We start from the raw sequence: 72,089 nt of genomic DNA on the forward strand, positions 1-72,089 counted from the left end.
GCAGGCTTCCAACTGTCCTAGGTGTTAGCTTTTTTTACTCCATGAGAGGGTGACCCTTTCAGATACATAGAGACTATTTCACAATCATCATAATGTACTTGATGCCAGGGGCCTACAATTCCCAGCTGGGCAATGCTATTTATTACCAACAGATGTAGGCATAAAATGCAGGCTCAAGCAATCTCTAGGGCACATTGCTATGCCCTGTAATGTGGTCCTTAATCTTTTACAAAAATTTTTTTTAAACACTGACACATTGTAATTGAAATACTTTATGTCAGAGAGAAAATTCAGTAATAACAGCTATGCTCAAAACTATCTCCTGGGAGAACTTTTCATAATATGCTTCATATTTTCATCAAATTACCAGGATCTGAAAAATACCAAGATGAATAAGATGTACCTGGTTCTGTCCTCAAGGAGCTTATGGCCAGTCTCTGCCATTTTCAGACAGGAACACCAAAGGTATCTCAAAGAAGTATGTTATAAGTGTTCAAGGAGGTGCCAGATAAAGCAACTAAGGGTCAAGAATGTGAATAAGGATAACTCTCAATAAGGTCAAGATGTAAATGGAGCAGGCTTTTTATAGGGGACTTAGAGGGTCAGCAGGGTGTCAGGAGGTACACATGCTAGAAGCAAGAATTCTAGGGAGAAGAAGAGGCTTCAACAGTTCTGCTTCTCTAGAAAACTGGGTTTTAAGTCATAGCACTATTGGCATTTTGAGTCAGATCACTTTTTGTTATAGGCAGAATCTAACGTGTTGTTGATTTGTAGCAAAATTGTGACCTCAAACCACTAGATGTCAGTGGCACATCTGCCCCCAATAATGACAACCAAGAATGTGTCCAGGAACTGCCAAGAGTTCCCTAGGGTTTGGGGGCAAAATTACCTTGGATGAGAACTATTGATACAGATATATGCTATTGGTGTAGGAGCAGGCTCCTGATAAAAGAGTAAATTCAGGATCCTTCCTGTCTGCTGTGCTCACTTGCCCTTAGTCATATTATGATGTAGCAGGAAGGCCCTCACCAGAAGCCAGCGTCATGCTCTCGGGCCTCCCACTCCCAGGACTGTGAGCCAAGTAGACTTGTATTGTTTACTAATTACCAAAATGTGTGTCACCATGATATAGTGACAGAAAATGGACTAAGATACTTTAGTTTGAGATTCATCCTTGTTATCGAGTGTGTCAATAATGGACTATTCTGCTTCATGGATATACCAGTTTGTTTACTCCTTTGTCTGCTGATTGACATTCATTCACCTATTGATAAATTCTGTTCAATTTTTTGCTATTATAAGTAAAACTTATGAACTATTGTCTACAAATCTTTGTGAAGTATATGTTTTCCTTTCTAGTAAATAGCTAAAAGTTAATGGCTGGTTCCTATTGCAGGTGTATTTTTAACATTTTATTATTTTTATTTTTATTTACTTATTTGGTACTGGGGATTGAACTCAGGGGCACTTGACCACTGAACTACATCCCCAGCCCTAATTTGTATTTTATTTAGAGACAGGGTCTCACTGAGTTGCTTAGTTTCTCGCTTTTTGCTGAAGCTGGCTTTGAACTTGCAATTCTCTTGATTCAACCTCCCAAGCCACTGGGATTATAGGTGTGCAGCACCATGCCTGGCTATTTTTTATCATTTTAGGAAATTGCTTTCCAAAGTAGTGTACTAGTTTACATTTCCACCATCTGTGTGATCAATCTTTTTCTTTTTAATCATTGGTTTTAATAAGTAATGGTATTGAACATTTTTAGTGTGTTTGTCATTTCCTTGTTGTAGAGCCTGTTCACATCTTTTCCCCCACTTCATGAATTTGGGGTATTTGTCTTTCTACATGAAATATGTTTTATATACTAGGAAAAGCATCCTTTGTCAAATTTATGTTTTACAAGTATTTTGCCCTGGCCTATGGCTTGCTTTCAAAAAGCAAAAAGTGTTTGTTTTGTTTTCATTTCTTTTAATGAAAACCAATGTATTGTGCTTTTATTTATAATTTGATCCTTTTGTTTTTTGTGCCATGTTAAAAATATCTTTGACAAATTCAATGTTATTCAGATTTTTTTTCTTGTATTTCATTTTGAAAACCATGCATTTTTTTTTAGCTCTAACATTTGGATCTGTGCTTTTTTTGGTAGTAAATTTTTGATATTAAAATTGCATAAAAGGAATAAACATTGAGATTCACATTTTTGAATATTTATGTCTGGTTGTCCCATGGCTACCTGTTGAAAAGATTGCACTTTCCCTAAGAACTTGGTTTGGCACATGTGTTTTAAAGTGATTCATTGTACATGTGTGGGGTCTATATCTAGACTCTCTATTCTGTTCCACATGTCTACACAATATAGACACATTTGTAGGTATCTGTATATCTCCTTAATTTCAATACCTCACCTTCTTGATTACTGGAGCTTTAATATGCCTTCAAATAAGATAGTTCCAATCTTTCAAGTTTAACTTATTTTCTAAGTTTGCTTATGTAGTATTATCCTAGGTCTTTTGCATTTTCATGCCAATTTTAGAATGAGCTTCTAGATTTCTATAAAGAAGGCTGCTGAGGTTTTGATTGGAATTACATTCATCAAGAGATTAACATAGGGAGAACTGAAAAATTAACAATATTGAATCTTCTGATAAATAAGCACATTCTCACCTTTTATTTTAGTGTATATCCATTCTCTGAGCTATGATTTTAGTTTTCAGTATGCAGGTTTTACATATATATCAACAATTTTATTTCTAATTATTTCATGTTAATTCTATAGAAAGTTATTTTTGAAAATTATTTTCAATTTCTGGTTACTCAGTGTCCATGTATAGATATATAATTGATGTTTTTGCATACTAAAATTTTGTTACTTTACTAAAATTTTGTTAAATATTAGTTTCAGTAGCTTTTTCATATTTCTTAGAATTTCTACATAGATGGTCATGTTGTCCATGAATAAATGAAACTTTAGCTTTTGCTGCACAATTGGATGCCTTTAATTTATTTTTCTTGCTTCATTGCATTGGTTAAAACTTCTAGCTCAGTACTGAATAGAAGTTATGAGGACAGAAATCCTTGCTTTGGTCTTGATTATAGAGTGAAACTATTCAGCTTTTCCCCATCAAGTATGGTAGCTGTGGGTTTTTTGTTTTCTTTTGCTTTGTTTTTTTTTTTTATTGTTGGTCGTTAAAAACATTACATAGTTCTTAATATATCATATTTCACAGTTTTATTCAAGTGGGTTATGAACTCCCATTTTTACCCCGTATACCGATTGCTGTATCACATCAGTTACACTTCCATTGATTTACATATTGCCATTCTAGTGACTGATGTATTCTGCTGTCTATCCTATTCTCTACTATCCCCCTTCCCCTCCCCTCCCCTCCCCTTTTCTCTCTCTACCCCCTCTACTGTAAATCATTTCTTCCACTTGTATTATTTTTCTCTTACCCCTCCTTTCCTCTTATATGTAATTATGTATAACCCTGAGGCTCACCTTCCAATTCCATGCAATTTCCCTTCTCTCTCCCTTTCCCTCCCACCTATCATCCCTGTTTAATGTTAATCTTCTTCTCAAGCTCTTCGTCCCTACCCTGTACTTGATTACTCCCCTTATATCAAAGAAGTCATTTGGCATTTGTTTTTTAAGGATTGGCTAGCTTCGCTTAGCATAATCTGCTCTAATGCCATCCATTTCCCTCCAAATTCTATGATTTTGTCATTTCTTAATGCAGAGTAATACTCCATTGTGTATAAATGCCACTTTTTTTTAATCCATTCATCTATTGAAGGGCATCTAGGTTGGTTCCACAATCTTGCTATCGTGAATTGTGCTGCTATGAACATCGATGTAGCAGTGTCCCTGTAGCATGCTCTTATTAGGTCTTTAGGGAATAGACCGAGAAGGGGAATAGCTAGGTCAAATGGTGGTTCCATTCCCAGATTTCCAAGAAATCTCCATACTGCTTTCCAAATTGGCCACACCAATTTGCAGTCCCACCAACAATGAACAAGTGTACCCTTTTCCCTGCATCCTCGCCAGCACTTGTTGTTGTTGGACTTCATAATGGCTGCCAATCTTACTGGAGTGAGATGGTATCTTAGGGTGGTTTTGATTTGCATTTCTCTGACTGCTAGCGATGGTGAGCATTTTTTCATGTACTTGTTAATTGATTGTATGTCCTCCTCTGAGAAGTGTCTGTTCAGGTCCTTGGCCCATTTGTTGATTGGGTTATTTGTTATCTTAATGTTTAATTTTTTGAGTTCTTTGTATACTCTGGATATTAGGGCTCTATCTGAAGTGTGTGGAGTAAAGATTTGTTCCCAGGATTTAGGCTCCCTGTTTATCTCTCTTATTGTTTCTTTTGCTGAGAAAAAACTTTTTAGTTTGAGTAAGTCCCATTTGTTGATTCTAGTTGTTAACTCTTGCGCTATGGGTGTCCTATTGAGGAATTTGGAGCCCGACCCCACAGTAAGTAGATCATAGCCAACTTTTTCTTCTATCAGACGCCGTGTCTCTGATTTAATATCGAGCTCCTTGATCCATTTTGAGTTAACTTTTGTGCATGGCGAGAGAAAGGGATTCAGTTTCATTTTGTTGCAAATGGATTTCCAGTTTTCCCAGCACCATTTGTTGAAGATGCTATCCTTCCTCCATTGCATGCTTTTAGCCCCTTTATCAAATATAAGATAGTTGTAGTTTTGTGGATTGGTTACTGTGTCCTCTATTCTGTACCATTGGTCCACCCTCCTGTTTTGGTACCAGTACCATGCTGTTTTTGTTACTATTGCTCTGTAGTATAGTTTGAAGTCTGGTATCACTATACCGCCTGATTCACACTTCCTGCTTAGCATTGTTTTTGCTATTCTGGGTCTTTTATTATTCCATATGAATTTCATGATTGTTTTATCTATTTCTACAAGAAATGCTGTTGGGATTTTGATTGGGATAGCATTGAACTTATAGAGAACTTTTGGTAATATCGCCATTTTGATGATGTTAGTTCTGCCTATCCATGAACAGGCTATATTTTTCCATCTTCTGAGGTCTTCTTCTATATCTCTCTTTAGGGTTCTGTAGTTTTCATTGTATAGGTCTTTCACCTCTTTTGTTAGGTTAATTCCCAAGTATTTTATTTTTTGGGGGGATATTGTGAATGGAGTAGTTGTCCTCATTTCTGTTTCAGAGGATTTGTCGCTGATATACAGGAATGCATTTGATTTATGCGTGTTGATTTTATATCCTGCCACTTTGCTGAATTCATTTATTAGTTCTAGTAGTTTTTTTATAGACCCTTTTGGGTCTGTTAGGTATAGAATCATATCATCTGCAAATAGTGATAACTTAAGTTCTTCTTTTCCTATTTTTATGCCTTTAATTTCTTTTGTCTGTCTAATTGCTCTGGCCAGTGTTTCGAGGACTATGTTGAACAGAAGTGGTGAGAGAGGGCATCCCTGTCTTGTACCAGATCTTAGAGGGACTGCCTTCAATTTTTCTCCATTCAGAATGATGCTGGCCTGTGGCTTATCATAGATTGCTTTTACAATGTTGAGGTGTGATCCTGTTATCCCTAATTTTTCTAGAGTTTTGAACATTAAGGGATGCTGTACTTTGTCGAATGCTTTTTCTGCATCTATCAAGATGATCATATGGTTCTTATTTTTAAGTCTATTGATGTGGTGAATAACATTTATTGATTTCCATATATTGAACCAGCCTTGCATCCCAGGGATGAATCCTACTTGATCATGATGTATAATTTTTTTGATATGATTTTGAATCCGATTCGCCAGAATTTTATTGAGGATTTTTGCATCTAGGTTCATTAGAGATATTGGTCTGTAGTTTTCTTTCTTTGAAGTGTCTCTGTCTGGTTTAGGCATCAGGGTGATGTTGGCCTTGTAGAATGTATTTGGAAGTTTTCCCTCTTTTTCTATTTCCTGAAATAGCTTGAAAAGTATTGGTGTTAGTTCCTCTTTAAAGGTTTTGTAAAACTCTGCTGTATACCCATCCGGTCCTGGGCTTTTCTTAGTTGGTAGTGTTTTGATGGTTTCTTCTATTTCCTCTAATGTTATTGGTCTGTTTAGGTTGTCTATATCTTCCTGAGTCAATCTGGGCAGATCATATGACTTAAGAAATTTATCGATGCCTTCACTATCTTCTATTTTATTGGAGTATAAGGATTCAAAATAATTTCTGATTATCTTCTGTATTTCTGAAGTGTCTGTTGTGATATTGCCTTTTTCATCCCGTATGCTAGTAATTTGGGTTCTCTCTCTTCTTCTCTTTGTTAGCATGGCTAAGGGTCTGTCGATTTTATTTATTTTTTCAAAGAACCAACTTTTGGTTTTGTCAATTTTTTCAATTGTTTCTTTTGTTTTGATTTCATTAATTTCAGCTCTGATTTTAATTATTTCTTGCCTTCTACTTCTTTTGCTGTTGTTTTGCTCTTCTTTTTCTAGGATTTTGAGATGAAATATGAGATCATTTATTTGTTGTTTTTTTCTTTTTTTAAGGAATGAGCTCCAAGCAATGAATTTTCCTCTTAGAACTGCTTTCAATGTGTCCCATAGATTCCGATATGTTGTGTCTGTGTTTTCGTTTAACTCTAAGAAGTTTTTAATTTCCTCCTTAATGTCTTCTATAACCCATTGATCATTCAGTAACCTATTGTTCATTCTCCAAGTGATGCATGATTTTTCCTTCCTTCTTTTATCGTTGATTTTCAGTTTCATTCCATTATGATCAGATAGGATGCATGGTATTATCTCTACTCCTTTATATTGTCTAAGAGTTGCCCTGTGACATAATATATGATCTATTTTTGAGAAGGATCCATGTGCTGCTGAGAAAAAAGTGTAACTGCTTGATGTTGGGTGGTATATTCTATATATGTCAATTAAGTCTAGGTTGCTAATTGTGTTATTGAGTTCTATAGTTTCCTTATTTAACTTTTGTTTGGAAGATCTGTCCAGTGGTGAGAGAGGTGTGTTGAAGTCTCCCATGATTATTGTATGGTGGTCTATTAGACTCTTGAACTTGAGAAGAGTTTTCTTGATGAACATAGCTGCACCATTGTTTGGGGCATATATATTTATGATTGTTATGTCTTGTTGGTGTATTGTTCCCCTGAGCAGTATGCAGTGTCCCTCTTTATCCCTTTTGATTAACTTTGGCTTGAAATCTATTTTATTAGATATGAGTATGGACACTCCTGCTTGTTTCCGCAGTCCATATGAGTGGTATGATTTTCCCCAACCTTTCACCTTCAGTCTATGTATATCTTTTCCTATCAAATGCGTCTCCTTTAGGCAGCATATTGTTGGGTCTTATTTTGTGATCCATTCAACTAGCCTGTGTCTCTTAATTGGTGAGTTTAAGCCATTAACAGTTAGGGTTATTATTGAGATATGGTTTGTTCTTCCAGCCATATTTGTTTATTAATGTTACTAAACCTGATTTGTTTTCCTCTTTGATTACTTTCCCCCCTTTACTGTCCTACCTCCCACTGTTGTTTTTCATTGTTATTTTCCATTTCCTCTTCCTGTAATGTTTTGCCAAGGATTTTTTGAAGAGATGGTTTTCTAGCTGCAAATTCTTTCAACTTTTGTTTATTGTGGAAGGTTTTAATTTCATCTTCCATCCTGAAGCTTAATTTCGCCGGATACACGATTCTTGGTTGGAACCCATTTTCTTTCAGTGTTTGAAATATGTTATTCCAGGATCTTCTAGCTTTCAGAGTCTGTGTTGAGAGATCAGCTGTTATCCTGATTGGTTTACCCCTAAATGTAATCTGCTTCCTTTCTCTTGTAGCTTTTAAAATTCTGTCCTTATTCTGTATGTTGGGCATCTTCATTATAATGTGTCCAGGTGTGGATCTCTTATGATTTTGCACATTCGGCGTCCTGTAGGCTTCTAGGATTTGGGATTCTGTCTCATTCTTCAAGTCTGGGAAGTTTTCTCGTATTATTTCATTGAATAGATTGTTTATTCCTTTGGTTTGGAGCTCTGTGCCTTCCTGTATCCCAATGACTCTTAAGTTTGGTCTTTTAATGTTATCCCATATTTCTTGGATGTTCTGCTCCTGGTTTCTTAGCAGTCTTGCTGAGCTGTCAATGTTCTTTTCAAGTTGAAATACTTTGTCTTCATTGTCTGATGTTCTATCTTCTAAGTGATCTACTCTGCTGGTAGTATTGTCAATTGAGGTTTTAAGTTGGTTTATTGCTTCCTGCATTTCTAGGATTTCTATTTGTTTGTTTTTTATTACCTCTATCTCCCTATGAAATTGGTCTTTTACTTCCTGGATTTGTTTATGTAGTTCCTTGTCAAAGTGATCTTTCATTCTCTGATTTTGCTGTCTCATGTCTTCCTTGAGACTCCAGATCATCTGAAGCATGTATATCCTGAACTCTTTATCTGACATTCCATCTGTTGCAGCTATTACCTCTTCTAGAGTTGAGTTGAACTGCATTGCTTGTGGTCCTTTCTTTCCTTGTCTTTTCATACTGCTTGCGTTTCTTTCTGCTTGGTGAAACTGTTGTGTTTTTGAAATTTTCCCCCTATTTATTTATATTGCTCTTGTATAGTTGGGAGATCTCTCTTGCAGGGCGGGTAGTGGGTGTGCTCCTCCTCTAATTAGGGTGATCTATCAACCACGCTGGTTGGTCGCAGGTCTGCCCACCCTGCGGGCGCGGGTGGCAGCTCTACTCTGCCCCCTCTCCAATTGTGGTGATGTAACTACCACGCCCTCGGGTCGTTGGTCCTGATCCGGATGTGGGTGGCAGCTCTGCTCCGCCCCTACTCCAATTGGTGTGACATGTCTACCACGCTGGTCGGCCTCTAAGCCTGTTCCGCTGGTGGGTCGCAGATCTGCCTACCTTGCGGGCTCGGGTGGCAGTTCTGCTCAGCCCCCACTCCCAGTGGGGGTACCTAACTGCCTCTCCAACGGGTCGCTGGGCCTTTTCCGGACACGGGCGGCGGCTCTGCTCAACCCCCACTCCAACCAGTGTGACGTGACTGCCTCGATGCTACTTGTCCACCACACTGGCAGGCTGCCGGGCCTGTCCTGCCAGTGGGTTGCAGGTCTGCCTACCTTGCAGGCTCAGACGGCGGCTCTTCACAGCCCCCACTCCAAATGGGGTGACTTGGCTACCAGGCCGTCGGGTCGCTGGTCCTGTTCCAGGCGTGGGCGGCTACTCTCCTCGGCCCCAGCTGCAGTTGGGGTGTCGTGATACCACGCTGGCGGGTCACTTGGCCTGCTCTGGGCGCAGGTGGCAGCTCCACTCTGCCCCCCAGGCCCCCACAGCACCCAGCAGGACCCGGACCGAGAAGCAGTCGCTGTAGGTTCCCCAGCCCTGGGCCAAAGCAGCTTCGGGAGCCAGAACCCGGCCTCTCCGATCCCAGCCACACTCTGCTAGGAGCAGGCTCCACAGAGCATCCACCGCGGGTTCCCCAGCCCCAGGCCAAAGCAGCCCCGTGAGCCAGAGCCCGGCCGCTCCAAACTCTCCCAGCTCGGTGCACGCTCCGCTAGGGGCAGGGTCAAAGATGCAGTCCCCGCGGGCTCCCCAGCCCCAGGCCAAAACTGTTCTGGGAGTCAGAGCCCCACGGCCCCTCAGCGCACGTTCCACTTGGAGCTGGCCTCAGCACGCAGTCCCTGCAGGTTTCCCCGCCCTGGGCCAAAGCAGCCCGGGGAACCAGAATCCGGCCGCTCAAAGTCCGGCGCACGCCTTGCCAGGAGCGAGCCCCGAAGAGTATTCTCCTCAGGTTCTCCAGTCCCGAGCCTGAGCGATCTGTCTGCGAGAAGCAGGCAAATACCAGCCTGGAATCACCTGTTCTGTAGTTGAATGAGCTGAGATCAGTAGAAAACAGGGATGATTACATCAGCTCTCCAAGATGGCGGCTGCTGTCCTCCTCCGTGGTCCGACCGGTGTCGAGAATTGAACTGGACTGCTTCTCTCCTCTGTCTCAAAGCCGGAACTCAGCACTAAGCACGGCCAGTGCACCGTTGGCAGGAGCCCCCAGAATCCGCATTGCTGTACTCCCGCTCCGGTACCACCCCGGTACTCAGCGCGTGCCCCAGACTCCATCCGCAGGGCAGTTCGCCGACCAGGTTCTGCTACCCTCCGTGCGGAGAAATCGCCTGTGACCCAGCCCCCGCAGCCGAATCCCGCGCGCTGGAAATCTGTCCTCTAGATTCTGGAGCACCTCAATTTCACTGGAAATTCCCAACAAGGTAGCCTTCAGCCGTTTCACCTCGTCTTTCTCCTGCACAGTGACGCGGCGCCTGGGGTGATGCACTCCCATCGCCGCCATCTTCCAATCCCCTGAAATTTTAATGTATATTATATTATTCAATGTCTCTCCAAAGTGATGTATCTGTTCCTTTCAGGGATATAAGCACAATGTTGGTTTCCATCTACCATGATCAACACTGCATGTTTGTAGCTTTTGAATCTTGATTACTTATGAGATTGAACTTAAGCCCTTTGAGCATGGACAATCTGAGTATCCATAATCCCCAAATCCACAATTGGCAAGTGCCAAAATGTAAAATATTTCAGCACATGTATATTTTGGAATATTCAACCTGTATATGTTTTCTGTATGTTGTTTATTTACATATTATGTGCACATTTTTCTCTTGACCTGTATTCCCTTTTCTTATTGATTTATAAGAGTTTTTTGTAAGTGTGAGATTTCACATCTTTTCTATGATTTTTTTCTCATTTTTGAAGCCTGTTTTAAACTACATTAATTGTTTTAAAAGGAAGTGATATAAAATGAACATAAACAAGCATAGGTTCAAATATTGATAACAACTATATATCACAGTATGATTTTTTATAATCTGTTTAACTTATTTAATTAGTTAAATACAGCTTCATACAGCCAGTGCTATCTCATTTACAGGGCAAACGAAGAGGCAGAGACACTAATTAACTTTTTTAAGGCCACCCAGCTAATAAATTAAAGAACTTGTGTTCCTAACACCTGTGTCTGTGCAATACTGAAGGAGAAATGTGAAATCTTGCCTTATAAATAAATACAAATCAAATATGGAGCCATAAACTGTTCAAAAGGAAGATGAGGAAATACTTTCATAGTGCATTGCCAATGTAATGGGTTGTAAGCACACTTATATTCCACAAATTTTCTATTTTAACATGGTAGAAGTATGTGTTCATCAATGTCATTATCATTTCATAGGATATCTTAGTAAAACACTTTGAACTTCTTTTTCCTTCCTTTTTTTGTGATGCTGAGGATACAACCAAGGGCTTTTCCCATGCTGGGCAAATGCTTTACCACTGAGCCGAATCATAGCCCTGCTCGTTTTTTGAGAATTGCTTACTACCCCAAACTGAGATGTTCAGCAGCACTGGCAATCTCTAGACACATGTAATTAATCAAAATAAAATAAAAGAGAATATTCAGTTCTGCAGCTGCACTGACCTGATCTCAGATGCTCTGTAGTCATCTGGGACACCATTTTTGATGGTGCTCATTTTCTGTTATCACAGGAAGTTGTGGTAGCAGGGTGGTGCAGAATGGCTCATTTTCCTATGTTCTACTTTTTGTGTCCAGTGTCCCTTGATCCAGAGTGCAGAGGAGTGGTAGCTCTTGCTGGGTTAACTTTCTCTCCACAGTTATTGCAGCTCAGCTTCCTCCCAGTTACTTCTTGAGGCTCAGCAACTCCCATAAATGTGAACGTCTAGTGTGTTCGGGTCCCTGGGTAAGGGTCGCGAAATCACCGGGACACAGGGGATGCAGGGCCAAGGCAGTAATTGCAACTGCATGCTGAGGTTTATTTGTAAGTTCCTTTTATATTCTTCTTCTAACAAAGCAAGCAATTCTTCAGCAACACTTTACCCGCATTGCCCAAAAATCATGCCTCAGCGGGTACACAGAGCTAAATTCAGATTGTTCCTGTTCATTTGATAAGTACCCTCCCAAAGTTCTTTGTAGACATTATCTAATCCCCGAATGTACTGTTCCCAGGTCCAGTATGCAGGAAGCTTCTTCCTCTAGGCCAAACCATGCAGAGCTTGTAAATTGCGATAAGGGGAAGAGAACTTTTCCTCCTCCTAGCTGAGGCTTGCCTCAGCTGACCTAAATCACAGCCACAGCTCTTTGCAAAGTGTCAGGCTGAGGGAGCTAAACTCTGCACACTTAAACCCCAACACATAAAGATCCAGCCATTCATGAAATTTATTTGATATTAGGGACATTAAAGATGGCCCAAAACTGAGAAGGTTGGTTTTATGTTCATTCTATGTATTTATTTGTAAATAATATCTTTAAATCAGCACATTTTTTATTTTCTGCTTTGGTACATCAAAGAAGTACACTTGTTAATTATTTTGGAACCATGCAATTATGTTGCTCTGCCTTAGTCTTTTAAAGATTCCTGCCAGAAATTCTACCAAGCAGAGATGGAAGAGCTTGACTTTCTGAATGCTACAGAGGAGTCCAGAAAACACATAAACACCTGGGTAGCTAAAAAGACAGAAGGTAAAAACATAGTTTTTATTTGTTGTTTCTGGTGATGGTGGGGTTGTAGTTGCATTGCTAGTTTCTTTGTTTGCAGTACTGGGGGTCCAACCCAGGGCCTTGGGCATGCTGAGCAGATGCTCTACCGCTGAGCTACAGTCCAAGCCTGTTGTTCTGTTTTTAGTAGTATTTACATCAGTCTTATTGTCAGTTCCTTCACAACATTGTCAAATATATACAGGAATGATGTTTTTGTTCTCAAATAATTGCAGGCTTTAAAAATCTGCTTCTGAAATACTGTCAGTGGATGACATTTTCTCTAGCTCTTCCCTGCTCTTCTCAGTGTATCCATGATGTTTCCCCCTAGTCAGCACCCCTCTTCCAGAACAATCCACACTGTAATGTCTTTGCTGTTGTTTGTTTTTTCTTTTCACCAATTGCATAAAGAAAAATTCACCTGACAGGTCCCAGCTGTGTCCTGTCCAGTGTGAGCTCATGCTCCCCAGTTTTCATGCATTGTTGCAAGTTGCTTGGTGGTATCCTCATGGACCTGTACCTGTGGTTTTTAATGTAAACAGTGTGCTTTTTTTTTTCAATTTTGGTACCAGGGATTCAAATCAGAGGGACTTAAATACCAAGCCACATCCTTAAATAATGTAATGGGATATTTGTCCTAAATAAATATTTTATTTAGAGACAAGGTCTTGTGAAGATGCTTAGGGCCTCAGTTGCTAAGACTGGTTTAGAATTTACAATCCTCCTGCCTTAGTCTCCCAAGCCTCTGTGATTACAGGCATGTACCACCATGTCTGGCTAAACCGTGCTTTACATTTATAAAGAGCATCTTTTTAAAATCTTAAATATTTTTAGCTGATAATAACAAAATCATGTATATTGTACAAAAATAATATTGTTCGATATGCTGGACTAGAAATAATAACAAAACTATATATGATGCTCCAATGCATATATATTGTGTGTAATGTTTAAATCAGGGTGAACATATCAGCACCTCAAACATTTAAGTTTAAATTTATAATCACTCCTTGTAACAGTATTTTAAGTTCTTTAGTTTGTAGGCACCAATCATTTCTTTCTATCTCTTGTGGTATGAATTCACTTACTAATATCTACTTTTTCCTTTTACATTTTATTCAAATGATGGTATTTTTCTTCCTAGAACATGTATTTCAATACCAGGGATATTGCTTTGTTTTGATGACAAATATCTATTTATATTATTTCGAGCATATGTGATCCTTTATCTCTGTGCTTGACCATTTGAGGAGGTGGGTCCTTCTCCATATCATCACTGAAACAACCATCAGCAAACTCTTAGCTAACTGGTTCTTTAATTTTTCCTTTCAGATAAAATTACACAGTTGCTGTCTCCAGGTTCATTGGATAAAATCACCAAACTGGTTCTCGTGAATGCCATCTACTTCAAAGGAAACTGGGATAAACAGTTTGACAAAGAGCTCACCCAGGAGAGACCATTTAAAGTCAGCAAGGTGAATGTTGCATAGTAACAAAGGAAATTCCCAGACATAGGGCCTGTGTTTGTTGGTTTCTAGATCATGAAGGCCACCACATGGAGCCTGTGTCTTTCATGGCGTAGGACAGCCCTGCAGCAAGGAATCCCCATGCCTTGGAGCCTTTGTCTCATGAGCTTCCTCCTTTTGTATGTCACCAAGGGTTCTGTTCGGAGGCCCCCCCCCCCCCCCCCCGCCTTACTATCACCTGCCCTACTTTCTCTGGTGTGTTAATCTACAAGGCAAATCTGATGGTGTAGCTCTCAGGTTAACTTTAGGTCTTTCTTGGCTTCTCATAACTTTTGAGATAAAGTTCAAACTCCAAATTTGGTGTCTGAGGGTCCCCGTGGACCTGGATCCTCCCCATTTCCTTTAGTACCTTCACACTCCTTTCTTAATTGCTGTGTCCCTTCTGGAAGCCACACCTAGTATCTGCCCCTTTATCTAAGCTGTCACTCCGCCCCCTGCTGGTCTGTACAAGACATAGCAGTGGTTGAAGGACTTTTCATTTTTGTTGAAAAACCATCCCAGGGCAGATGGCTGTCACATAAGTGTTTGACCTGTAGGCAGTTGGAAGTTATTGAGGAGTTATGATAGCTGGTGCTCAGGAAATACTGAACCAGTCACTGATCTTCAGTCTTCTTTTGTTTGTAAGGATAACACCAGTACATATTTTTGTTTAAAAACAAGCAAAGGGATACATACACAGAATTAGACGCTTGAGTTTAACCACCTTCAGCTTGGAAGGTATTGTTTGCTGATGGCCTGGTGTCTTTCTCTCACAGAATCCAATTTTTTAAAAGTCTTTTTTAATTATAGAGTTTTGTTTTTTTTTTTTTACATGCTGCAAAGCAGACAGGGTGGACTAATGTGTTCTTGATCACTGACCATAAGTTAGATCTTCCTTGTCCACTTGGATCTGAACCTTCAGTTTTTCAACACATACATTTTGTGTTGAGATTTATTCTGAAATGAACTGTCCTTTCCCTAAATATGATTTTTTTCTCCTTGAAATTCTCTTTATCAAGATGTATATTAGGGCTTCATTCAACTGTAAGCAACGGAAACCCCAGATCTCTGCAGTTCAGCTCACAGCTCATCTCACCCCCCAGGAGGCCCAGAGGAGAGGAGAACCCAGTGCTGATGTGGCACTGGGGTGAGGCTCTTGGGAACCAGCTCTCCCTGCTCTGCCCCCTCAGCCTGTGGCCTCTTCCTTGTGCTCACAGGAGGGCTCAGATATTGCCTCCACTGTCCAGGCAGGATGGAGCTCTAAGGACAGATGATGGAGAGCAAAAGGCCTTCTTTGGAGGTTCTGCCATTGTATTCAGAGGGAAACCAGAACTGCTCTCACGTGGCTTCTGCTCGATACAGAGCGGTGAGGAAGGTTACCTTGCTTTCTGCAGTAGAGGGAGAGGGTGGAGCTGCAGCAGGGGTTGACTATACCAGCCCACAGAGTGTGTGGCAGGGGTGTCTCCAGGGACATGGATTTTGAGTTGATAAGGATTTTTATTTGAATTCCTCATTTCTAAATGAGATTAAGCTTACTAACATAATTATATATTTAGTGAGTCATTAAATTACCAAGATTGGATTCTTTTCTATTATAAGATTGGAGACCTTGGGTCCTGGAGGGGAATGCAGAGAAATTGAATAAGGTGGGGTCAGCACCCTGAGGCCTGTGGGTCAAAGCTGGCCCATATCAAGTTTATCAGATAAAGTTTTGTTGGTGCACACACATACTTATTTGTTTATATGTGTCACAACAGTAGAATAGAGTAGTTATGATAGGAATTGTCTGTAGCACAAATGCCAAAATATTTACTGTCCTCCCATTTGTGGAAAAAGTGTGCCAAGTTCTTGCCAAGGACATGTCTGAGGATCCAAGGGCAGGAGACTGTTGTGGCTGAGGTCTAGTTCAGGCAAGTTCGACAAGGCAAACACAGAAAGTGACAGCAGATATGTCTTTGGTTTATTCCATTTGATCTGGAATGGTGTGCTGTGCCAGAGAACTAGGGAGCTCCCTCAGCTGTGCCTGTTGCATGGAATTAAAAAAAATTTCAGAGTATCTGCTGGTATCAAACTGTGGAGTACTCATGAGTTAAGCAGTATTGTAGGGTAGGATGTGGTCACTGTCCTCTGTCTTTTTCTCATGGTCTGAGGATGGCCCTTTGCTATTTCTGCTCATCAGTTTTTTATTCATTTATTCAGCTGATGTTAATTGACTGCCTACTATGTGCCAGGTATTGACTAGCTGAACATGTCTGCCTCATGAAACTTACATTTTCTTGAGTGAAAGACAAGAATGTTAAATAAGACATTAGTAGTTATTAAGCAGTGGTAAGTGCTGCAGAGACACAAAGGAAGCAGACAGGAAGCTCTGGTTGGGGGTACAGTTGCAGGTCAGGTATATCAAGGAAGCATTCACTGAGAGGGTGATACTTGAGTAAAGACCAGGAAGAGGCAAAGGCTACACTCTCTAGGTTTTAGGGATGAGTGGACAGAGGAGGGATAGAATGACCCTGTTTTCTATAGAGACCCCTGTGAGTGTAGGAACCAGCAGAGGGAGAGTAGCAGGAGGTGAGGAGAGACAAGGAATGGGAGATGAGCTGTTGCGATTATAGGATGTACTGAGCACTTCAGATCTTGCTCCTAGGAGAGGGGGGTCATGGAAGGGTGTCCAGTCAGAGGGGTGTGATCTGACTTATGTTTCACTGGATCCCTCTGAGGGATGGAGCATCTCTGTATTCCAGGGATAGGGTGATGGCAGTGGAAGAAAGAACAACAGATGAGGTTTTGGTTGTACTTCAAAGGTAGAGCCACCATAATCTGCTAAGGAGTGAGATGCAGAGTGTAAGAGAAAGACGTGAGCAAGGACGCACCGTGGCTTTTGACAACTGGATGCATGGTGTCACTGCCAACTGTGATGGGCAGAGGTGTAGGTGGAGCAGGAAGAGGATATAAGGAGCCCACAGTCATGTGTGACACTAGGACTTTCTTTTGGTCTAAGTGTGGGTGTCACGCAGCAAGTATAACATGTGAGCCTGGGGTCCAGGGGAGAGGTCCCGGCTAGAACTGTAAATTCGTGGATTAAGTTCAAAGTCATGAGACTAGGTGAAGTCACCAAGAAAGGTGCTGTGTGTGAGTCTGGGCTACTTGGTGTTGGGCAGTTTGTTAGTCTGCATTCTCTCAGTGTGCCAAATAATGAGATAATCCACTTAAAAAGGACAGATTCATCTGAGCTCAAAATTTAAGTTTCCCATCCATGATGAGGCAGACCCTTTGCTCTTAGGCATGGGGGTGGTGGATGGAAGAGTTGGGAGCAGTTGATCAAGCAAAACTGGTCACCTCAGTCAGGAAATGAAGGAGAGAGGAAGGGCTTGGGTCTCACAGTCCCCTCCAAGGACTTGCCCCAATGATCTAACTTCTACTAGGCCCTGCCTTTTAAAGGTTCCACCGCCTCCCAATAGCTCCACTCTGTAGATAAAACCTTTAACACACTGGCCTCTGGGAACACTTGGTGTCTAACCATAACAGGGGTTTAGGAGGAACCTCATGGCCTGTCCTAGAAGCTGGGTCAAGAGTGTTCCTGGGGCCCACAGGGGTACCTCTGTGGAATTAGTCCAATGTGCCAGCTGGGTCATGTTTCTACTTAACAGTTGTCCATTTCCTTCCAGAATGAGGAGAAGCCTGTGCAAATGATGTTTAAGAAGTCTACTTTTAAAATGACCTATATAGGGGAAATATTCACCAAGATTCTGGTCCTTCCCTACATCAGCGAGGAGCTGAATATGATCATCATGCTGCCCGATGAACACATTGACTTGCAAACGGTAAGGAGCACTAAGCCATAACGAGGCCGTGATGGCAGGGGAAGGGCATTTGGTTTCTGGTGTAGCTGCTTTCCCCAATCCAGTTCCCAGTTGGCCTTTTATTTTATTTTATTTTTTGTATCTGTGCTGGGATGGAACCCAGGGTCTTGCAGATGCTAGGTAAGGTCTCCTGCAGAGCTGTCCCTGAGCTCTGTCTAGTTACCTTGGTTACCACTAGCACCACCTCTGGCCAAGGTGAGGCTGGCAATCACAACATGGAGCATCTCCATTATTGCACGTGGCCCTGTGTGACAGCACGAGCTTGGTCTTGACATGTTCAACTCCCTTCTAGGTGGAGAAGGAACTTACTTATGAGAAATACATAGAGTGGACCAGCCCAGACCTGATGGACGAAGAGGAGGTGGAGGTTTTCCTCCCTCGGTTTAAGCTACAGGAAAATTATGATTTGGAGGAAGTCCTTCGCAGCCTGGGCATGACCGATGCCTTCGATGAGGCCAGGGCAGACTTTTCTGGAATGTCATCCAGGAAAGACCTGTATCTGTCCAAGGTCGTGCACAAGTCCTTTGTGGAGGTCAATGAGGAGGGTACTGAAGCTGCAGCTGCCACAGCCTGTAGATTCATGGTGCTGTGCAAAAGTTTAACTCTGGGCTTCTGCGCAGACCACCCCTTCCTCTTCTTCATCCAGCACAGCAGGACCAGAGGGATTCTGTTCTGCGGCCGAGTTTCTTCTCTGTGAGGAAACAGTCATCCCTGGGTGCAATCCTCTGCTTTCACCCTCTGACCCACTTTTCTTCCGACACTCCACCATGTGCCTGTGACCCAAGTGACCTTATCAGTGCAGTGTAACAATTCAGAAATAAAGGGCCCATTTTGGAGTCCCATGTTCACTACTGTTTGCATGTGAGATGTTTTTCCAGGATCTGAAATGGCCCTTCTCTGTGGGTCTGTGGTCACGTTGGCTGCTGGGTTCATTCAACCTTGTTGGGGATCAGCTGTCACCCACCCCATTGCAGCTGGGAAGGACCCCATGGCTTCACTGTGGGCAGATAACTGCCATCACCATTGGCCCTTCTCCAGGCATAAGAAGATAAGTGGTGCCTCTCTCTTCTCCACTATGGCATGAAAATCTCATCCCATATTTAGTGGGAGTCTAGAGTAGAATGCAGAGCTGTGAGGAGGGGTGAGGGGTGAGAGCTCATCTCAGGAACCCCCTGTGGGGAGCTCAAAATTCTAAAATTTCTGTGAGCTCTCTGGAAGACTCCATGGAGGTGGGAGAGTGGGTAACTTGGGCCAGTGAGAAGTCAGTCCCTTTTCCACGGGCATCTCTACTTTCCTGTGTTGTGATGGGGAATGGATATATTCACACACACTGCCCCCTGCCTGTAAAGTGAAATTGCTCCCAGGGGTCAGAGGTATACCTAACCATTCACAGTAAGGTGGTTTATAACAACTGTGTGGTTACATACCAGGTGGATTTCTTCATGGCAAGTATTATAAAAAAAAGGTGCTAAGTTTTCTGCAGCCAGTTGTGTTACTGGCTGGCAACGCAGTTGTAGCATTCAGCATTACAGGGAGAAACTGATGGGCCAGGTTCTGTTTTTCAAGGCGTGATGGGGAGGACCTCCACTGTCGCCCTCTGGCTTCACTGCTGCTAGTCTCATGCTCATTCTGCACCTGGTCCTCTTTCCCTGTGATGCCCAAGCTGTGGTGACAGAATGGAATTGGTGAGCATCAGGGAACATGGAACTTAGGACTGAGGTGAGGAAAGGAAGTTGGTTGGTAAGCAAGGGCTTGCTGGTTTGGTACTCATCGTTGTCTTAGTTTGTTTTCTGTTGCTATAATGAAATGCCTGGGGCTGAAAACTTGAATTTTTTAAAAAGGGTGATTTTTAACTCACATTTCTGGAGGCCCAGAGCAAGGTGCTGGCTTCTGCTTGGCTCTGGCGAGGGACTCATGGTGACTGAGATCATAGCGTTGGGAGCAATGCATAAGTGCCAAGTGGATGGTGGAGGTGCCAGATTCCCATATAACAGCCCATTCTCACAGGAACTAACCCAGTTGCCTGAGACCTGTGTTAATCTTTTTCAAGGGTGGTGCCCTCATGACCTGATTGTCTCCTGAGAGGCCCCACCTCTTAAAGCTTCCCTCCATGTCAACATCTCCACACTGAGGACCACGCCTCCATTACAGGAACCTTTGAGGGGATAAATCACATCAAACAATATCATCCTTCTCCCTCCTCTGTATGACACTCTGGGTATTTTCTGAAGAAATAAGGGCACTTGGAACAAGGATTTCAGGGGAGAGTGTGATCAGTTTATATGATGATTTGAGAATTTTGGGAGACAAAACATGAGACAATGACAAACTCCTGGGTACAATAAACTGTCACCCTTTGTAGCATAGCATATTTTTCTCTACTCTTGTGTGCTTTTCACCACAGATCCATCAGCAAGACTTTCATGAAAACAGAAGCTGAATATTTGCACAAGATGGAATTATTACTAGGGGAAATAACCGAAGCAAATCCTCTAGCTTTGCCTGTTCCTAGTCAACTTAAAAATCACTAATTTTGGAGGTCACACAGCTGGGTGGATACGTTATTGTTTTCCTAGTAGCTTTACTGTAGATGACACCTTTGATGTGGGTTATAATGATAAAGGTTGCCTAGGTTACATTTCAGGGACCTGTGGGCCACTTCTGTTGAAAACACTGACTTCATTGGACCTGCCGTAGGTGTCTGATAGGTGACTGGGATGGAATGAAAAGGCTGGTTATCTCTGTCTTCATTCTAATCTCTGCCCCCTTTGCTGCCTTAGCACTTGGGTCAATTCCACTCAGCTCTGCTTGTAGACATACTGATTGGTGGCGGGAGCTGCTATGTGTTTTCCTCTACTCTGCCACCCTGGTGCTTTTCCACCAGCTGTAGCAGCACAAGCATCCAAGGTCCTTCTATGCTATTTTTGGACCCAGATCAAGCCACAAGGCCAGGACATTTGCACAGATGATGGTAGCAGCTTCAAGAGTAGCTCAGCCAATCCTGGGACAACTCTACTGATACTACCTGGTGTCTGAGTCTCATACAAAAAATAGTTTTGGGAACCACGCTCTGAGCCAGTGGTAAACTACCAGACCCTAGCCCACCCCAGAATATCAATTAAGACCTTCCATCTCCCTTTGTTAGGGAAGCTGTCTGGTTCCTTCATCATGCTGTTTCCCTTCAGTGGAAGTCCTACTTATTCCACAATTAAAGCCCTGCCTGCAAGTGCTCCCAAACCTTGGCTCAGTTTTGTTCCTACCATTTCTGAATCAAAAGTTCCCATATCCTATTATATAGGGGGCAGGCTCTTCAGAAAAGAACATCAGAGGAGGTGTGAGGAAGGTAGGGTGCTGAGGTCTGAGCTGAAGTGTGAATCTGGTGGAGCAAGAGGTTAAGGCTAGCAGTCTGAATGCCAGAAGAGCATTTGTAACTGCTTGTGTGCTTAGTCTCATTCCCACCATCTACATGGCAGCCTCCATTGGCACAGACTTTTGGTATGAATGTTGAGGTCCAGTTCAAGAAAATTTAGTGATTTGAATAAAAGCATTTGGGAAGACTTTATTAGTGATGAGGCAGATGAAAGGACTTCTAATGATGCACATTTTTCAGGGTACCTTGTCCCTTACTCTGTTCCCATCAAAGCAGGAAAGCTCATCCACAAAATACTTAATGTGAACCCCAAGAAGTGGCCTAAGGTCAAGCAAATCTTACAGCACCCATGGCTGAGGCAGGGTGAACCATATGTACCCCATCACTGTAGCAAGGCACTCCCCAAACACAAACACCCAGACCCCACCACATTCATGACCATCCTGTTTCACATGGGCTTTGATATGTACAAAACCTGGGTGTCTCTGGCCAAGAGAAAATTCCAAGTGGCCATGGCAACCTACCTGATCCTCCAGCCCCAGAAATAGAAGGGGGAGGGTGCACGTTCCAGGGGAAGCCTGTGCCTCCCAGGGTCATGTCTCATCCATGCCCTGAGGATCTCTCTGATGGCCCTGCCCTCCCCAAGAGGAGCGCCAGCGAGCCTGCTCTGAGCACCTGCCCCTTGCCCCCTGACACTCAGCTGCCTGAGGAGGCCCAAGAGCCAGGCCATAAGGGCATCAGATGTGCCAGCCTGCCTGCCATTCCTCTCCACTTCCTGCCTGCAGGGCCCCACTCCCAGGGGAGCCTTGTAGTCTGACTCTGGGCCTAGACGTCCAATCCCTGGACGATGTTTGTTAGGTGGGCCAGGACAGGCAGCAGCCATTCCTCCCAAGATACTCCCACAGGCCCAGGCCATGGCCACAGAAATGCCTTGAAGCGGGTGAGGAGGAGGACGGCTACCTGTGCCCAAAGCCTCTGCTGCTGCAGACCATCTCAGCAATCAAGTGGCTTCAAAGACAGAAGAAATGTGCCATGTCCATAAACAGTGAGGCTCCAAGGAGTGCAGAGCTGAGCCAGGAGACGCCAGCACAGGGCCTGAGTCTCCTCTGCCTCCACCTGTGGAAGATGTCAGACTGTTCTGCCTGAGACACTTTGCCCTGCTCTGCCCTGGATCCTTTTCCCCATTCTTCTGAGATGTTTCTGAATAAATATGTTTCAGACTAATTGTATCATAAAATTCTTGTTCCAAAGGTCAAAATACTGGCTGATTTAAAGAAAGGTGAGGCCTCAGGATGAGGGCAGGGGTGCACCTCCATCCTCTCCAAGGCCTAGAGCACTGTGCCTCCCTCTGCAGTGTAGAGAGACCCACATACCTGAGCCAGTGCAGATGGAACTCACTTGCCTTGAGCCAGTATAGAGCATTCACTTGCTTTGACTTAGGGCAACAGGCTCACTCCCCCTGACCTGGGTGGATGAAGTCTCCCCTTGAGTCAGTGTAGACATGACTTTTAGCTGTGACCTTGACCAAAACCCCTTCCTGTGGGTTGTGTACTGATGGGTGGCAACTACTGGAGAAGTCATATGAGAAGGCGGGGGACGTCTCAGTGTCCTCTTACATCAACTTCATGGTACTGTGTGCAGGGAAGGAAGAGCTAGGCAGTGGGCAGGGGCAGCCTACCAGGAGCAGTGGTGGGTGCCTCACCCCCTGCCACACAGCCCCTCACCCCCAATCATCTCATTAATTGCGAAAGGTACTGGACAGGGATTGCACGGCATTTCAGGAGAGGAGATGTCAATCCACCATATGGATCCAGGTTACCGCTTTTTAGCTACCCACTTTTGTGGTACTTTGCTTCAGATCACCACCTAGGAAACTAGCACAGTGTCCCATGTTGCTTAGAGGAAACCCACCGTCCTTAACTTGGTGTCTGTGCAGCAATGATCTACCCCAGGGCCACATACTGCCCTGGGTTCCAGGCTGTATCTGTGGTGGTCAACTCTTTTGATATAACAGGCTGGACTCCTCCTGCAAGTTTCTCCTTGCCAGGGAAGCTGGGTGCTTCCTCCCCACACACAACAGTGCATGATTCTATCTTGTAGCCCTGACCACAGCTGACCACCATGGACTCCTTGCACAGTAGGGTGAAGAATAGAACCTTCTCAAGAGAAAAGTTCTGCTCTTCTGGGCACTGTTTCTTCAGCTGTATCCAGGGCAATGCTTGGCTTTTCATGATAAATACTTGTTTTTCTTAGTTTGTCAACTAGATATATTCCTTGTGTGACAAGAATCATCTGGGGCGAGATAAGCCTACTTGGCATCTGTGGGCTTAGGGTGGGAAGCTAAACCAACAGGACTGAGTCTCAGGAAAGGCTGCTGGGAGGCTAAATCAATATGTTCACTGAACCCCGGGCCTTGAAATGGAGCCAGAGGAGGGTGGGCAGAGGAGGGAGGGGTGGTGAAGAGCTCTGGATGGAGGACAGCATGGCCAATGGCACTGCTCACCAAGGGACTGTGCATGAGGCCCTCGTCTCTATCCATACCCAATGGGCACATCCTGAATTTGCTTCCAGGATGTCATGCTTTCCTCCTTGTTGCGTGCATGGATCTGGCATGCACTTGAAAACATGGGAACCACATGTGCACTCCGGGTTCACATGCGGGTGAGTTCTTGTGGATGTGGTGTCACATTCTCAAAGTCTCCACCCCTGTCACTGGTCACATTTCAGGTCCAGAGCTGGAGATTAGGAGAACCCAGCTCTGCCTCAAGTTGGAAAGAAAGGACCCTTCTCCTACGAGGGCTCATTCTGCCTGAAGTGCCGGGTAGGCAGATGTCAACAAAGCACAGTGGACAAGAGTAGGCTTGTGAATTCCTGAGTGAAAATTCTTACTTTGCAAAGCAACTGGTGGGAAAGCCCTGGTAGGTTTTCATTTGACCTAATGTTCAAAAACAGAATGATCAAGAAAAAGGCAGGGAGTAGGGAAGAGAGGTGAGGGTGCACTGTTTGTCAGTCTTCCCCAGTGAAAGAGATGACCCATAGCGACAAGCTGAAGGACATGTGGCCTGGAAACATTTATAAATTAGGACAAGAGATATGCTTTTAAGACACCAGGCTGAACTGGACATGTTGGTACACTTGTCCTATCTCAGCAGCTCGGGAGGCTGAAGCAGGAGGATGGCAAATTCAAAACCAACCTCAGCAATGTAGTGAAATAACATAGGAGACCCTGTCTCAAAATTAAAAATGAATAAATAAATAAATAAATCATGTGGACTTAGCTCAGTTGTTTAGTGTGCCTGTGTTCTATCCTGGTTACCAAACAGAACAGAATAATAATAAAAATAAATACATAAGTAAATAAATAAGCCAAAAAGACATGTCACCAGATGGAACCTGCAGGACAGGGTTCTCTGAGCCCCTCTGTTAACCTGTGGTTCAAACTCTGCCCACTCTGGGGCACCCATCACCAGCCACAGCCCTCAGGAGCTGACATGCTGGAGTCTGTCAGAAGGCGTCAGGCCTAGGGTGGACTGACCCTTGACTTTTCACCTTTTCAGACTCACAGTCCAGCAGATGCACCCCTTCCTGCATTCCCTGCCTCTTCTGGGGAGGAAAAGAGGTGCCACCTCCAGCCCCAGATTCAGGTTTTTTGTATCACAGGCCTGGGACAAAGTGCTCAGGGATCTCTGAGACAGTGTTCTGTGGTGGCTAGAGTTGGGGCCCAGTGACAAGGCAGCCACCTAGACTTGGGCCTGGAAATGGAGGTTGAAGAAAAGTCCTCTCTTGTTCTTGGTTTGGACATGAAACTAGAAGAGTCTTCTCTCACTCTTATTTTGTATCAGGTATTTCTCTAGCATCTCTCTCACTTCAGTAAAACACTTTGGGCGCTTTACCTTGCAGTGTAAATAATGCCAGTTGGAGCAGCTTTATGGAGGCTGTGGGGTGCAGACTGAGGAGTAGAAGGCTCCAGTCTCCTGGAGAGGCAGCAGGAAATGACCAAGCCCAACCCATTCAAAAGCTCAAGCCCCAGGAGCTTGCCTTGCTCAAACCTGTTCACAGCCACATCCCTAGAGAGGGCCCTTGGTTTTTATCACCCTGCCATAGAAAGAAACCAAGCCACCGCTCCAAGATAGGGCCCACTCTGCTTGGTTCATCTTCCCTGCTTAGGCCCACATGAAAACCCTTTTACAATGTAATACCTGAACTTCAACTTTTTAAAAATGCTGCTATGCTGACTTTTGTCAAGTAATAGCTCTCATGGGACCCAGGCTTCTGTCTTAGCCTTGGACATAAGAGACCTCAGAGCCAGCCTCAGCACATGGCAGTGACCTGCAGACTACCATAGCCATGGCCCCAATTGTTGACACAGGCCTTTCCTTTTTATGGTGTATTCTTGACTTCATTATTTCTAGGCACAAATTCATCATTAACAAAATTTTGTAATATATTGTGACACATTTTATTTTTGAAAATCTTGCCTTTTTTAATTGCTCTGAGCAAGTACTCAAGCTCAAGGTCTGTATTTGTTACTGAGCCCTGGGAATTGGGCCATGAGCATTTAAGATTGATACTCTAAGCCAAATCAAAGCTGGTAAGAATACCAGTGCAGCTAAGGGATTCACTAAAATGTATTATACCAAGACCTTGTTCTAGCAAATGGTTTTCTGGGTGTTCTATGGCCTAGTTTTTCATGGTGCTTTGCAGCAACCCATGGCTTTAAATCTCCTTTGCAAATTAGGAATAATCTCATTTCACATGGAAACCAAGAGAAAGATTAGATGGTTTAGGGGCTGAGGCTGGGGCACCATGGTAGAGCACTTGCCTAGCATGTGTGAGGCACTGGGTTCGATTCTCAGCACTGAATATAAAATAAAGGTTCATCGACAACAACGAAAATTAAAAACAAACAAACAAAAAAAGATTTAACAGTTTTCCTTGTAAGTCCATCACAAATTCGATACTCCCTAAGCTCTGTGGGCTGGCAGCTCTGGGTGGCCTGGGACCCAGCATCCATCCTTTACCACTGAAGCTGTGAGCGTCCTTCCTCCAGGCTCTCACCAGGGTGCTTGTCACAGCCACAAAGACATCTGTGGAAAAGGTTAAAAAAGGGTGAAACAAACAGAGAAAGTCCCTGTGTACCTGTGTCAGGGGGAGGAAGCCAGGACAGGGAGTGGCTGTGGGCACTCAGAGCCTCTAGCAGAGGAGTCACATTTCCTCATCTGCTTCCTGCTTAGCCTCCTCCACACAGTGTGAGTGGATTGGGGGTCTACTCAGGAAGCTGGCATGGTGTGGGGCCTACTCTGAGTGACAAGCTGGACTCACACATCTGTCTGGGTGAAACTGCTGCCCTGGTCTCTAGCAGCCTCAGCCTAGCAGGACAAAGGCCAACTTGCCTGGACCCCAGGAGGCTCCTGAGCTGAGGGGACCCAGATGCAATGACTAGAGAAGAGCTTCTCATTAGGGTGAGACTAGGCCCTTATAAAGTGTTCCTATGGGGCTCCATGGTCTCATAGTCACTTGGTGTCACCTGTACAGTCAGTCCTCACACCCCCTGTAAGCTGGCACCCACTTTCCATTGCAAGCCTAGGGAGGGGCTGCCTACCCAGCATGTAGATGGCTGTCCTACACATGTGACTGGGGCACCTTCCATGTGCGGCACACAGGCAGATTATCCTGTTGCCAACAGATGCCCAGCACACAGGTGCTAAGTGACTGCAGGGAAGCACAAGATGGTATAAGTCATGCCCACAACCCTCTGTGGCTAAAATCTGAAGCTGTGCTGTGATGCTTAGATCAACTGTCCCTATGTCAGTTGGCACACTCCTTGGGCCTGAGCCATTTCTCCAGGCAGCACAGGGGAGCAACACTAGTGTTTGTAGGAAAATCTCCGTTGGGGTAAGAACTAAGAGATGTTGGACAAACTTCTGCATGGAGTTCTCTGCATGCTCTGTGCCATGTGTCACCATCTAGGCACTATTCAACAGAACACTATCAGGGACTATCTTCTACTGAGCTGATCACTTCCTATTAGGTCTAAAGACAGAAAAAGATGTCTTGAAAATGAGGAAACTAAAAGTAGAGGCTAGGAGTTGAGAAGCTGCCCTGCCAGTCTCAGTAAGTCACCAGGCACCCTCAGTACCACACTGCCATCATTGGATGGAATCAAGGCACACACCCAGAAGATGGGCAAGGGCAGGAGGTTGCCCATATCTAGACTGCTGGCCAAGGCTGGAGTCACATGACAGCTCTGATGGCTTTGGGGTGTCCTGTTTATCTCTTTTGAACTCCAAGCCCATCCCTGCAGATTGCCCTAACAGTGGTCTTGCCATATGAAATGTACAACACCTAAACACTGCATGGGGCACACTCGTCCCTTAAAGATTCTTGTAATTTTTCAGAAATTCAGATTTGATGAGCAACTATCTTATTTGGCACCCTGCATGGTAGGAAGGGGAGATGGGAATGAGGTAGGAGGTGGCAAGCCTCAGAAGGCAGGTGAGTGGGACACAGGATGGCCAGTTCCAATTTGACCTAGCTCCGTGGTATCCCCAAGACTGTCTTATGCCCAGGGTGTGCTGGAGATGAGGATGGCAATTCTCACCCAGTACTTAAGAAGTCTATTAGTTGGAAGTTACTTGAGGACTGGTATCATAAATTGCATACTCAGTCATTGAAGGGCTGGAACTCCTTGGACCATTCCCACCATGGACTCTGGATGGGTGACCCTGGGATATTTTGTGTCCTTAAAGTGCAGACACAGCATGGGGGGCAGCAGCATGGTGATTGCATGAGCTGCTGCTGCCGCCTTCCTGCTGGTATTTGCCCAAGAGGAACCCCTGCTACTGTATACATCAGCATCAGAATCAGGAGGCACAGGCACTTGTCCCTAAAAGCCTGAAGGTTGAAAGTACAGTGAACCAAAAGGGCAGTGGTGTAAAGAAAACAAAAGGAGATAGAAGCAAGGTGCAGGAGCAAAGGAAAAGTGCTGCTCATCTGAGCTGTTAGCTTTATTTATATCCACAGGTTACCTTAGGTCATTGACATCATTAGTACATATTGCTCACTGTATAAAGTTACTGTTATGTGGGCAGGTTTAGGCATAGGGACACATTGGTGTTGTCTAAGAGAGTTCCTTTATTCCCAAAAGTTAAGTATCTGAGATTAAGGTTGAGGTTGATAAGACTCTAGCACAGAGCCTCCTCTCAAGGACATTACCACAGCAGCGAGGCATTGAACAAGTATTAGACATGTTACTAGTTCCACAGAGAAACTGTAGAATATTCCAAGTGTGGAAAACAGGGCGTCTGTTACCTCTGGTAGTTTGCTCACTAGAGGAACACTGCCTTGTACATTTCCACAGCCAGAATCCTTACATGGTGGTTTCATCTCATCCTCACTCTAGGATTTGCTCTCCTCTATGAGTCTCAGATACATGACTATTGGCAGGATTACCTGGGCACCACTTGCAGAAAGGAACAGAGGGTCAGGGAGCTTCAGTGTGGACAGGACTCATCCCACCTTCCTCCATCTCCAGATATTTCATCCAAACCCAGATGGAGGTGCTGTCAGACACACCACACTAAACCAAAGTCTATGATCAAAAATCCCTGGCCATAATGACCACAGGTGTCCATCCTGGTGAATGTAGGACCTCGGGACTTCCACAAGGAACCTGCCATGGGCCAGCATTCTCTTTGCTGGCATAAGCTACAGAATAGTTGGCAGAGACCCCAGATGCACTCAGAGGATATAACCATTGCCTTTGTCTTCCCTGAATCCTTGAATCTATTTACACCAATGGGAAGCCTTTTCTGTCATTTTTAGGATATCAATTTCCCTCAGGGTACCATGTGGTACATTTTTTGCTTTTTTCTTAACTTTTACCTCAATATCCATTGGTGGGAACTGGTTAAATATAGTGGATGCCATTGCAGTGGGTCATAGTGTACTGCTGAGGATAAAGATGTCACTCTATTTCCCAAGATGGAAGAGGCCCCCCAGATCTGTGATAAAGAGACAAAGAGGAAGGTGATCAGCTTGATGCTGACTTAGTACCCTGTGCACTCAGCAAGGTGAGTGCATTGAACGTGCTAGAGAGATAAGCAGACTGGGTGGCTGAGGGATAGTGCTGAGGGCACTTGCATAGGATTTGTATCTTGAACCATGTCAATAAGCTACTTATGCAAAAAAAATTGTTTTTAAATATGATTGATTCACTCTTTTGGGAGCTTCCTGTACTCCAAATTCCCAGGCCTCATGGGAGAATCCCTGCCTCCCTGCCTGACCTCCTTGCCCACCTGCCTGTTGGTTGAATGGGGCATGGAAGCTCCCTGGCATCCCCAGCTCTAACCCTATAATCTGGGTTGTGTTAATCAGTTGGAAATCATGGGTTCTTGTCCACTATTTGTTAGAGTCTGTAAACAAGTCAGGATGGCACCTGGCATTTTGCCAGGGAAATGTTAGAGTCTGTAAACAAGTCAGGATGGCGCCTGGCAAAATGCCAGAGGGAGTGGTTTGTGAAGTAACGCCAGGGAGCCATTAAGTGTGGAGATTCCTTATTGGTTGACTGCTGTATCTAGTTTATGCTAATTAAGATAAGCTGTGTGAAATGTATAAATACTTCTGTTGTCCTACAATAAACGGCTCCTACTCCTGCTGTATCAATGTACACAAGTTGTTCTTCCCTCCCCTCCCCCCCAGCTATTTTGCTGCAGCTGGACTGCGGCAACTATTGGGACAGGAGAGCTTGTTGCCACCTTCCAGATTGCACATCCATACACGTGTTCATGTGACTGTGGACACAACAGGACACAGTTGGTCAACTTTCCTTAGCCAAAGGGGAAGGAAGCTCTGCAGATTTTTAAGGAGTAAAAGTGACCATAAGTGTGACCTCCAGGTGGTTTTCTCCTTCACTCTGACACCCTCGCTCCTGTGAGATATTTACAAACATCTTCCAGGCCTAGGTGAATTTTTAAAAATCAACTCTGAAAATCACAACCAATGATGGGTTGTACAGTTATTTTGGAGCCAAGGAAAGTGACCAGGCACAACAACTATCTGAACCCGGATTGTGGGAGGCCAACATAGCATGTGACCAACATTTGCCTCCCCTTTTGATAGGTGTGGTACTGCCGGTCACCCTGTGATCTGGTTGCTTGGGTAACCAAAGAGAGTAGCCCCATCTTTAGGGTTGAGAAAATGGAGATGTGTCTTCGTGCATGGGTGTGCCTTCCTGGAGCCCCATGGGTGGAACTATGCTCACCTGTTCCTTTGTGATATTACCCCTTGCCCTGTTTGGGATAGAATGTTCCATGGAAATGCCCTTTGTGAGCCCCCTTCTCTTACTATGCCCTTGGGTGTGGCCTACCTAGATGTCAGTCAACCTGCTGACAGTGGACATCATGAAGCTAGACTCAGCCCCTGAATCCTGACCCCTTGCCTCATTTGAATGATCTCTCCTCAATAAAAGAGGTCAGTATGTGTGGGCTCTCTCTCTCTCTTTCTGCGGACCCTTAAGGTCAGAAGTGCCATCACAGAACCCCCAAAGAAAAAAGTATTTCTGTCATTTGTGTGGATATTTCATGCAGCCCAGTTATTTCAGTTCCCCTGGAGAGACCCCTGAGTGTTTAAGTCGTTGGGAACGTGACAACAGATTGCTTAGATTAGTGATATAATCCCCCTTGAAGTTACTTGACAGTTTGTAATCTTTTCATTATTTGAAATGTCCTTGTGTGTGCCCAAGGCTTTGTGCTCACACTCTGGGTGTCTGGGCTGAGAGGAGAAGGGAGCTCTCTAGCCTGGAGCCCTTGCTGAGTACATAGGCCCTGGAGAAATGTGGCTTGCATTCCCTGGATGAGAGCACATCCCCGGTACAGTTGTTCCTGCTCTGCCTCCTTTCCCCATGGCTCATTTCTCCTGATGGCTGAGCTCCCTGTGTCTCAGCTTCAGAAGGCATAAAGATGGCTGAAGCTCCTAGTGATGGACTGCAGAGAACCTGGGCTTTGTGGTCAGTGCACTGGCCCTGAGGAGCATTGGTGTACCCATGGCCCAGGGTCACCTATGTGTCTCTTTAATTCTAAAGAAAATGATGCACACTGGGGCTCTCATGTACAGATGTATGGACCTAAAGAATGGCCACCATGATGGTGTGAGTCCACCCACACTCTCTGGTCTGCTCCAGGACACTTACTTCACTGCCCTCCTGAAGGGTCAAGGGGTCCATGCATTGTGGTGCTTAGATCCAGAAGTTGGCCTATATCCAAACATCACTGCACCAGTAAGTGGAATTGTCCCCACTACATGGGCCTCCATCCTGTCCCAAAGTGAGTGCAAAGACTCACACTGAGGTAGTAAACAGGAAAGAGCCACTGCCATCCGCCACCTCAGGGAGAAAAGCATAAAAAATGATTCACCAGAACTGGAATATGTTGTTTGCTCCCACCTGGTAACAGAGCCCCAGCATCCCTGGAGGACCCCAGATGACACAGCTGGAAATGCTGGCACCTAGTTGGGAGTGGATGTTTGTCATTTGGCATGGACACTTGGGACTAGTGGGAATGCAGTATGTACCACACAGCTGATCCTGCACCAGGTCAAGAATGACTGCAGAGGGAATGCACAGGGGTCAGGAAAGGGGGGGGGCATTAAGATTGTTCTAGTTCCTATGGCTCAAGTGGTACTGATGAGAACAGCAAGGACTGGGAGTCTTGTGACACATCAGAATTAACACCCACAGTCAGAGAGATGCTTCTGGAAACAAGCCACATCCTGTCACCTCTGATCAGAGGCCTCTGGTGGGTTCTGCATGGGGTGGATGGTTTCTGTGCCAGATCCCCAAAATGTCACCTGCTTTGGGAATAGTGGCACTGCCCTGATAATTTGTTAAGTGGAGCTTATGCTGAAGTAGGGAGTCCTCTGGCCAGTGGGCTGGTGTCCTTCCAAGAAGGGACACACAGACACAGAGAGGAAGGTGATCTGTGAAGACAGTAGTACAGGGAAAGTGTCACATGAAGATGGGCAAGGGCCAGAGAGGTGCACGTACACACCCAGGAACACCAAGGGTTGCTGGTCACACCAGAAGCTGGGAGCAAGGGTGATGCTGCCCTGGAGACTGCAGATCCTGGAAAATGACTGAATTTGGAATAGAACCTCTATAGAGCTATCTCAATTAAAATGGATCCATTAGAATATACATTATCCAATCGGACAGATCTTGTCAAAAGCAGAATAGTTCAGACATACCTCCAGAGATAGAGCAAGAAGGTGGGCAGCTGCAAGTCATTGAGAGAGGCCTCAGGAGAAAGCAAACCTGCTGACACCTTGATCTTGGGCTTCAGGCATCCGAACTGTGAGAAAATAAATTTTTGTTGTTTCAGCCACCCAGCAGGTGACAGTTATGGAAGCCTAACAAACTAATGAGATGAGAGACAGACAGATAGATATATAGATAGACTGATAGATGACAGACATATGTGTTTGGTATCTTGGCTCTTTGGACAAACAACAAGCACATTCAGAGGATCTGGTGGATGTTTGAGTTTTTTCAATTTCTAACACGTTTTCGCATTAATGTTGATGCCACAGAAGCAGCAGCTCCTTCCTAAGATGTTTCTTCTATCTCTGTTAATAGATAAAACTCAGTTAATAGAAAATAGCAACCTGCCAGTTTCTCTTTCTGTTAACATGCTTGCTCAGCAGCTATGGAAGGAACCAGAGATGCCTAGAGAAGGGGGGAAACTCAAGGTTACTTGCATGAGAAAGTGCTGAAAACCAGAAGTCTGTACGGTATAAAAGATGCTGAGATCAAAGGGCAGTGGTCAGCCTTTGGAGAAGACTCTGCTGAGCTGCAGCAGTGCTGAAGAAACCTTGCTCTTCTATTTCTCCACGTGCTACTTGTCTCTTTTCATGACCATTATTTTTGGTATTTTTCCGTATTTTCCATAACATACATTGTGCGCTTTGTCTAGGAACTTGAAAAAGGGATAGGCATCACCCGGTCACATGCCAGATCCTGACTCTCACAGGAGCTGTGATGGCCCTGGCTCTCACTATTTCTTGAATGAACTCAGAAGAAGAACAGAAGCAGATTTCATGACTGGAAATTAAACTGGTTAGTTCCCCAAAATCATTTGTCCAAGTTAGGAGCTGCCTGCAGTGGAAAGGGAAACTAATCACGTCCCAGTGACTGAAGTGTCACTCAGTACAGGTTTGCCGACTGGGGAGGTCTGTCTGTCAGTTCTGTTATGGGACCTGAGTGACTTAGTCTTTGCTCCACCATCTTCAGATGTGGTTCCATGGTGACCTCATAAGTTTAAGGCAGCACCAAGCCAAGGGGATCAAAAGTCCCTCCATGGGAAGTTGATCCAAGTCAGGGGCTTATACTAACCTGACATTGATGCAAAGAGGCATCTAAATCTCTACAAAGAGAGTGACCAGGCAGACCAAGGTGTTGTGAGACACCACCTCACATAATTTTCACATAATGTGCACATGACAGCCACTCATGTCATGATGTTATGGAAATATAAACAATTAAATCAGGATGATGCTCTTTAGCCCTAAAAGGACCCAAAAATCAAAGGGGGAAATGCAGTAGAGATTTTCTAAGAATACCCCCCCCCCAAAAAAAAAGACATGTCCTTGCTTTCTTCTTCCCTCCCACAGCCATTCTACCTCATCTTCTTTTGCAGGAGCTCTCAGTCCCTAAATGTAATGATTCCTCAGCCATTCTCTCTCCATAAAATACAAGTTCTCTAGGTGTCAAAAATTGCCCAGTGTTTGCTGACTGACAAGTAAAAGACTTCCCTTTTGAGAAGAACATATTTTGACTAAATGTTGTCAGAGAAATATAACTAAAATAAAAAAATAACATGATGATATCAGTATCAGTGTGAGCCTTCCACAACTTGGTTTTAACATGGTTTGCCTAGAGAGAGAGAGAGAGACAGAGAGAAAGAAAGAAGAGAAAAGAAAAGAAAAACCCATAAACAGGAACTAAGGAACAGCTCTCTTAGATGAGACTCCCTCAAGGATGCAAGAACTCCCCTACACTCTTCAGCAGAGGCTTAGCCACGGACTTGACTGGGTTTCCAGGACAGACACTCCTATCTGTCATGTTACAACATGTTAATAACCTTCTGATGGCCAGCTCAACAGAGGCTCAATGCCTAGAAGGAAAAAAGGTCTTCCTTTCCCTACTAACAGGGGTAAGATATTGCATATCAAAATAAATGAAGACACAAACCTGTCAGAGACAAATTAAATAGTTAGGTTTTAACATGATACAAGGATGGTGAATGCTGGATCTAAAAAATAACAACAACAACAAAAACGATGTGCATTTTTTGCCATCCCTACCCCCACCATTGTCAAAAAGTCTGAGAGTTCCTAGGAATAACAGGATGCTGCAGAATGTAGAGACTGGATTTTCAGACTTAAAAAAAAAAAAGTCCCATTGAGTGAAGAACAAACCAGGACGTGGTCTTTCAGACAATCAAGGCCAAAATCTTGAGGCCCCAGCCCAGGGACCTCCTGATGTAATCAGAGTTCAACCTCTTTGTTAAGGACAAGAACAAAATGAATTTGGGAGTCCCTACCCAAGAACTGGGATCTTGGCAAAGGCCAGTGGCACAGTTATCTAAACAAACTAACTCAGTCACAGCTAGATGGGGCCCTGAGTCAGAGCCCCCAGCAGTCACTACTTTGCTGATGAGGGAAGCTGACAAGCTGAGACTGGGACAAAACCTCAATGTTAAAGTCCCATACTGAGTTGTAACCCTGAAGGCTAACAAAGGCCACCATGTGCTTCTATTGCACAAAGGTCACCATGTGCTCATACTTCTCAAATGACCTGATCTCATGAGTCACTACATGAGAATTCACTCATAAAACTGCAAGTTATACAAACGCTAAAGTCAGCTACCTTCCTAGTGGGTGAGGCAGGGCCCCTGAGCATAACTGTTTGGAAATACTAGATAAAATAATTTCCAGCAGACCAGACCTGACTGACAGCCCACTCCAAATCCCAGATTTGGTCCTTTATACTAATAAAAGCAATTTTATAGAAGATAAAAAGAGGATGGCTGGGTATGCTGTGGTGTATGACTCTAAAGGGATGGAAACAGAGTCACCTCTCCAAGGATGGTCAGCACAAAGAGCAGAAATATGGACATTAACCAGGACATTAGAACTCAGCCAAGACCAGTGAGCCAACACTGAGCCTACATCTACAGCAAGTCTGGGGATGACTTCCTACTCCTCATGTCCATGGAGCCTTCAACAAGGGAAGAGGACTCCTTACTACAGAAAAATAGGGATCAAGTACCCACATAAAAATTTTGAAACTTCCAGAAGTAGTATGGGAACCAAAGGAGGTGGCAATTGTCCACTACAAAGGTCCAGTGGCAAAAAAATGGAAAGGCCAAACTGATGCTGCCACCAAAGAGGCTGCCCAGAAGCAGCCACCAGAAAAGCCAAAACCTAGCGAGCACCAGAAATGCCACCAGAGGAAAGGGAAACCAAAGCCAAGACAGGATGGTGGCTCTCACAAGACCACTGAGTTTAGATTTTAGAACAACTAGCTTACAGGCTGGTCCAGCAGCACTCAGAGACTTGACCAGGCCAGCACTAGCTCACTGCTTGTCTCCCTGCACTCTGCTCTCTTTCTGCAGCATTGCAGTAGAAGGCACTGGTGAGAAGCTGTGAGGACATAGTGGAAAAGCACTTCCCTTTCAGGTTCTGGAAGGGAATAATCAGAGTAGGGGCCCAACAATCCATGATGACCATCTCTAGCCTCACCCTCAAGCTGTCCCTGTGCAATGGCCATTTCAGGAGTCACAATGCTGCAACCTCAATCAACTGTATGATTACTTGGCAAATTGTTTGTATAGACCAGCTCCATCTAGCCTGCCCATACCCTGCTGCTGTGGCAGACAGCTTCTATGTGCCAGCTGCCCTCAAGTCAGTGCCTTTGCCAGAGGTCAGCTTGTTCCCATGGCAGCCTTGTCCTCGTCAAAAGGCTGAAGTCTGTGTATGTGTGTGCATGTAGGTCTCTGGTGACCCCAGACTGTTCATCGTTCACTTGTCATTGGCCTGAGGTTACAGCTGCCCCTTTTTCACATGCTATTTCTCTCCTTTCCCTAAAGAACCATTTTATATTAAATCTCCTCTGGTTAAATAAGTGATGTGGTTTTATTTTTTAAGTGGGCCCTGCCTGAAGGTCAGCACTGGTACATCACATGCTCTTAGGAACAACTTTGGCAGAAACCTGAACCACCAGTGTAGTAGTACTCCTTATCCATGGTTTTTATTTCTGCGGTTTCAGTTGCCTGCAGTCAACCAGTTTTGACTGTGATGCCATTTTGTAGAAGCTAAGTTGCTATTTCAATGAAAAATGATATGGACTTTTTGATGCCAATTTGATTGAGTTCAGTACAGCTATACTAAGGTGTATATTCAATTGACCCAAATCTCTTCTCTCTTCATACCACTATGTCTATTTAAATGATTATAGAACCTTTTTACATACTGCTTGGTGAGTCCATAGAATTGATGCATCATTTATTTAAGATCTACTGCTGTCCTTTTTATTCTCTGCCACATTTAAATTAATATTCTTCAGCATCAACACAGTCTGAAAGTTGAGTCCTCAGCTATAAAGTGGTCATGTAGATAATCCAAAATATGCTAATATGAGAATGTTTACAATGTTCCCTAAATGAGAGCATGCTGTTAGAGAGAAATGAAGGGAACTCATCACTGACCTAGGAATATAGTGGGGACCTCAATTTGAAAGCATCGTATTAGTTAGTTAATTGGATTTTGGATCTGAAGGAAATTGTGAGAGAAACAAGTGTTTCTCACGTGACACCATCAGGCATCTGCCATTGCTATTCTGTCCATTAACTAAGGGAATATCTGGAGGTATCAAATGACAAGGTTTGGGAAGATAAAAAGGGGGATCTGTTTTTTTTCTAAATATGTCCATTACTTTGGGGGTTCCTTGATTGGGTGGTATACAGATAGAAAAGTTACATAGGAAATGTGATCCTCATATTCTCTTGGACTATAGCATATCAACAGGATGACCATATAACTTGGTTTGTCTGAGATCTCAGTTGTGTTTGTGACCATGGTGTCCTTCTCATTTCAGTACAGGACATGGTTTTTCCATTTTTAATGAAGTATCTTTTATTAATAGCTACAGAAGAAACTGTGGCAGATCTTTACAGGAGTCCCCTTATCCATCAGAGGGATCCCAGGATCCCCAGTGGATACCTGTAGCCACAGATAAGACTGAACCATGTAGATACCATGTGTTTTCTTTAGGTCAAGGATTTCCAACTCCTCACTTAAATGAAGGACTCTAGAGCTCCTCTTTGCTGTGTTCGACTTGTAAGCATCATTAGTCTTGTACTTTGAGGACATTATGAAGTAAACTAAGGGTTATTTGAACCTTATTTTTACAATCCAAGGATTGATTGCCATGCTGTCATGTTAAGTATGGCCACTAAGTGATTAATTGGCAGGAAGACCACACAGTGTGGATCCCCTGGACAAAGGGATGATTCACATTCCAGGCAGGATCTGTGATACCATTTTGTAGAAGCTAAGAACAAGCCATTCAGCCTGGTTGCTCTTGGAGAAAATGAAAATTCCATTCCTTAAAAGGTTCTCAACTAACAACCTCCTCTTCCTCTTTCCCCTACTCCTGTTCCTCCATCTCCTCCTCCAGGGTCGGGGGAGAGGAAACCCAGGGCCTCACATAGGCTAAGCTTGTGTCTACCACTGAGCTGTGCCCCTACTCTGGCCCCTGATTTTTATCAGTACATCTCATCATAATTATACTCTTCTTTCCTCACTGAATATGGGGAACACTTTGGTAGTTTTGTGTAATATTATTCCACAGGGCTTGAAAGAGAAAGTTCTGTTCTGTCAGGGAGGACACAGAGACCTTGGACTGGTTTCTTCCACAAAGTGTCCATGGGATCCTGATCAAACCCCAAAGACTCCTTCAGCATCCCTCTCCCCTGGAAGACACAAGAAGCACAGTCAACAATCCCCTTAGCATTTTGAAGCTTATGCAGTTTGTACTGTTCTCCTGGAATTAATTAACAGGTGAATGTGTTTTTACCTTGAAACCCTGATGGAAATCTGATGGAAGGGTACAGGCATGAACATAGGAAGTGGCCATTGCTGAAGAACATGGCCAGTCATTGAGTTTAACAGTTGAGACCTAGTGGGAAGCCACATGTGCTGCTGCATGACTAGTCCTACTTGTTCTTTTTCAGGCATGGGGTTTCTTTATCTCACCACAAGTAGTCAAGGGATTTCATCACATCCTGGGGACTCAGATGCTATCTGGCTCCACTCCTCCCCTGGGCCAGCAGAAGTCTGAGGTAGAGATGCTGGAAGCCCAGCCTGAGGGTTTCCTTAGATCTGCAAAATCTGGAGCTGAGGGAATTGAAAACTATGTCCAAGTTTGACTGGGGGATGAGCAGCAGTGAATCATACAGACTCTCTTCTGGACCAAGCAGGCAGGCTCTGCTGAACCTCCTTCTGAACTAGGTCTCAACTATGGCTTATAAAAACTGCACATATGATTTTATTTATTGCTCTCTTCACATTAAAAGACTCAAACAAATACTCATATGGTTTCCAATAGTTCAAGGCAATATCTGCAGATGAACCTAGCCCTTCCCCTTAAAGTACCTGCCTCAGAAAACTCAAGACTGCTCAAAGAATTCACCATTTGTTATAGCTAACATTTCATGAAAGGGCCTGACCTCACTTTCCCAAAGCATTTACTCTAAAGGATTTACCATGGTGAGTCTTCCCTCTGTCCCTTGGCCTATAAAAATGTGCATCTCCTACAACCCAGGAGTGCATTTCTCAAGGACCTGAAAACCATTCCTTTGGAATGCAATCATCAGGAAGAACAGGCCTCTGCCTTAGTCTCTGTGGGAGGACAGAACCTGAACTTGGACCATTAACTTTGTAATTTTAAATTTTTGTTCTTCAGCAATTTCCCCATCCTCCCTCTTACTAGTTCAATTCTCCATTTAAAATATCCAGTCCTTTCTGCACAAAGTTGAATTTGGTTCTTGTTGGAACCTCTTCACTACTGCCATTGTATAATATTGATTAAAACCTTGACTGGTTTCATTTATCTTTGACGTAGGTATGCCCAAGTCTTGGTTGAAGAGCTGTGAATGACATCGGAGAAGCTGGGACTTCACTGGGCACTGTGTTTTCACCACTGGCTGAGGTCTCTGCATCCTGCCTGCCTTCACCCCATTTCATCTTTCCTCTTTCTCACCATTGCCCATGAGAGCGGTCTTCCATGATGTACTCTTCATAATGCAGCTTGGGAACCTTTCTAAAACACTGCTGTGATCATTTTTCTCCCATTTTAGAATCATTTGGTGTTCACCCAGAGACCATAAGAGAGAGGACAAAAAGAAACCCACTTTCTGTGTTGATTACTTTTGTCTGTCAACTTGGTCATCATACCCTGAAAGTCAATCAAACACCAGTCTGGCTATTGCTGTAAAGGATTCTTTAGATGTAATGAGCATTTATGTGAGAGATTGCCTTCCATAGTGTGCATGGACCTCATCTTATCAGCTGAAGTCTATAAGAGGAAAAAACTGGGGTCGACAACCACACAATGGAATTGCTCAGCCCTAAAAAAAAAAATAACCTATCAAGCCACAATAAAGGCATCACGGAAATTTGCACACGTATTTCTAAGTGAAAAATGCCAATTTGAAAATGTACATAGTCTAATGTCTCTGGGAAAAGTAAAACCATGGACGTGGTAGAAAGATCAGTGTTTTCCAGGGGTTTGGTGCTTGCTGGGTCCTCTTTATTCTCAGAATTTTTATCTGCATGCCACATTAGTGCCAGTTTCTGATATGTCTTTTGGATCTCGTTGAGTGAGTCATGTCTCTGCACACCTGGAACTTCTGAGCAACACATTGTTTTAACAAATTGTTGGCACATGTTTGAGGTCTCTGATGCAGGCATCAGGAAGACTCGAGGGAGCAGTGGACCTCCTAGCTCTCCTCATGGCTCCTCCCATCTTCCTCTTATTAAATCTACAATGGACAGAGAGAAGAGGGATTTGACCTGGGATAGGAAGAGAGTCAGTAGAGACATGTTTCTGTAGCCTCTTGGTTGGTTAAGTTGATAAGCAGAATAAAATTTTATCTCAATGGCTGATCTTAAAATATTTCAAAAAATATGCTGCAGTTATTTTTTTCTTTGTTGTGTTAGCTCGAAACTATCAGTTAAAGACTTTTCTTTCCTTCATCCTGCTGGTAACTGAATTTAGAATGTCTCAGATTCCTTCTCTTTTCAATATTATGGTATGCATATTCATCTTTTAACAAGCATTATTTATCTGTTCATCTTCATGTTTATTCATTTACTTATTTTTGTATATGGAGATTAAAGCCAGGGACACCTAACCACTGAATCTCATCCCCAGATACTTTTATTTTTCATTGAGACAGGGTCTTGCTAATATGCTGAGGCTCGGTTTGAACTCTAGATCCTCCTACCTCTGCCTCCTTAGCCGATAGGATTACAAGCATGTGCCAAAGAATAAAGGTGTTATTAAAAAAATGGTATGGCACATAGGGCACAAAGTTTATGGAAGCCCTCATTCTTGGGATAATGTAAATGGAGGATTGGCACCTAAGAAAATGGCCTGTTAAATATTTTGCCTCACCATAATTCAGGCACTCAGGAGAGAAAACTAATTTTCATTAATTTGAAAACAGACAGGTATCTGCTGATGGACAAACTTCTAGGAAATTCTCCCTGCTTCAGAGGAAGAGACATTTGGTCTGTTCTCTTTCTTGGGACAACATGTCAACATGAAGTATTTCCAATTGCTTGAAGCTTGTACAAAGAGGGATGGGAAAGAGTGTGGACCTTGGATGACATGAACTACTAAACCAATGTGCTCCAGGTGGTCCCTGCCTCTGAACTTGCTGATGGACACACTTGACGTCCTGAGCCATTTTGATTCAGTCTCTATTTCTGTCACATTGCCAATGAGGAGTTGGACTGCTTATATACCAGTTCCTCAGCCTAAGCACCAGAAGTTGGAAAAGAGATCAGCTGCTCAGATTTAGGAGACCTATGTTCTCTATGAGGGTGCTGCACTGGTAATAATTAGTGGTGTAGAAACTGGAAAACAAAGTTTTTATTTTTATTGTTCTGGTGTTGGGGATTAAGCCAGGGTCTTGTGCATAGGATGCAAGCACATTACAGCTAAGTTATATACACAGCCCTTGGAAAAAAATTAAAAATTGTTTTAAATAATTATGAGCTCATAGTAATTATTCAAAACTTTGTTTAATAGTAGCAACTTCATACATGCATATAAAGTACTTTAACTGAATCCATCCTACCTGTAACACACTCTTGCCCCCCCCTTGTACTTTCTCTCACCCCTTGTCTTCCCTATTAGTCCATCTTCTACTTTCATATCATTTTATATTATTCTCTAGATTCCACATATGAAAGAAAACATGAGATACTTGTTTTTCTGAAACTTGTTTTGCTTAATATGATGTTTTACAGTTGCATCCATTACATTTCCTTCCTTTTTATGGCTAAATAAATCTCTACTGTACATATATACTTATCACATTTTTTTGGATGAATTTATCTGCTAATGGGCACCTAGGCTGAATCCATTACTTGGCTTTTGTGAACAGTGCTGGGACAAACATGGGTATGCAGCTGTGTCTGTACTATGCTGACTTTGATTCCTTCCCGGGTACACAGAGAAGAGTGGTATAACTGGATCATGTGGTAGGGGGCACTACCTTTAGTTCCTGAGGAAACTCCTTACCATTTTCCATAGTGATGGGGCTAATTTACGTTCCCACTAACAGCATATAAGGGAAAGGGACACATTCCATCTAGCTCAATTCCTCCTTTGTGTCAGGCAGAAGGCTCAGAATACAGACCTATACAACTTTCCTCCCCTAAAATCTCAGCCTGTCATTCTGTCTTTGCTTTCTGGAAGTAAGGAGGCCCAGAGTTGTAGATTTTGTGTCCTTCCCTAGTCCCCACTGTGTTTTTCCCAGGGGACTTTGTAGCCTGCCTTTGGCTGTCAGTTTAGAGTGCTTTCACTTTCAGAATCCTCTAGAAAACATGCTGTGCCCAACTCCACCCCAGTGTCTCCCTTGGTGTTCCAGTGCAAACCAGTGTGTGACAGAGGCCAGGCTAGGGGAGCAAGAGCAAGAGGATTAGTGACCTGACCCAGGTCACACTGGATTTCTTCCCTGGGGCAGTGAATGCTGATTGGAAGACAGGCCTGATAAAGGTCTCCTGGAGTGCAGAGGCCCCAGAGTGGACCTGAGAGAGGCACAGCTGTGGATCCTCCTCCTGTGATTCAGAAGTCAGCACCGGGCTAGCAGCACTGAGACCTGAGGGAGAGACTGTCTGGAAGGTGGAAGGTGAGGACTTCTCTGTGCAGGGGCTGAAGTGACAGTGGACCAAGGCAAGTTTTAGAAACCCCAGGCCACCACTGGGAAAAGGGATGCCAGAGGCTGAGATGAGAAAAGACAATCTAAAAAGTCCATGTAATTGCTGTGTTTAGAGAAACAGCTACTTGGGAGATCATGGGGCTCAATGGTGCAGGAGGACCTTGCTTAGGGAAAGTCCCAGAGAAGGGCAGCAGGGTTCCAAGAAGTCAAAGATGCTGCATAGCTTCCTGGCTTTTCTGCTTGCCTCTTGCCTGCCCCTCTCTGGTCCTGGCCCTCACCCTGGTGGGTGTTCATGCTCCAACACCACTCCCACCTACTTGCCTTATTTCCTCATGTCTCCTCTCTCCTCAGGGAGTCACAGAGTAACTTCTGCCTTACCTTTTACTGTGCTTTTAAAATCTCCAGGATCCAGTTCAAAACCAGTTCACTATTTATTTATCTGAGATTTCCCCCTAATTGATGGAGCTCTTGCTGTTTCCTGAGCATACTTGCAGGTGCTTAGAATCAGGATTCCAGGTACCTTTACTGCAGACAGAGGCCAGTCTTGTGGGTCCAACAATAAATGAGACAAGGAATTACAATTAACAGTGATGAGTCAGGGTGGGTAGGAGGGAACTCTAGACTAGGACATCAGAGGCCTCCTGGTGCTAAGCCTATAAGAGAGCAATGAGTGATTGGAGCCTGGTGACAGGGATGGAGTAGGGAGCCTTTTAAGTTGGATATCAGTGTTTGCCAAAGCTCAGAGGTGATTGGGGGTCTCAGGGTGGGTAGAAGTGGAGACTGTGACAGAGGAGGACTGCAGCAAGGGATGGGGCCAGGCAGGTGGGATGCCATTTACAAAACACATTTTGAGCTTATCCCTAGGGCCCCTAGAGATTTAAGGGAGACCTCATAGAATCCAGATAGCACTTCCCTTTCAATATTCTATGTGTCTATCTATCTGGGGTCCTAATGGGCAGAGCCCATTTTCTGAGGCTCCCCAGCCCACTTGATTTGCATTTTAGTGAGCAGGGGCTGATTGTACTGGGGATCTCAGGGTCAGGGAGGTCAGAGGCTCTGGAGAGGAGCCAGGTGGTTTGGACTAGGCACAGGATCACAGGGGCTGGAGAAGTGGAGTGGGGAAGAATGCTTTAGGAGGGGGCTGAAGGCTTGCTTGGACATAGGTTTGGGGGATCTTTGAGAAATGAGAAGTTGTCAGGGAATTTTCCCAAGGTCTAGGGCCATCCACTGGTGAGAGAGGGTCTCACTGCATAGAGCTGCCCATTGGTGTTTATACTCCACTGTCTCTGGCTTCAAGTAGCACCTCCTTGCTCTGGCTTTGACTACTCACTCTTCTTTCTTTGACCTGTCAACTTCTGTTCTCCTCTGCCTGTTTTTCTGCTCTTCCTTTCTTTGACAGTTTGATGTTCTACAGACACCCAATCCTTCTTCACTTGTCTAATCTACTCCCATGGCTTTCGCCGGTACTCAGAAATTTTCTGAATTCACAAGAAAAATTAAAGCCAAGCAGAGACCACACACAGTGTCTTCAGCCCCATTTCATTGTGTTTCTCTGTCTTCTTTGCCCCCAGACCCTGCATCATGGATTCTCTTCCAAAAGCAAATGGCACCTTTGCCATCCAGGTTTTGAAGACGCTGTGTCAAGACCAACCTTCACAAAATGTGTTTTTTTCTCCCCTGAGCATCTCCTCTGCCTTGGCCATGGTGCTCCTGGGGGCAAAGGGGAACACCAAAGATCAGATAGCTCAGGTAAGCTTTCCTGTCAATGAGAAGGAGGGACTGGTCTGCAAGGCTTGTCTCCTATCCCCTCCTTGAGTTTTTTCAGAACTTTTGAAGAAGGAGGAGTGAGCCTGGACCATTTCAGGGAGAGGGTACAGGAGGAAGGGAGGGAGGGAGCTGAGGAGTTTCCTCCAATGAGATGTTGTGGAGGCTTGCTTGCAGGGGTCACTGTGTAATCTCTTTTTCATTTATAACTTTTCTTAAGTTCATCAAGAAGTTCCTTAAAATTTGGCCTTGGAACAGTTGTTCACTTATGGGAATCAATTCTTTGCTCCTTCCCCAGCTGAGGGATGTTTGGGCAGTGATGGTAAACTGGTCCTACAGTACTGCAAGTCTCAGGCCTAGGCATGAGCCACAGAGGAAAAACAACTTGCTACTCAAAATTGTGTTTCACAGAGGAAATGACTCAAAGAACTTCTAATGCTTCTTGTGACAAGAGACTTAACAGATATGAGCTACTCAGCATGTGTCCACTGTGACTCATGTTTATGCATAAGAAAACTTCTGTAGAGTGAATAGACTAACAAAAATATGATTGTGTTAATACAGAAATATTCACAAAAGATTGTTGTTACATTATGCCTGTTGCTCTTGCCTGTTACTACTGTTGTTTAGGATCTGCCTCCAAGGTTGAAAAGACTGAAACTACATAAACCTTCATTACCAATTTCCAAAATGATTCAAATTGGCTACTTGTAGAATTTTCATTATGCCAATTTCTTCCATGGTAAAAATTAATTTACTAAAAGGTTTTTATTTTTGGTTTTAAATTATTCAGGAAACTTCAGTTTGTGTAGGATATAAGATGTTTATATATTTTCTGTTGAATTTAATTGTCAAACCAAGTCATATTGACCTCTTAGCTGAATACCTTATATAGTCCATCAGAGGGCAGTCCAGCTGATACAACAGGTTTGGCAATTTGGTTGAATCTCTTTGCTAGGTGACAGGACTTTTCTTCATATTTTCTGGCTAATATCTAACAAAGAAAGCATGTATGTTGACCAACTGGAAGACTGAAAAAATAAATGTCATTTAAATTTAATTATGTTGGGAAATGGAAGTAATTTTACAAATTCTAGAAAAAATAGTTTTATAGCTTTTTTCAATACTAACATTTAAGATTGTGTCCCAAAGTTGTGTTGCTCTGTCACTTATTTATACAATGTCAAAAGCTAGTGCTGAGTAAATCTAAAGAAAAAAATAGACAACATGTTAGTTATTTGATTGTTACATAGGAGAGTTATTTCTTAAGAAATTGTTTTTAATAATTAGTAGGTTAATTTCCATGTTGTTGGTAGTTTATTTGTAGTGTTGTTGATTTTTAGTTTCCTACATTGAGGTCATTAAATATAAACTGTGATTTCTGTATTTCAGAGTCAAATGGAACTCTTCTTGTGATGTAATATGACACCTTTATTGAAATATAAAGTATCATATATTATACATATATTATCTCTCTCTAGGATACTGTTTAAAAACTAATTTATTCTTATTAATGATATTACTCATTGTATACTTTTACTTCCTTTTAAATATTATCATGATGATTGCATTCCTGTCCAATTTTTTTTTTGATTTTTAGTTTTTTGAACTGCATCTTTTTTGTAAATAAATAGATGCAAGTTATTTCAGTATTTTGAACTACATCATTTTTTACATAAATAAAGGCAAGTTATTCTCTATTTCTGACAAATTTATGGTGTCTGTGGGATGCAGGACTTAAGAATAGTTCTTTTTCTGAACCTCTCATGCCCCTTTCATTTTGTTCTATTGCTCATCTATAAACTATGCAGAGAGCTCTGTGCAGGTGAAAAAACCTGTATCTTACTCATCAGTTTCCTGGCCCCTCTCTCCACCTATCCCACCAGTGCCACTTCTCAATTAGAATCAACTTCCTCTCAAATGATAAATTCATGCAGTATTTGAGAAGAATATTGCTTGAAAATTCTTGTGGAGATCAAGTTCAAAACTGAGAGTGTTTTCTTGCTTTCCTTCACAGGCAATGTCTTTAAACACAGAGGAAGACATCCATAAGGGCTTCCAGATGCTTCTCACCCAAGTGAACAAGCCTGGGTCAAAGTACTTGCTTACAACAGCCAACAGGCTCTTTGGAGAGAATACTTGTGATTTCCTCTCAGTAAGTTGAGTCAGCAGAACAATAAAAGTCGTATTTAAAATACCTGGTGATATACAACCCAGAAGAGAGACCCTAGAGTCCAGGCAGAATGGCAACTTGGGAGGCTGTAGCAAGAGGATGGAGAGTTAGTGGCCAGCTTGGGCAACCTAGTGACACCCTTGTCTTGAAAACAAAATGGAAAACTGCCTTGGGACATAGCTCAGTGGTACAGCATTTGCCTACTATGCTCAAGGTCCTCAGCTCAATCCCCAGTACTGCAAAAACTCGCAAAAAAAAAAAAAAAAAAAAAAGAACAATATTCTAGAGAACTTGAGAAACTCACAGTAAACTATTTTTTTATAAAGACCCCATATCTACAATCATAATTTGTATTATTTCAATTTTAGCAATATCTAAAATTTCATTTATTTTCTCTGGTTTTTCCAAGCTCAGAAAATATCTCCTTACAAACTAAAATGTTTCACTATCAAGTAGCTTAATATTTGATCATGTTTTTAATTTTAAGAGTAGCCTAAAGCTATCATTCAGAATGCTTTGAAGCTCACTGTCATTTTATTGAGCAACCTGGCCATTTGAACTATTTCTCTCCAAAGACATTTAAGGAGTCCTGTCTTCAGTTCTACCATGCGGAGCTGGAGCTGCTGTCCTTTGCTGAAGCTACAGAGAAGTCCAGGGAGCATATAAATACTTGGGTCTCAAAAGAGACGGAAGGTCAGAATTATAAGTTATTTCCCTCTCCTCCCACCCCACCTCTGTTCTCCTCTCCTCTCTCCTCTACCTCTCCTCCTCACTGCTAATGTCACTGGTGTTGCAGAACCATTAGAGCAAGGTTGCCTGGCTGAGCCTCTTGGTGCCTATGAACCTAGTGGCTCACAGAAGATCTGATCAGTGCTCAGGTTTTCAAAACCAGAGAATTAATGCTGTCTGTTTTCCCAGGGACAGAGTGGCTGATGCAAGTGTTAACAGAAACTTGTGAGTCAGATTTCCCATATAATACTTTACATGTCACTGGCCTGTATTGTACACACAGCAGGTGACTCTCATCTATGGGAACAGATCAATGGCCAGACATTCCCAAGTCATGCCCTTGGCCCTCCTCTTCCTGGGGTCAGTTTGGACTTCACTTCTCCCACTTTTACATGTTAAGATGACTTCTCCTACTTCTTCTTTCCTATCTCTCACTTAAGCACCCTTCATCAGATTTGAGAAGCCTAGACTTGATTAGTCAACTACAGAGCCTCTCTCGGTGCTGATCCATTCCACAGATTGAAAACACCCTGCTTGTGAGGTTAAAACATACTCATTTCTGTTTTAGAGTGTGACAAGTTCTAACCTTGATCCTCTAGATCAAAATGGTTTGATGTTTGAACCATCCAGGCACTTATACACCACTAGGAATGTCCCTATTTCTGCTAACAAATGAGATAGTAAAAACTAGAGGTAGTACTTTCCACTATTTCTTCTTGGAATTTTTTCTTCTTATGCCCTCTAGAGGCAGCAAATTAGCAGGGATGCTCTTAGTTCCTTGGAACCATACCGCTTGATATACAGGGAAAGAAGGACATATCTTCACCTACCCAAATTATTACCTGTTCCAGGGATTCCAGGTGTCAGGAGGAGGTGCAATCATAATATCTCTTCTGTGGTTTCTAGAAACTCCTCCCATGTCCCTGCTCTGGAGCTATTACAATTCTGTGTGCCTCAGTAATGTTGCAGGTAGCTGTACAATGTTAGAACTGGGCCTGACCACAGGGCCTTAGACCTGACACTGCTCTTACCCACACACAACAGGTAATGTCAGCTCCTACCCAGCCCCTCTCTGCTTTGCTGCTTGTCTTCTTCTCCAACCTGGTGTCAAGTTTCTGCTTTGTCCCAACCTTCTTTCCTCCAGTGACTTAGAAGTCTTTCACTATCTTCAACTTGGTGGCTCTTTCAGTGTCTGTCATCATGAATACCACTCATAGCTGGGATTTTTTACTTTTATACCTATCATCCAAACTCAGCACATTTGAAAGCAGAATGTTTGAATCTCCAAGACATCGTGTCATGCTTATTCACTAAAGATTCAAAAAAAGTAACTGACAGAGTTTGTGCTTTTCTTAAAAGGTAAAATTCCAGAGTTGCTACCAATGGGCTCGATTGATGAGCAGGTCAGGCTGCTTCTTGTCAATGCCATCTACTTCCAAGGAACGTGGGACAAGCCATTTAACAAATCAAGCACAAAAGAAATGCCTTTCAAAGTAAACCAGGTAGGGAGAGACGTCAAAAATTATGCTAGTCTGATGAAGAAATTGCATAGAAAATTTAACTTTGTAAAGGCATAAATGGTTAATGATAATTTCAAACTTATTATCACTCTTAATGAATTTTAATCTCAGTGTAAAAATTATTTGAATAAATAATACTTGGTATCTATTATTGGTTTCTAGCCTATTACGACTCTAACTGCCTCAGATGAAATATCCTACATGTATTGGTTTAACCTTATTCTGGACACAAATATCTTCCTATAGACAACAGTTACTTAGATAAAGAGCAAAAAAGAGGTGATATATGTATGCATGTAAAATATATATATCAGCCATGAGACAGAGTACAAAGAAGGAATATGAAAACACATGTCTTGAATCAGGATTTTTGTTTTGTTTTTACATTTTTGTGCAATGAGGGATCAACCTCAGAGCTTCTGCATGTTAAGCAAGTGGTGTACCATGAAGCTACGCCCCAGATTTTCCATCTATTATTTGTTAAATTAAAATAATCTCGTATTTAGTTACTGGAGTTGTGGCTTAGTGGTACAGTACTTGCCTATCATGTGCAAGGCTCTGGGTTTGATCCTCAGCACCACATAAAAATAAATAAAATAAAATAACTAGTTATTGTGTCCAACTACAACTAAATATATATTTCAAAAAATAATCTCACACTTGAATTGTTGTTATTCATAATTTATCATTATTGCTTCAGCATCTGCAGCTTCTTATTATTAAAAATGACTGCAAGGGCCCTGGTTAACTGTGAGCTATAATTTTAAGTAAAACAGATATTAGCATACTTTGCTTAATTCTGTAAACCCTAAAGATGCCATGTAATGCAATAAGGAAGCTTGTATGCATTAAGCTCCTCCCCTTATTTATAAGACATGTTTCAGACAACTATTCATTAATTTCTAGCAGTGCTGGACCACAGAAGAATTGAGAGTTTTCTTTCTCCTTTCATACTGTTTTAAATGCTGTGCTCATGTGGTCATTCCCCTCAGGAGGAGAAAAGGCCAGTGCAGATGATGAGGAAAAAAGCCTATTTTAACTACGTCTACATCCGTGAGGCCCAGACACAGATGGTGGAGCTGCCCTATGCTGGCAAGACGCTGAGCATGATCATCCTGCTCCCAGATGAGGACGTGGACCTCAGGGTGGTGAGTTGGGAGGGGCTGCACTCCTTTGAACTCACAATTTCTGTGGGAAGAAGTGGGTACACCCTGTGCCTTTCCTTCACAGTGTCTCCAACCCAAGAGCCCAAATGGCCCAGCCCTGTCCTCCTTGCTTCCTTGCGGTATGATCCCTATTGCAAGAGAGTCAACCATCCTCTCAAGGGTGGCAGTGCACCGTGATGACCTAAAGGGTCTCTGTGAGCAGAGCAGCTCCCATGGGCTTTCCCTCTCTTCAGGTCCCTAATGTGAGGATGAGTTTCCACAAACAGTGCCACATTCCACCTTAGACAGATGTCCCTCTCCTGGAGAGGCTCACACTGAGAGCCCTTCCTTTCCCCAGTCTCTTTGGCTTGCCAGCAGTGGTTTACCATGTGAAAGCTAAGCCTCCTTCAAAGCAACAAATACCACTAGAAAAGCACCACTGACTAGGCATAGATGCTTTTCACAAATAAACATGGCTTGCTAGTGGATGAATAAGGAGGGACAGCCACAGTCTTCCTGCAGGGAAATATATATGAGATAGCACGTGGGGTGGTGGACAAGCCAGATCACTCACAAGTTTCTGGGCAGCTGAAGGCACTGCTGGTCCTATGTGGACAGTCAACAAGGAATGTTCATGGAAATGTCTGTGTGTCTGTCGATACCCACCATAGTCTGAATATGAACCTGTGATTCTGGTCTTTCAGGTGGAAAATAACCTGACTTTTGAGAAATTCATAGCCTGGACAAAGGCAGCCTCTTTGCATAATACTGAAGTGGAAGTTCTCCTTCCGAGATTTAAACTGCAGGAGGATTATGACATGAAGTCTGTGCTTCAGTGTCTGGGAATGGTCGATGCCTTTCAACAGGGCCAGGCTGACTTGTCTGCCATGTCAACTGAGACAGACCTGTATCTCTCCAAGGTTGTGCACAAGAGTGTCGTGGAGGTGAATGAAGAAGGCACTGAGGCTGCGGCAGCCACAGCTGTAAACATAGTGCCATTCTGCTTATCACTTATACCAACATTCTGTGCTGACCACCCCTTCCTTTTCTTCATCAGGCATAACGAAACCAACAGTGTTCTGTTCTGTGGCAGGTTCTCATCTCCCTAAGGGTTGCACTTCCTCTCCATGGAGAATTTCCCTTTTTCCATGTCCCCAGATTTTCACTACAGTTCATAAGGATGTGCCTTTAGGTGAACACCAAGTGGAAAAATGAGGGCAGGGTCCTAAGCCTTCTGAACAACTTGCCAGTGTGATCTCATCGTGCACCACACTCAGCTGTCCCCATACTGCCCACTCATTTGTACCATAGAACCAGGGTCATGGCCAATAGACTGTCCTGATTCCCTGTTGTGTTATGCGTGCAGTACAGATTGCATAGGATAGCTTGCAAACTTTCCCCAGATGGCCTCAGACACATTTCTATCTCATTCCCCATGCAATTCCTTCTACTTATACTGTGATTTCCTTGTACTTCAAGGAAGGTGTGTCTCAGTGGTAGAGCACTTGCCTAGCAAGTTAGGGCTACACTCTCATCACCACATATAAATTAAAATAAAGAAAATAAAGATATTGTGTCCATCTACAACCAAAAAAAACAAAAAAACTTTAATGAACATTTTGTCTATCTTTGGCATTCACCAATCACCATTGCAGAGTTATGGTCCTTTGACACCTGCTCTTTAATATGTGTTCCCAATTTATACAGTGTCTATGACAACCAGATTGGACAGTTGAATAGCTTTGAACTACCACGTACCCCCATTGCAGCTAGGACACCTTGCCTGGTGTTATTGCATTTCTTTACCTCCAACCCAAACAATTACATGATATTAGTCCTTAAAGTTTCATTAATGTAATCTTCTTCAACACGTTTTCCCATTCTCCATAATCAGATGTACATCTTTGAACTTTCACAATAACTGCCCATGATAGTTGCATTGCTTACTTAGTTCTTAGTGTTTGGATTAGGCCTGAAAGTCTCCAAGATTTGTGATTATATTCTAAATGCTATAGTGTGGTAATAAATAATTTGATCCTATATGACCTCTGTAGTAATTTTTTAGTTGTTGAACATCACCAACTTTGTTGTTCCTTTTAGATATTTTTATCCCAATGACATTTACATTTTCACAGTCCAGAGCCATCTAATACATGGCTCAAAGGTGTTGTGTAACCACAAGTTTTACTGTGTGCCCAAAGGTTTTCATTACCTCCAAGAAAAACCTGTATCCACTAAGCCGTGAATCCTCATCCCTTCCTCCTTCCAGCCACTAGCAACCATGATTCTGCTTTTTGTGTCCATAGATTTCCCTGTTCTGCATATTTCATATAGCCTGAATCATAAAATATTTTACTTTTTGTGTCTTCTCTTAGTGTGATGTGTTCTAGGTTGAGTCTTGTTGTGGCATGTATCAGTATTTTATTCCTTTTTATGACTGAATAATATTTTAGTACCTAAATATGACACAATTGTTTTATTCACTCATCCATTGATGGGAATTTGGATTTTTACCCCCTTGTGGGCTTTTTTAGTAGTTCTGATATGAAATTGCATGTATGTGAATTTGCTTGAATACCTATTTACACTGTTCTGTGTATATATAGATTTAGGAATAAATTACATTATTGTATAGGCTGCATTGAATGGTATTGTATTATCAGTATCACAGAGAAGCACAGTTTGCATCATATGATGACAGTTTATCCTCCATGAAAACCTTCCAGAGTCCCTTTATTTTGGGAGATCCTATGAACAATTAGACCACCAGAGCATGATTTTACAACAGTAAAATGTTCTCTTGAATAAAATATAAAAGATCTTTTGAGTAAAAAATTTAAAAAGAAAAAGAAAATGTAGAAAATTACTTAGAGCTCTTACTTTCTAAGTACACAATCCCCTACCCAATTCAAGGCATCTTAATCTCCATCAAGAACAACAACAAAATAAGTTTTGTAGTGCTATTAAATCTATCGTTATGAATAAAACTGGTACAAATTGGTCAAATGAAGCCAACAAACACATGAGCTTTTGAGTACCATTCCATATCCAAATGACAACAGTCATTCAGTTTCCCGTGAATGTAATTTTTATTCAACTCTCATTTTATAAGTCAATAAGTACACATTATCATAATTTCTGCTCATAAGTAGAATTCAATGTGAATATACATCTCACAAATGAGTTAATTTAAATTTGTTGGTAAGATAAAATTCTGAATGTCTAAAATTAACCAGTAGCAGTGGCTCACACCTATAATCCCAGTGGCTCCAGAGAATGAGGCAGAAGGATTTTGAGTTCAAAGTCAGCCACAGCAAAGGCAAGACACTGAGCAACTCAGTGAGATACTGTCTCAAATAAAAAAGTAGGGCTGGGGATGTGGCTCAGTGGCCTAGTGCCATTGAATTCACTCCTCAGTACCCACCCATATACAAAATAAATAAATAAGTAATTAAAATGTCTAAAATTCTTAATTATTTTTCCCAGGTTGCTGGCCATTCAGGATTATATTTATCTCTGTTAGGTGTTTAAGATGCAATGTCCTTTGCTTTCTGTTTTAAATACAATTTCAACTTTTACATTTGACCAAGAAATAAGGTATTGACTATGCTGGTCTGATATCTTGGTTTTCCATGAGTAATAAAATTGGGCAATAGGTAAATATAAGAAGATAAATGCTTATAAATGAAGATAAAACATCTGAATCATTTATTACAAAAATGACAAATCAATTGCTAAATGTAAATTCAAGTAGTCTTAGCTTCCTGATAATAATATCTATTAAATGTATTTTTATAAATGATTGGTTTATAGGAAAACAACTTACTTTTGCTCTTCCTTGCATATTTACTTAAAAATAAGGCTTTACTGAGTACAGTGGCACCTACCTGTAACACAAGTTGTTAGGGAAGTTGAGGCAAGAGGATTGCAAGTTCAAAGCCAGCCTCACCAATTTAGCAAGGACTTCAGGAACTTCCTGAGACCCTGTCTCTAAATAAAATATAAAAATGGCTCGGATTTGTAGCTCAGTAGTTGAGTGTCCCTGGGTTCAATAAAAAAAGGCTTTTAAGAGTTAATGTTCAAATTAACATGTGCCAATCTATACAGAAAGAGAGATAAAGGGAGAAAGATCTTAATGTGCATTTTGATGAAGATACTGAAAAATGTAGTATTGTTTCTTATTAAAAAGAAGGAAATTGTCTAAATTTTAAAGATTTATATGGTTTAAACAAGTTGCAGAGAGTCTAAGCAGGGTTTTTCTTTGATCTCAGGTGCACTTAACCACTGAGCCATGGTGTGCCCAGTCCACATTAGCCTTCAGGCTATATAAAGAACTCAAAAAACTTAAAACCAGAAAACAAATAACCCAATCAATAAATGGTCTAAAGAACTGAAGAGACACTTCACAGAAGAAATACAATCAATCAACAATTATATGCAAAAATGTTCAAGATTTCTAGCAATTAGAGAAATGCAAATCAAAACTATTTTAAGATTTCATTTCATTCCAGTCAGAATGGCAATTATGAAAAACACAAGAAACAATAAATGTTGGCAAAGATGTGGGGGAAAATGTACACTCACTATTGCTGATGAGACTGCAAATTGTATCCATATGGAAAGTAAAATGGATATTCCTCAGAAAACAGAAAGCAACAACTATTTGAACCAGATACTTTACTCCTAAGTTTATACCTAAAAGGCTTAAAATCAGCATACTACAGTGATGTAGCCACATCAATATTTACAGCAGCTCAATTCATTGTAGCCAAATTATGGAACAAACCTAGGTGCCCTTCAACAGATGAATGGATAAAGAACGTGTGGTACATATACACAATGGAATATTAGCCTTAAAGAAGAATGAGAACATGGCATCTGTAGGGAAATGGATGGAACAGGAGAATATGCTAAATAAATAAGCCAATTCCCCAAAACTAAAGGCTGAATGTTTTCTCTAATATGTGGGTGCTAATTCACAATGGGGTAAGGGGGCTGGGGAAGAATAGAGGTACTTCAGATTAGGCAGATGGCAGTGAATGGAGGGGGAGGGTTATGGGGGAAGGAAGGATAGCAGAATGAATCAGACACTAAAAACCTATGTGCATATATGAGTACACAATCAGTGTGATCTTACATCATGTACAACCAGAAGAATGAGAAGTCATACTCAATTTATGTATGATGTGTCAAAATGTATTCTATTGTCATGTACAATCAATTAGAACAAATTTTAAAAAGAGAGAGCAATAAAATTCTACAATGAACTGTGACCAAAATGTGAGGTTGAATAGGATATTATCATATGTCCAACAGAGAAAATGGGATCTTTCATGAGGGATGAGGATGAGTGGAGGTTGAGACACCTGGGAATCTGCAGACATGGGAGTCAAAGGGTGACACAGGCTTCTAGCTTGGGGGTACAGTGTCATTTGTGCGACAGCAACTGAGAAGTGATAAGGCATGGTCAGGAGCTTTCTGACCATGGACGTGATCTTTCACTCTCTCCTCTTATTCTCTGCTAAGACTTTCATGAAAGAATTTGGAGTTTTTTGAAAGAAGAAAACTCACAAGCAATGTGATGAGAATAATTCTGGGAACTGCAAGAACTTATAGAGGCCACAATTACATAAATGCAGGCTGCCAACTGTCCTAGGTGTTAGCTTTTCTTTTTCTTTTTTATTTATTTAATTTAATTTAATTTTAATTTATTGGTTGTTCAAAACATTACAAAGCTCTTGACATATCATATTTCATACATTAGATTCAAGTGGGTTATGAACTCCCATTTTTACCCCAAATACAGATTGCAGAATCACATCGGTTACACATCCACAATTTTACATAATGCCCTATTAGTAACTGTTGTATTCTGCTACCTTTCCTATCCTCTACTATCCCCCCTCCCCTCCCTTCCCATCTTCTCTCTCTACTCCATCTACTGTAATTCATTTCTCTCCTTGTTTATTTTCCCATTCCCCTCACAACCTCTTATATGTAATTTTGTATAGCAATGAGGGTCTCCCTTCATTTCCATGCAATTTCCCTTTTCTCTCCCTTTCCCTCCCACCTCATGTCTTCTGTTTAATGTTAATCTTTTCTTCCTGCTCTTCCTCCCTGCTCTGTTCATAGTTGCTCTCATTATATCAAAGAAGACATTTGGTATTTGTTTTTTAGGGATTGGGTAGCTTCACTAAGCATAATCTGCTCTAGTGCCATCCATTTCCCTGCAAATTCCATGATTTTGTCATTTTTTAGTGCTGCATCATACTCCATGGTGTATAAATGCCACATTTTTTTTATCCATTCATCTATTGAAGGGCATCTGGGTTGGTTCCACAGTCTAGCTATTGTGAATTGTGCTGCTATGAACATCAATGTGGCAGTATCCCTGTAGTACGCTCTTTTAAGGTCTTCAGGGAATAGACCGAGAAGGGCAATAGCTGGGTCAAATGGTGGTTCCATTCCCAGCTTTCCCAGGAATCTCCATACTGCTTTCCAAATTGGCTGCACCAATTTGCAGTCCCATCAGCAATGTACAAGAGTACCCTTTTCCCCACATCCTCGCCAGCACTTGTTGTTTTTTGACTTCAGAATGGCTGCCAATCTTACTGGAGTGAGATGGTATCTTAGGGTGGTTTTGATTTGCATTTCTCTGACTGCTAGAGATAGTGAGCATTTTTTCATGTACTTGTTGATTGATTGTATGTCTTCCTCTGAGAAGTGTCTGTTCAGGTCCTTGGCCCATTTGTTGATTGGGTTATTTGTTATCTTATTGTCTAATTTTTTGAGTTCTTTGTATACTCTGGATATTAGGGCTCTATCTGAAGAGTGAGGAGTAAAAATTTGTTCCCATGATGTAGGCTCCCTATTTACCTCTCTTATTATTTCTCTTGCTGAGAAAAAACTTTTTAGTTTAAGTAGGTCCCATTTGTTGATTCTTGTTATTAACTCTTGTGCTATGGGTGTCCTATTAAGGAATTTGGAGCCCGACCCCACAATATGTAGATCGGAGCCAACTTTCTCTTCTATCAGACACAGAGTCTCTGATTTGATATCAAGCTCCTTGATCCATTTTGAGTTAACTTTTGTGCATGGCGAGAAGAGGAGATTCAGTTTCATTTTGTTGCATATGGATTTCCAGTTTTCCCAGCACCATTTGTTGAAGATGCTATCCTTCCTCCATTGCATGCTTTTAGCCCCTTTATCAAATATAAGACTTTGTGGATTAGTTTCTGTGTCCTCTATTCTGTACCATTGGTCCACCCGCACGTTTTGGTACACTATTAACAATCATCATAATGTACATGATTTCATGGGCCTTAACAATCCCCAGCTGGGCAATGCTATTTATTACCAAGAGATGTTGGCCTAAGATTCAGTCTGAAACAATCTCTAGGGCACATTGCTATGCTCTGTAATTTAGGTGTGATCCTTAATCTTTTATAATTTAGAGTCTTAGAAAAGCCATCATGACAATAAATACAGATGACTTAAAGATTTCTAAATATCTACACAGATTGAGAGGTTAAATAAAAACACTCTTGAATGTCCTAAAACCCTATAGTGTGTCCTAAAACCCTATAGTCCCAGCTATTTGGGGGAGCTGAGGCAGGAAGACCACTCGAGTATAGCAGTTGGAGACCAAGTGACACTCTATCTCAAAAAAAGTTTTTTAAACACTTAGACATTGTAATTGAAAGATTGATACTTTATGCCAGAGAGAAAATTCACTAATAACAGCCACGATAAATACTATCTCCTGGGAGAACTCTCCTGATCAGAATGAACCAACCAACAAGGGTTATTATAGCACTTTTCATGGTATGCTTCATATTTTAGTTAAATTACCAGGATCCAAAAAAGACACCAAGATGAATAAGAAGTAGGTCTGTCCTCAAGGAGCTTATGGTCAGTCTCTGCAACTTTCAGACAGGAACACCAAAGGTATCCCAAAGAAGTATGTTATAAGTGTTAAAGGAGGTGCCAGATAAAGCAACTAAGGGTCAAGAATGTGAATGAGGATAGCTGTCAATAAGGTCAAGATGCAAATGGAGCAGGCCTTTGATAGGGGACTTAGAGGGTCAGCAGGTGTCAGGAGGTACACATGGTAGAAACAATAATTCTAGGGAGAAGAAGAGGTGTCAACAGGTCTGCTTCACTAGAAAAGGGTTTCTAGGTCACAGCACCATTAACATTTTGGGTCAGATCACCTTTTGTTATAGGCACAGTCTAAAGTGTTGTAGATGTGTGGCAAAATCCTGACCTCCAACCAATAGATGTCAGTGGCACATCTGCCCCCAATTATGAAAACCAAGAATGTGTCCAGAAACAGCCAAGAGTCCCCTAGGGTGTGGGGGCAAAATCACCTTGGACAAGAACTACTGATATAGAATATATGCAAGCACATAGTCACATACATACAAGGATACACCTATATACAAATGCATGCATATATGTGTGTTTCAGGAAAACCCAGTCCCAGTGTATGACAACAGGCTACCAAAGGTGGAAGATGTCATGAGAACAAAGAGGCAGACAGATCTTGGGTTGCACTATGGGCAACTTACTAAGGACTCATGGACAGAAGCATGTTTTGTGCAGCAGCAGTGCAGGAGAATCCTTGCACCCTAAGGCAAGGCAGGTGGAAGGGGGAATGCTAAGCTAGACAAAGAGGAGCCATGACTACTGGGATGTACTTGACTTTTCTGAAAAACTATTAAAATACCCAACATCATTTAAGAAAAAATACAGGCATCAGAGGCCAGCACCATATGCTCAGCTATGTTAATGATCTGGTTTGTCCTATAGGGTCTGGGATACATGCCAGGGTCACCTGATAGCAAAATGGTAGTTATACTAATGTGAATATAGTCAAGTGAAGCTATATCCCTATAATACACACACACACACACACACACACACACACACACACACACACAAAATGCAAGAATGTATAGCACAGGTGAGTTATATTGAGGGGAGCCTCAACCTAGATGGTGTCAATGGAATGGCAAAGAAGGAGTGAGCCAGAGGGATTTTAAGAGCAGCTTTGTTGAATGCATTAGCATATAAGGTATTGCACATATTTAATGTATAAAATTGGCTGAGTTTTGACACATTTTTATACCCAAGAAATCAATGTTACTGTCAAGATAGTGAATAGATCCACAAGTCCCCCAAATTTCATTTCCCTTTATAATCTCTCATCCTTCTCTGGAGCCCAGTCCTCAAGCAGTCATTAATCTTTCTGTCACTGCAGATTGGTTTGCAATTATTAAAATTTTATAATTAAATCATACAATGTTATTATTTTTGGGGGGGCCTGGCTTCTTTAACTCAGCCATATGCTATCATTTACATGTCTCTTCCAAAATTCATATTAATTTATTTTCTTTTTTTGGTATTGGAATTGAACCCAGGGATATTTTATCACTGAGCCATATTGCAGCCCTTTTAGTTTTAATTTTGAAACAGGATCTCACTAAGTTGCTTAGAGCTTCACTAAGTTGCTTAGAGCCTCACTAAGATGCTTAAGTCCTTGCTAAATTGGTGAAGCTGTCTTCAATTTAGGATCCACTTGCCTCAGCCTTTGGAGCTGCTGGGATTACAAGCCTGTGGCAACAACCCTGCTGTCATATTGAAACTGAACTACATTTGTAACAGTGTTAAGAGTTGGGGACTTTAAGAGGCCATGGCTATGCTCTCATGAATGGATTGATGCTATCAGTGTGATAACAGCCTCCTGATAAAAGGGTAAATTCAGGATCCTTCCTGTCTGCTGTGCTCACTTGCCCTTAGTCATATTATGATGCAGCATGAAGACCCTCACCAGAAGCCAGCAGCATGCTCTTGGACCTCCCACTCCCAGAACCATGAGCCAAGTAGACTTGTATTTTTTACCAATTACTCAATGTGTGTTGCCATGGTATAGCATCAGAAAATGGACTAAGATACTTTAGTTTGAGGCTTTTCCTTGTTACTTAGTGTATCAATAATCAACTATTTACTTTTTGTTGAGTATTATTGTGCCTCATGGATATATCAGTTTGTTTATTCCTTTCTCTGCTGATTGACATTCACTCACCTATTGATCAATTTTGCTATTACAGGTAAAACTTTGAACTATTCTCTAGAAATCTTTGGGTAGGCATATGCTTTTCTTTTTAGTAAATAGCTAAAAGTTAAATCGCTGGGTTTTATGTCAGGTGTATTTTTTTATCATTTTAGGAAATTGTTTTCCAAAGTAGTTAGTGTACTAGTTCACGTTTCCACCAGCTGTATGGACAATCTTTTTCCTTTTGGTTTCAATGACTAATGATGTTGAACACTTTTTAGTGTGTTGTTTTTTCCCTCATTGTAGGGCCTGTTCACATATTTCTGCCCACTTCACAAATTTGGGGTATTTGTCTTCCTACTATGTAATATGTTTTATGCACTAGAAAAAATATCCTTTTTCAAATATATATCTTACAAGTAATTTGCCCTGGCCTATGGCTTGCCTTTGAAAAGCAAAGAGTGTGTGTTTTGTTTTGATTTGTTTTAATAAATCCCAATGTATTGTGCTTTTATTTTATAATTTGATCCGTTTGGTTTTGTATGCCATGGTAAAAATCTCTTTAACAAATTCAATGTTACTCAAATTCTTTTCTTGTATTTTATTTTGAAAACCATACATTTTTTTTAGCTTAACATTTAAATCTATGCTTTCTTTCTTTCTTTCTTTCTTTCTTTCTTTCTTTCTTTCTTTCTTTCTTTCTTTTTTAATTTGGTTCAAAGGGCCTTTTTTATGGAGGCGAGCATGCTATTAACTGAACAATATTCTCAGACCCCTGGATTTCTGCTCTTTTTGTAGTAAATTTTTGATATTAAAATTACATAAATGGAATAAACATTGAGATTCACATTTTTGCATATTTGTGTCCAATTGACCCATGGCTACCTGCTGAAGAGATTATAGATTGTACTTTCCCCAGAGATTTGCCTTAGCACATTTATTTTATTTTATTTATTTATTTTTTAAATTTTTTAATATTTATTTTTTAGTTTTCAGCGGACACAACATCTTTGTATGTGGTGCTGAGGATCGAACCCGGGCCGCACGCATGCCAGGCGAGTGCCTACCGCTTGAGCCACATCCCCAGCCCAGCACATTTATTTTAAAGAAACACATTGTACATGTGTGGGTCTATATCTGGACTCTCTATTCTCTTCCAGATACCTATATGATATAGACACATTTGTAGGTATTTATATATCTCCTTAATTTTAGTACCACATTCTTGATGACTGGAACTTTATTATGGCTTAAAATGAGGTAGTTTAAAGCTTTCAAATTTTTACTTATTTTCTAAGTTGCTTAAATAGAATTATCCTAGTTCCTTTGCATTTCCATGTAAACCTTAGAACAAGCTTCTAGGTTTCTATAAAAAGGCTGCTGAGATTTTGATTGAAATTACATTCACCAATGGATTAATTTAGAGACAATTTCACATTAACAATACTGAATCTTGTGATCCACATGCACGTTCTCACCTTCTCTCACCATTTCTCACCTTTCCTTTCTCTGAGCTATGGTTTGAGTTTTCAGCGTTTAGGTCTTACATATATTTCAACAAATTTATTTGAAAGTATTTCATACTAATTCTAGTGAAAGTGATTTTTTAAAAAAATATTTTCAGTTTCTGATTATTCATTGTGGGTACATAGACGTATAATTGATGTTTTTGCATACTATAGCCTTTACTGAAATTTTGTTAAATATTAGTTTCAGTAGCTTCTTGCATATTTCTTAGAATTTTCTACGTGGATGGTTATGTTGTCCATGAAAAAAAGGCAATTTTAGTCTTTGCTGCACAAAACTGGATCATCTGGTAGTACTACCTTAGTTCCCGAGGAACCTTCTTATCATTTTCCATAATGATGGAGCTAATTTACATTCCCACCAACAGCATATAAGGGAAACAGACACATTCCATTTAGCCAAATCCCTCCTTTGTGTAAGGCAGGGACTCAGAATACAGACTTATAGGACTTTCCTCCCCTAAAATCCCAGCCTGTCATTCTGCCTTTACTTTCTGGAAGTAGGAAAGCCCAGAGTTCTAGCTTCTATGCCCTACCCCAGCCCACATGGTGTTTTACCAGTCAATGCCTCAAGGGACCTTGCAGTCTGCCTTTGGTCGTCAGTTTCAGAGCACTTTTCAGTTTCCAAATCTTTGTACACAATATGTGGTCCCCAACAAGAGTGGCCGACTCTGAATCTGGCGTGGTGTTCCAGTGTACACTGATCATTGGAAGAGGTGAGGCAGTGAAGTGAGCAGATGACAGTGACCCAACCATGAGCAGAGAGGAGACCCTTTCCCTGCCTTGACCCAGGTCACACTGAATGTCTTCCCTGGGGCAGTGCTCTGCAGGCTGGAAATCCCACAGCCAAACAGGGCTCATAAAAGGTCTCTGGGAGTGCAGTGACCCCAGAGTGGACCTAGAGAGGCACAGCTGCAGAATCCTGTTCCTGTGACTCAGAGGGCAGCACCCAGGCTAACAGCATTGAGACCTGAGGTAGGGGCTGTGTGGAGGTGGCAGGTAAGGGCTTCTATGACCAGGCCCAGGAGTGGCAGGGCACCAAGAAAGGCAAGTTTTGCAAATCCCAGGCTGCCACAGGAACTAGAAACTGAAAAGACAAAAACAAGAGAACCCCAGAAGTTGGTGCCACAATGTGTTTACAGAAATAGCTTTTTGGGCAATCACAGCTGTCAGTGGTGTAGCTGGACCTTGCTCAGGTCTGGTCTCAGAGAAGGGCAGCGTGATTTCAATAAGACAAAGACACTTCACAGACTCCTGGCTTCTCTGCTTGCCACTTGCCTGCCCCTGCTGGTCATGGCCTTCACCCTGGTGAGTGTTCATGCTCCAACACCACCCCCACATACTGGCCCTATTTTCTCACCTCTCTTGCCTCCTCAGAGAGTCACAACATGACTTCAGGCTTACCTTTTCTCTGTGCTTTTAAAATCTCAAGTATCCAGTTCAAAATCCCAGCACTCACTATTCATCTGAGAATTTTCCCTAATGTGCCCTAAATTGATGGAGCTCTTGTTTTTCCTGAGCATGCTTCCAGTACTCAGAATCAGGACACCAGGCACCTCTCCTTCAGAGAACAGGCAGTCTTGTGGGTCCAACAAAGGATGAGAGAAGGAATTACAATAAGGAGTTGTAAATCAGGGTTGGGGGATGTGGGAGATCCATAATAGGACATCAGAAACCTCCTAGTGGAAAGCTTAGGAGGGAAGAGTGAGTGATTGGAGCCTAGTGACATGGATGGAGTAGGGAGCCTTTATAATTGGGTAAGAGTGTTTGCTCAGAGGTGATTGGGGGATCAGGGAGGGTAGAGGTGGAGGCTGTGAGAGGTGGGAGGCTAGAACAAGGGTGGGGTCAGGCATATGGGAAGACATTCAGAAAAGGCATTTTTGAACTTATCTGCAGAGCTACTGGAGATTTAAGGAAGGGGTCATGGGATTAAAATAGTACTTCCCTCTCAGGATGCTATGTGTCTGTCCATCTGGGGTCCTGATGGGGGAGCCCATGAGGCTCCCCAGCCCACTTGATTTGCATCTTAGTGAGCAAGGGCTGATTGCAATGGAGAGCACAGCAGCAGGGAGGTCAGAGACTCTGGGCAAGAGCCAGGAGGTTTGGACTAGGCACAGGGTCACAGGACCTGGAGAAGTGGAGAGGGGTTGAAAGATTTGGGAGGGGTCTGAAGGCAGGTCTAGACAATATATTTGGGGGGACGTGGGAGAAATAATAAGGAGTCAAGAAGGTTTCCCAGGATCCAAGACCAGCCACTGTTGAAGGAGGGTCTCACTGCACTGAGCTGCCCACTGGTGTTTTCAGTCCACCTCCTCTGGCTTCACCTACCACCTCCCTGCTGTTGCTTTGACCTGTCACCTGCTGTTTCCTGCATGCTTTTCTGCTCTTTCTTGCCTTGCCAGCGAGCTCTTCTATAGGGACCATTCCCTTCCTCACATGCAGAATCTACTCCTATGGTTTTTGCAGGCACTATTAAAGTTTCTCAGTTCACAAGATAAATGAAAACACAACAGAGACAACACTCAGTCTCATTTCATTCTGTTTCTCTTTCTTCTTTGCCCTCAGACCCTGCATCATGGATTCTGTTTCTGGCCAATGGCACCTTTGCCATTCAGGTTTTGAAGATGCTGTGTCAATATTAACATTCACAAAATGCATTTTTTTTTTCTTCTGACCAACTCATCTACCCTGGCTATAGTCCTCTTGGACCTTAGTGCCTGGCATCCTGATTCTAAGCACTGGAAGCATGCTCAGGAAAAACAATAGCTCCATCAATTTAGGGCACACCTCCTGGCTATGGTCTCTATGTCCACTTCCCTTGGTGGACAAAGGGAAACACCAAGGTCCAGATGGCTCAGGTAGGCTCGCCTATCACCAAGGAGGAGGGACTGGTTTGCGAGGGTTGTCTACTATCCCCTCTTTGGTTTCCAGATCTGTTGAGGAGGAGGGGTGAGCCTAGACCATTTTAGGGAGGGGGGTGCAGGAGTAAGGAAGGTGAGGGTTCTCCTCCACTGTGTGTGTGTGTAGGGGTTTATTTGGTTGTTACTTAGGGGAGTTATTTCCTTAGAAACTGTTTTCAATAGGTACTTAGTAGGTTAATTTCCATGTTGTTGGTATTTTATTTTTAGTGTTGTTGACTTTTAGTTTCCTACACTGAGGTCACTGAATGTAATCTGTGTGATTTGTGTATTTCACAGTCAATTCAAACACTTCTTGTGGCCCCATACATAACACATTTTTTGAAGTATATAGTACCATTTCATATACATATGTTATCTCTCTAGGATACTCTTTAAGAACTGATTATTCCTATTAATCATATTGCTCATTTTATACTTTCATTTCCTTTTAATGATTATCATTATAATTACATTCCTGTCTAATTTTTTTCTTGAATATTTAGTGCTTTAACTGCATATTTTTTGAAAAATACATTTAATGGAATATTTTTCTCTATTTCTGACATATTTATACTGTTTGTGGGATGGAGGACTAAAGAATAGTCCCTTTTCTGAACCTCCCTTGCCCCTTTTATTTTTTTCTATTGCTCATCTATAAATTATGTAGAGAGCTTACTGCAGGTGCAAGAGCCATAGCTTTTGCTCAGCAGTTTCCTGGTCCCTCTCTCCACCTATCCCACCAGTGTCATTCTCAATTAGAATCAACTTCCTCTCAAACGATAAATTCATGCAGTATTTGAGAAGAAAATTGCCTGCAAATTCTTGTTGAGACCAAGACCTGCCCATGGAGCTATTCAAGACAATGGATTCAAGGCACACAGGGAATTTAAGTACTAGTTTCCTGTGACATAATAGGGTGGTCACAGAATGCATCGTATATCTCAAAATGGCTGGAAGAGAGGATTCTGAAAATACTGAACATAAAGAAATGATAAAAGTTTAAGGTGATCATCAGGCTAATCACCCTGAGTTGATCATTACCCAGTGTGTACATGAGTCAAAACATTACATTGCGTACTTCATAAATATGTACAAATATTACGTGTCAATCTAAAAATAAAATTAAAACATTCTCAAAATGCTATTCCAATTTGAGACTGCTCTTTTACTTCACCCTTTGATTAAAGGTGAATTGCATGACTGCTTAACATTTATTCAAGCTGTAAGTATGTCCTGTACTGACTTCACTGATGTTCCCTCTAGAAATCCTGATAGGTTACTTCTTGATGGCTCACATCTTAAGAAAGTCAAAGGATACTATGTGATATATGTGCTCTAATTTCTAAATTTTTAATATGAAAATCACCTCTTTATTGGCTACATCGATAACACATACACAATCAAGTTATCTTGCTGTTTCAAGAGTAATATCTATACTTAATATAAATATATACCTGAGTTTGGTCAATATTTTGATATAGTGTAGATATAAAGGAGTTTCTGAATAAGTCATCACATTAGTATTTTTTAATAGAGAATTAAACTATAATTTTCAACATGCAAAGAAAATCTTGATTACTAAGATTGAAATCCATATTTAAACACAAAGAGAGTATCCTTGCTGACTGCCCTGCAGAACAAGTTATGCTTCTTGATTTTATAATTATTGATTGATATTACAAAGACAAATGCTTGATCTGATTCTCATAATCCAGAAGAAAACACTTAATAAAGAAAACCTATCCCTACAGAGAAAACATATTAACCACTTCAATGCTCTCTTATGTATGATGATGAATGATGAAAATTCAAAGGTAGTCCCACAGAGATTTAGAGGGCTATTTTCAAACTTTCATGCTCATGCTACATAAAATTATCCATAATTACAAGACTATGTTAGTTCAAACTTCACAAAAATTTTGGGGGGGGATATACAATCAATCAACAAGTACATGAAAAAATGCTCACCATCTCTAGCAGTCAGAGAAATGCAAATCAAAACCACCCTAAGATACCATCTCACTCCAGTAAGGTTGGCAGCCATTATGAAGTCAAACAACAACAAGTGCTGGCGAGGATGTGGGGAAAAGGGTACACTTGTACATTGCTGGTGGGACTGCAAATTGGTGCAGCCAATTTGGAAAGCAGTATGGAGATTTCTTGGAAAGCTGGGAATGGAACCACCATTTGACCCAGCTATTCCCCTTCTCGGTCTATTCCCTAAAGACCTAATAAGAGCATGCTACAGGGACACTGCTACATCGATGTTCATAGCAGCACAATTCACGATAGCAAGATTGTGGAACCAACCTAGATGCCCTTCAATAGATGAATGGATAAAAAAATGTGGCATTTATACACAACGGAGTATTACTCTGCTTTAAAAAATGACAAAATCATAGAATTTGGAGGGAAATGGATGGCATTAGAGCAGATTATGCTAAGTGAAGCTAGCCAATCCTTAAAAAACAAATGCCAAATGACTGCTTTGATATAAGGGGAGTAACCAAGGTCAGGGTAGGGACGAAGAGCTTGAGAAGAAGATTAACATTAAACAGGGATGAGAGGTGGGAGGGAAAGGGAGTGAAAAGGGAAATCGCATGGAAATGGAAGGTGATCCTCAGGGTTATACAAAATTACATATAAGAGGAAAGGAGGGGTAAGAGAAAAATAATACAAGTGGAAGAAATGATTTACAGTAGAGGGGGTAGAGAGAGAAAAGGGGAGGGGAGGGGAGGGGAGGGGAAGGGTGATAGTAGAGAATAGGATAGACAGCAGAATACATCAGTCACTAGAATGGCAATATGTAAATCAATGGAAGTGTAACTGATGTGATACAGCAATCTGTATACGGGGTAAAAATGCGAGTTCATAACCCACTTGAATCAAACTGTGAAATATGATATATTAAGAACTATGTAATGTTTTGAACGACCAACAATAATAAAAAAAAAAGAAATGAAGGGAGACCCTCATTGCTATACAAAATTACATATAAGAGGTTGTGAGGGGAATGGGAAAATAAACAAGGAGAGAAATGAATTACAGTAGATGGGGTAGAGAGAGAAGATGGGAGGGGAGGGGGGGGGATAGTAGGGGATAGGAAAGGTAGCAGAATACAACAATTACTAATAGGGCATTATGTAAAATTGTGGATGTGTAACCGATGTGATTCTGCAATCTGCATTTGGGGTAAAATTGGGAGTTCATAACCCACTTCAATCTAATGTATGAAATATGATATGTCAAGAGCTTTGTAATGTTGTGAACAACCAATAAAAAAAAGAAAAAAAAAAGAAAAAATGCCAATACCTCTCCCAGAAAAAAAAAAAGAGTGCACCATGATCAACTGGGGTTCATCCCAGGATGCAAGGTTGGTTCAGCCTATGGAAATCAATAAATGTAATTCATCACATCAATAGACATAAAGGTAAGAATCATATGATCATCTCAATAGATGCAGAAAAAGCATTTGACAAATTCTCTGAAATGGAAATGAGGAAAACTACCCCATTTACAATAGCCTCAAAAAAATTTATAAAATACTTGGGAATCAACTTAACGAAAGAGATGAAAGACCTCTACAACAAAAACTACAGAACACTAAAGAAAAAAATTAAAGAAGACATTAGAAGATGGAAAGATCTTCCTTGTTCTTGGATAAGCAGAATTAATATTGTCAAAATGATCTTACTACCAAAAGCAGTAATGCAGATTTAATGTGATTCCAATCAAAATCCCAATGACATTCCACATAGAAATAGAAAAAGCAGTCATGAAATTCATCTGGAAAAATAAGAGACCCAGAATATCCAAAGCAATCCTTAGCAGGAAGAGTAAAGAAAGTGCATCACTTTCTATACCAGATTTTAAACTATACTACAGAGCAATAGTATCAAAAGGAGCATGGATTGGCACCAAAATCCACTTATATACCAATGGTTCTGAATAGAGGACACAGAGACGAACCCACATAAATGCAGTTGTCTCATATTAGACATAGGCACCGAAAATAGACATTGGAAAAAAAAAAGATAGCCTCTTAAACAAATGGTGCTGGGAAAACTGGAAATTGATATGTAGCAAAATGAAAATAAGTTCCTATCTCTCACCATGCAAAAAACTCAAATCAGAGTGCATCAATGACCTAAGAATTAGACCAGAGACCCTGTGCCTAATAGAAGAAAAAGTAGACCCAAATCTTCATCATGTTGGATTAGGCCCTTATTTCCTTAACAAGATTCCTATAGCACAAGAAATAAAATCAAGAATCAATAAATGGAATGGATTCAAACTGAAAACTTTCTTTTCAGCAAAAGAAACAATCAGTGAGGAGAAAAGAGAGCCTTCAGTATGGAAGTATATTTTTATCACATGCACATAAGATAGAGCACTAATCTCTAGGATATACAAAGAACTCAAAATACACCAAAAAAACCCCAAATAACCCAATCAATAAATGGGCTAAAGAACTGAACACATACTTTTCAGAAGATGAAATACAATCAATCAACAAATGTATTTTTAAAAATGTCAACATCTCTAGCAAGTAGAGAAATGCAAATCAAAACTACTCTAAGATTTCATCTCACTCCAGTCAGAATGGCAGCTATTAAGAATACAAACAATGAGTGTTAGTGAGGATGTGGGGAAAAGGCACACTCATACATTACTGGTGAGACTGCAAATTGGTGCAACTACTCTTGAAAGCAATATGGAGAGTCCTCGGAAAACATGGTGTGGAATCACCATTTGACCCAGCTATCCCACTCCTGAGTTTATACCCAAAGGTCTTAAAAACTGCATACCACAGTGACACAGACTCATAAATGTTTATAGCAGCATAATTTATAATAGTCAAATTGTGGAACCAACCTTGATGCCCTTAAGTAGATGAATGGATGAAGAAACTGTGGTATATATACACAATGGAATATTACTCACCAATAAAAGAGAATAAAATTATGGCATTTGCTGATAAATGGATGGAGTTGGAGAATATGATGTTAAGTGTAGTTAGCAAATCTCCCAAACCCAAAGGCCAAATGTTTTCTCTGATATGTCAATGCTGATCCATAATGGGGGTGAGGGAGAGCATAGGTGAAATAGAGACACTTTAGATAGGGCAAGGGAAGGAAGGGAATGGGAGGGGGCATTGAGGTAGGAAAGATGGTGTAATGAGATAGACATCATTACCCTAAGTACATTATGAAGACACGTATGGTGTGACTCTACTTTGTTTACAATCAGAAACATGAAAAATTGTGCTCTATATGTATACTATGAATTTAAATGTATTATGCTGTCATGTATAACAAATTAGAATAAATAAATTTAAAATTTAAAAAAAAATCATTAACCCTATAATGAATTATTCAACTGATTAGGTTATAGCTTCATTTGTAAATTGCCTCACATTCAAGTTTTTGTGAGTACACTTCAAATCCAAACCATATAGCCTGACAGAAGAAGAAATATAGAATGCAAAGATAATGAAATATGTTTTTTGTTTCCTTAAAGGCAGTATTCTTGTCACAGAAAAAATTGTTTGCAAGTTCTATCAATCTAAAAGGTAATAGTACCATCAGAAATATAGATATTGTCATTTTTGAATTTTAATGGAGGCTAGGTTAAATTTTGTTTATTAGTATGATTTCTTTCTGTAAAATACCTTAATATTTTAAAAAATTACAATAATTGATTTGCCACACTGTTCTCTTTCAAGTAGATCAATGATTTTTATATGCCATGAGAAAATTTGCCATAATAATGTTTAATAATACAGTCCAAACCATAAATGTTTAACTTGAAGAATGGACTTTGTGAATTATGACTTGATAAAAATTGCTCCCAGGCCACAAAGAAACCAAATCTATTCACAGGCTACTGAAGCATCTTAGGTTTTTTTGCTTCCAAACAATAGAATATTCTGCATTTGAACACATGACTGCTTCAGTCACCAACTTTGCATCTTTCTCCCTAAGGAGATTGTCCTCAGGGATAGCATTTGCCTTAGGTAAGAGAGATCTAGACAGGAGGAGTGGAAACAAAACACAGGACCACGCAGCTTCAGTTATGTGACCCAGAGTGTAAAAAGCACTGGAAGTAAAATTGAATTTGATTGAGCAGAAGATAATGGAAATCTGTGAGTTTCCAGTTGAGAAGGGATTTGTTCTGCCCTTTCATTTATAACTGCAATTATGAAAGCATTATCACAAACAAAAGGAAATTATCTTCAATAATCACACCTTCTGGAGAAAAGTATCAGAACTTACTGAGTTCAGGAAATAAAGAGTCAGTTATGAAAGGATATTGCCAACACTGGGGTGATAGACATATGATCTTTGCTTGAAAAGAACAAGGTTGAATAAAGTTTTCAAATGGTTTCAAAACCAAAGAAAGTAAAAATGAAACTAATTCTGATATTAGGATGAATTTTATGTAAAATAAACAGAACAATTAAACATATTTGTTTTCCAAAATCAAATCATTAGGAACAAAGTTCAGTGACATATGTGGCAACTTTTGAAGTAAACACACTAGGGCAATTCTTCAAATAAGACATGACATGTGGTAGAGTGACATGAACTGAATCTCTGAGATTTGGTTTTAGACACGATTGCAAATAATCTCAGCTAACCTGGTCTGAATGCTAAGGACACATATTGAGGAGCTTTCCATGGTAATTAATAAAATGTTCACAATTATGTCTTCCCTAAGCTAAGTTGGTGGTGCTCCTCATTCTGACCATCTCACACTGACATCCGTACAAGAATCTAAAAGATCCTCTTGTGAAAAACATCCTAATTCAAGGCAATGAGGAATCCACATGGTCTGTCTTTTCTCTCTTCATACTACTGTGATACATCTGCCTGAGCAGATCCAAGACTCTTTTTCTTCATGAGAGATATATAACTGAGGTAAATACCCACAACTAACAGGATTTCAGAAAGTATTGTATCTCTTAGTGCTAGTTCCCTCAAAATACTTATATATTACTATTTCCTGAAGGTACAAAAGGTCATTTCTCTGAGCAGTCCTGAGTCTCTGAACTGGCTTGTCATGCTGAGGACAACAAACAGGTTCAGGGACCACAGTTTCAAGGTGAGCTCTACAGAAAGATACCAGCTTTGGGAACCTGATGCCAGAAGGAATGTCCTGAACTTCTTACCTTTTTTGGGGGGCTGAGGAGATGGGTTCTCTGATTTAATGTCCAGATGTAATCATATCTTCCCTGGAGGTTAATTCCATTCCTTTTGCTGGCAAAAATACATGATCAGATGATATCATTAGTCTTTAAAAAACAATAGTAACAACTGAAGCATTTTCCTAAATAAAAAACGGTAAATAATGAGAGGTGGGAGTCCTTGCCAAAAGCATGGTACTAGCAAATGTGATTGGCACTTCTTTGAAATAAATATATAAACATGATTTTCCTTCTTGTTTTTTGGTGCCTTTCATGCTATTTTTTTTAAAGAAAACATGTAGGCAGATAGGAGTAGCCA

General features: G+C 41.7%; 1 protein-coding gene across 1 annotated transcript; it reads left to right on the forward strand.

Annotated features, from left to right (window-relative positions):
• The first annotated feature begins 12,405 nt into the window (after positions 1-12,405).
• LOC308649282 (serpin B9-like) lies at positions 12,406-52,354 on the forward strand. The gene is made up of 10 exons (XM_081294924.1): positions 12,406-12,514; positions 13,862-14,004; positions 17,700-17,855; positions 18,187-18,587; positions 44,342-44,519; positions 46,552-46,689; positions 47,283-47,400; positions 48,796-48,938; positions 49,949-50,104; positions 50,806-52,354. Exons 1-10 carry the CDS (start codon positions 12,436-12,438, stop codon positions 51,208-51,210), a joined length of 1,917 nt encoding a protein of 638 aa, XP_081151050.1. The 5' UTR covers positions 12,406-12,435; the 3' UTR covers positions 51,211-52,354.
• The last annotated feature ends 19,735 nt before the right edge of the window (positions 52,355-72,089 follow it).

The sequence above is a fragment of the Spermophilus citellus genome, assembly GCF_964194105.1.
Source record: "Spermophilus citellus genome assembly, chromosome: 5".
In the NCBI taxonomy this organism is placed as follows: domain Eukaryota; kingdom Metazoa; phylum Chordata; class Mammalia; order Rodentia; family Sciuridae; genus Spermophilus; species Spermophilus citellus.

Excerpts from the sequence above, each read along its gene's own strand:
- LOC308649282 (XM_081294924.1), top strand. The coding sequence starts at position 12,436 with ATGGAAGAGCTTGACTTTCTGAATGCTACAGAGGAGTCCAGAAAACAC. Across the intron at positions 47,401-48,795 it reads GGTCTCAAAAGAGACGGAAG|GTAAAATTCCAGAGTTGCTA; the intron begins GTCAGAATTATA and ends TTTTCTTAAAAG. Across the intron at positions 50,105-50,805 it reads AGGACGTGGACCTCAGGGTG|GTGGAAAATAACCTGACTTT; the intron begins GTGAGTTGGGAG and ends CTGGTCTTTCAG.